Source organism: Pituophis catenifer, unplaced genomic scaffold (assembly GCF_029215685.1).
Source record: "Pituophis catenifer annectens isolate HBS135680 unplaced genomic scaffold, rPitCat1.0.hap2 SCAF_16, whole genome shotgun sequence".
Lineage (NCBI taxonomy): Eukaryota > Metazoa > Chordata > Lepidosauria > Squamata > Colubridae > Pituophis > Pituophis catenifer.
This window is the reverse complement of record NW_027256896.1, coordinates 17,631,175-17,701,334: the sequence shown is the minus strand read 5'-3', so window position 1 is coordinate 17,701,334 and position 70,160 is coordinate 17,631,175. Positions and strand designations below refer to the sequence as shown.

Below are 70,160 nucleotides of genomic sequence, written 5' to 3'. Positions count from 1 at the left end.
AGGAAGGCTACATGGAGAAAACTGGGCCAAAGGTAAGACCAATTTAATCTTTAAGATCAAATGCAATTGGACAATGTGGGGTGGGAAGAGAAGGTGACTTTATAAATCCTGATCTCCTTTAGTATATTGTGCACAAATCATGGTGATCTGGATTACATTTCAAGTCTCAAAGGTGCTTTTTTTCTTCCCCCAAGAGGCAACTGGACTTTCTGTTTTTTTCGTTGAAGACGTTTCGCTTCTCATCCAAGAAGCTTCTTCAGCTCTGACTTCCATTCCCCACCATCCAAGTCAGAGCTGAAGAAGCTTCTTGGATGAGAAGGGAAATGTCTTCAAAAGAAAACAACAGAAAGTCCAGTTGCCTCTTGAAAAAAAAAAACACCTTTGGGACAACTGTGACCTGGATGACTGATGAATCTCCATAGACGTTACATTTCAAGGTTGGTTATTGCCTTCCTTTAAATGTTTTTTTATCAGTTCTGTTCCATAGCATGTTACGTTGTGAACCACAAAGAGATGGCTGAAATATTTCCATTGTGCTTGTGTGCTTTGGCTAGGACAGTGGTCACTGACTGGTGGTCCATGAGAAAATTTTGGTGGTCCGCAGAAAAATATTGCACTAAATCAGGGGTCCTCAAACTACGGCCCCTGGGCCAAATACGTGCAATGAACATTTATGTTGCTGCAGAGAGTCTCCCCCTTTGGGGTCTTTTTGTGCGGGTCGGCGGGGGGCAGAAATTCCGATTTGGGGTCTGCTTCGACCTCCTGGTGTGGGGCTTTGGGTGAAGGCTGGAGGGAAATGCTGCTGGTGGCGAAGAGCTGGAGGGCCTCGTTCCAGTGGGACCGCATCATGGCCTGGAACTGGCTGACCATCTCAACCCACTGAGCCTCCAGGCGCCAGTAACTGGCCTTGCACTCCCACGGGTCTTCCCCCTGCTTGGAAAGCCTATGCTCCTAGTCCTCAGTGAGGTGCTTCTGCTGAGCCTCCTTCTCGGCCAGATCCAGTTTGAACTGAGCTGTTTTGCCAACTCTTTCTCATGGTGGCTGCTTAGCTCCAACAACTGCTTCCTGTTGGGGTCCTAAGGAGCCCGGGCAGGCAGGCGAGGAGTGGCCAGGAGGGCAGGGGCGAGTAGAGGCCAGCGAGACGCCCCTTGACGTGAGTGACATAAAGTTGGCCACACCCACCCAGTCACATTACCACCTAGCCATGCCTACCCATCCGGCCATTAGGCAGATCATATTAGTGGTCCGCGGGATTTAAAATTATGAAGTTAGTGGTCCCTGAGGTCCGAAAGGTTGGGGACCCCTGCCCGAGAGTCTATTGAAAGCCTTAAAAAGGTATTTTATCATATTCAAAAGGAATTTGATTGGCAAATTTAGCTTGCCTTAGAAAGCTGATATTTCGCATATATCGTGAACCCCCAAAATAGGATCTTGGTAGATCTTGAAACAAGGGCTGACGGCGAGTAGCTTCCTTAAATGACCAAGTTATTTCTCCGCTCAACAGACCAGCTGAATGTCTCCTAATAGACCATCCCATAATAGCAAGAGTAAACATTACTATCAGTTTGGGAATTTGGCTGGCTAAAACATCTTGGGATTGGAGAGGAGACGATCTCATGCTCGCCACCTTTGAAAAAAAGATTACAGCTAACCGTGTTTCTCCGAAAATAAGACCCTGTCATATTTTTTTGAACCTCGAAATAAGCGCTTGGCCTTATTTTCGGGGAGGTCTTATTATTTTGGGGCGCGTGGAGCAAGATGGGGCTCCTCTTGCCTTCTTACCTGATTTCCAGCTCTGCATTTAAATATTTTGGGGGAGGACTTATTTCAGCGCATGCGCTCAAAAGCCCGATTGGGCTTATTATCAGGGGATGTCTTATTTTCGGAGAAACAGGGTATAAATATTGTGCTTCCCAAATTCAAAATGGAGTTATTAACGTCCCTGGGGAGCCTGCATTTATTTTTATAAGCTGTATATCTTCTTCCCCAAAACTACGGAACGTTTTAATGGTTTTTCCTCTCTTCTTTTGATCCTTACACAATAGACTTGCAGGGTTTGATTAAGCCGAAAAATTGAGATTTTTTTTAAACCTGGGTTTCTTTCTCCAAGTCCAGATGAACATTTTCTCTGATTTCTCTGCTCTCCAGTCAGCTTCTAGAGGAGAAAACGTTTATTCCTTTAAAAAAAAAAAAAAAATGCCTTGCAGTTTTTTTTTCTCTCTCTCTCCTAATTAAGGCGAACCGAGAAAATTAATTATTTTCTTGTTGCTGTGAGCTAAGGAGAGTTTTAATCAAGGCCTCCTCCGTCTCTGTGCTTAACCAATTCATTAAATACAAATTTAAACAAGCCCAAGATTTGCATCAGATTTTAACTGGAGCTGTCTTTTAAAAGAAAAAAAAAAAAGAGAGAGAGAGAGAGAGAGAGATATTTGTATGGATTGGCCCTGTCGCTGCTAACCATTTTAATCCAATCAGCACAATCTAAATGGTGCATTGTTTTTGCAAGATGCTTCATCCCCCTCCGCCCCTTTCTCGGGGTGGGGGGTGGGGTCCCAAGGGAAATTAAAATATCAGAGCATGGCAGAGATTCAAAAGGAAGGCAGAAGTTTAGGTTTATATTTCAATATTCAACTTTTCTGCTTCTTTCAGGCTAGGAAAACACACGCAAACACATTTCCCCAGCTGTCAGGATTAATGCAAGCATAAACCACGCATACTTCCAGAACTTGGCCATAGGGACTAGAAACTTGTCCTTTAAAAAAACAAAAAGATATGCATGTGGCTGTTTTTAGGGATCTGTGGCCAGCATTGTATTCTGCCTTTCTTCTTCTTCTTCTTCTTCTTCTTCTTCTTCTTCTTCTTCTTCTTCTTCTTCTTCTTCTTCTTCTTCTTCTTCTTCTTCTTCTTCTTCTTCTTCTTCTTCCTCCTCCTCCTCCTCCTCCTCCTCCTCCTCCTCCTCCTCCTCCTCCTCCTCCTCCTCCTCCTCCTCCTCCTCCTCCTCCTCCTCCTTCTTTTGAAGCAGATAAATTGGAAGAATAATTATTACCGACTGGTTATCATAGCTGGAATTTGAACCTGTAATCTTCTGTTTGGTCGTAGCTCTGTGTGTTGCCTGAATACACAGACACAAATAAGCCATCGTTGTAGGCTTTTTATAACCCGGGGATCCAGCCAATTGCGACTTCTTTAATAAACTCTTATTTTAGGAAACTATCAGGGCTCCGGGAGTCATGAGCTTAACCCCTTCACCTCCTCTTGATATGGTCCGAAAGAAGTAATATGAGTGCTGAATTTTTTTTTCTTTTCTTTAAATTATCTAGTTAGTTCCTACATGTGCAATTAATAAGACCATCTTTAAGGTTAAAAATATATTAAAAAAAAAATGAAGGAAAATAAAAGTATCTGCTTTGTATTTGAGATAAAAATATTTATTGTTGGTTTATTAATAAGGTTTTCTTTCCCATATCCTCCCTTTTAGCAAACAGAAGGGTTCAAAAAACGCTGGTTTACCATGGATGATAGAAGATTAATGTATTTTAAGGACCCTTTGGTAAGTCTCCTCCTCCTCCTCCTTTCTGCAAACTCCACTCTTTTTTTTTTTTAAATTTGATTTATATGCCGCCCTTCTCCGGAGACTCAGGGCGGCTTACAATGCGTTAAGCAATAGCCTTCATCCTTTTGTATATTTATACAAAGTCAGCTTATTGCCCCCACAAACTGGGTCCTCATTTCACCTACCTTAGAAAGGATGGAAGGCTGAGTCAACCTTGAGCCTGGCGAGATTCGAACTTACTAATTGCAGACAGCTGGAGTTAAATTACAATGCATTAGTCTGCTGAGCTATCCAGTGCTCTTCTAGCACTGATGAGGTTCTCTAGTTTGGGTCATGAAACATCTGTAAGAAAACAACCAAGCTCAGAGAGCACCAAGGATTCCACAATCCTCCTCCTCCTCCTCCTCCTCCTCCTCCTCCTCCTCCTCCTCCTCCTCCTCCTCCTCCTCCTCCTCCTCCTCCTCCTCCTCCTCCTCCCAAAACCCTTTCCCTTCTAGCACTGATGATGCTACCTAGTTGGGTCATGAAACATCTGCAAGAAGATAAGCAAGCTCAGAGAGCACCAAGGACCCCACAGCCCCCCCTCCTCCTCCTCCGCCCTCACAACTCTTCAAATACACCAGCAGTCTTCAAATATTTGTCCAACAAGTAAACATTCTAATTCCTTTGAGTTTTTCAACTGTACGTAGGGCTTGGTTTCCATTCGCCTGGCCATCTTGGTTGTCTTCTCCAGTTCCTCAACGCCTTGCTGGATATCATATTCCAAGTGGCATCTGACCAAAGCAGGGAAGGAAGGGACAATCCGTTCTTTAATTCCTTCCACGATCAGCATTTGCCTTTTTTTAAACAGCTGCCTCGCACTCTTGGCTCTCGTTCAACGTTCGAAGTACCAGAACTCGCAGATCCTTTTCACTGCCAAAACAGATCTACCCCATCTTGCAACTGGCTCTTTTTTTCCCCCCTCTGACTAGATGCAGGGCTCTCTGTTTGAGGCCAATTTCACCCTGTTGGCTGCAAGCCACTCTAGATTTTTTTTTCCAATTTTTTTTCTCTTTTTCTTCTAAAATAATTATTCTGCTTTCTCTCTTTCAGTTTGAAGAGAGAGAGATTTTTTTCTTTAGATCTTACTTTAGATAGATAGAAATAGAGATAGATGGATAGATACAGAGAGAGATACAGAGATTAGATAGATAGAAATAGAGATAGATGGATAGATACACAGAGAGGTATAGAGATTAGAGAGATAGATGGATAGATACACAGAGATATAGAGATTAGATAGAAATAGAGATGGATGGATAGATACACATAGAGATATAGAGATTAGAGAGATAGAAATAGATATAGATGGATAGATACACAGAGAGGTATAGAGATTAGAGAGATAGATAAAAATAGAGATAGATAGATAGATACACAGAGAGGTATAGAGATTAGAGAGATAGATGGATAGATACACATAGAGATATAGAGATTAGATAGAAATAGAGATGGATGGATAGATACACATAGAGATATAGAGATTAGATAGATAGATAGATAGACAGACAGACAGACAGACAGACAGACAGACAGACAGACAGACAGACAGACAGAAAAATAAACTAGGGCTTTTGGGATAGGTCATAATTTTGGGGAAATGGTAGGTAGGTAGGTAGGTAGATATAGCGATAGATAAAGATAGATACATAGAGATAAGTAGAGATAGAGATAGATGATAGATGAAAAAAGAAAGAGAGAAGAAAGAAAAAAGAAAGAAAGAAAGAAAGAAAGAAAGAAAGAAAAAAAGAAAAAAAGAAAGAAAGAAGAAAATATTTTTTTCCTCCTAATCGTGACTTTTCATGGAGCCCCAGTTGAGAAAGGGAAGGGAAGGATGATTGGTTTGGGCTTGTCTCCGTTGTTAATTTTTGCAGGAAAAAAACCCTCAGGTTAATCCTTCCACTCCTTTGTAAACACGGAGTCCTTCTGTTTTGTCCTCTACTCAGGATGCTTTCGCCAGGGGAGAGGTTTTTATTGGGAGTAAAGAAAACAGTTACAAGGTCCTGGAAGGGCTCCCACCGTCAACCCAGGGAAATCACTATCAGTACGGAATTACCATCATCACCCCCGACCGGAAGTTCCTCTTTGCCTGTGAGACCAAAAGCGATCAGCTGGAGTGGATCTCCGCTTTTCAGAAACTGATCAACAGACCGATGCTGCCGCAGGAATACGCAGGTGAGGGGGAGGAGCCATCGCTCGTACGATATTGACGGAAGCCTTCATCAAAACTGGAATTGGCGCCGTTGTAATCTCAGTCACTAAACAAACCGTTGTAAGTCAAGGACTACCTGTCTTTGGTAAAGAGGCTGTCAGGGTTCCAAGTAATATACCGGTAGCAAACAAGACTCTGAGGCAGGTAGATTCCTCAAAGAATACGTTTACTGGATATGTCATATTGGCACAGGCTGGTGGAAAACCGACTTTGAATATTCCCGCGGTTTTCCACCTAATTAAAAGTGAAAGTTTGCCACTTTCTCAAAATGGTCGGTCACATGGTCCAATCAGGATACAGTCCAGTTGCTAGGTGACTCCAATCCCCTCCTCCTGAGCACCTGCAGGAACGTCCTTGGTTTCCATGAGAAAGTATTTTGTTTTGGCTACAACACCTCAACTATCTCTATTCGCCCCCTCTCTGTACCTCTTCTCCCTGTCAGCGCTGAATTCTCAAAACGGCCTCGGTCAGGACAGCTTCAGGGCTGACAAACAGCTTCTTTGATGATATAATTATCATTATATGATTATATGAGGGGGCGGGACACACCCTCGGACGGGGTAACGGTACTTAACTTGTTGTTTGTCTTGTAACAGGCTTCACTGGAAATATGAAGGGGGAGGGGCCAGATGTCAGCACTTCAAACTACATTCGTTCCAGTGCTGACATAAGGAGGAGAAGAGGGGGCAGCTGGCAAGAGGACGCTTGACTTTTCACCTACTTATTTTCCCTGAAGATAATATCCCCTAGGAGATGGGTTGGGAGGGAGGACATTCCTGGGAGCTGAAGTAGTAGATATGGGGAGAGTGATTTGGAAGATGGCCAATGAGACGCAGAGAATTGGGGAACGGAAAGGGACGGTTTGGGGTCAGGAAGTCACTGTTGGCTACGACTTAATCGGGGACAGATTGCCGTGCTTAATAAATGAAAGATTTCATCAAAGACTATTTGTTTGGAAATGCAATTTATTTGAGACGACATCGAAACCTGACATCTTTCTTCTTTTGTTTGTGTCTTTCCTTTCCAGTGGAAGCCCATTTCAAGCATAAACCCTAAGCAACGATGTCGAAGCAAGATTGGTTTATGATGCACCAGGACGTTGGTTTTGTTGTTAAGTTTTTGTTTGCCGAGGCTAGCAATGACCAAAAAGAAAAAAGAAAAAAGGAAAAGAAAAGAAAACGTAATTTATATGAATTAGTGAATCCTCTTAGACCACAAGATGGGAGGTGCAATTCAAATGCTTGAGCTGCGGATCGTGATGCTGTCCGTCCAAAGGAGACCGAAATCACAGGCAACAGCACTTTTCTGAGAATGTCGTTCTTGAACACTTACGGGTGAATAACCTGGGCACACTAGTTAAAAAAAATTGTGTCTGACGTTTTGGAAGAATCCTGTCGCAACGTCCTTTTCCTTTTTCTTTTTCTGAATTTCTTTTTCTTTTTTTAAACAAAACATAAAACAAATCCATCATCCATTACAATTGCGAACAATGGTTGTCAGTCGGTTACAAATCTTTTGTGCTTCATCCCCCGTATTCAGAATGTACTATTTCCTTTCTTTTCCTTTCTTCTGTTTGGCTCTTGGCTGGGCTATTATGGCCATATCCTTGTGCGGAACATGTTCCAAGAAGATTCACGTTCAGAGATTGTGGCAGTACCTAGAAACCGTCGTTGGAAGGTACCGTTCGTGATGCAGAAACTCTGGTCTGGGAGTAGGCAGGAGGAACGGGAGGAGGGAAGATAGAAAGAGGTTGTACGTGATGAAGTTTGGACAATGGACTTCCGTTATCTTGCTGTCAAATACGTGGTGGCATCATCTAATGCAGTGTTTCTCAACTTTGGTAGCTTGAAGATGGGTGGACTTCAACTCCGCTGCTGGCTGGGGGATTCTGGGAGTTGAAGTCCACCCATCTTCAAGCTTCCAAGGTTGAGAAACACTGATCTAATGCATCCATTCCGCTGGCCCAGCCTTAAAAGAATAACAGAGTTGGAAGGGACTTTGGAGGTCTGTTAGTCCAACTCTTGCTCAAGCATCTTATACTATTTCAGACGAATGGCTGTCCAATCTCTTTTTAGAAACTCTCCAATGATGGAGCACCCACAACTTCTGAAGGGCAAGCCCTTCCACTCATTCATTGTTCCACTTGTTCTCTGGGAACGTTGCTAAATTTAACAAAATCAGGGAGCAATGACCCCCTTCTCCTCAACACCTCTTGAAGATGTTTGATGCGGAGAGGTTGGGTTTAGCTCTTTTTTGGGGTTGTTTTGCTTCTTGTCACGTTGTGATGCTTGAAGGACCGACCCTTATCGTGACATTTGAGCAGGGAGGGACAAGCTAAGAAGGGAATGCAAATAAAACAGCCTCTCAATTTTGGACTGGGACAGGTCTGCATGACTCAATAAGGAACTGAAAAAAGCTAGATTCCCCCATCTTTGAACTCTTCAGGAGCATCCATGCTACTGTCCCCAAAAGGTCAAGATGGTAGCTGTGATGGAACATCGCGAGCATTATCCTCGCTCAGAAGAATTCATGATATTCTTCTTAGAAGAATTCAGGATACTGTCACCCAACCACCACGGCCAAGCTGATGAACCGGGACAAACTTTTGCCAGTTGTCCCTTGACAATAGCCCATCCATGAGTGAACTTCTGCAAAGCAGTGATTAAATGCACACAAAAGCACTAAGCTATGATTTGCTTCATCTCGGTTTAAAGACTTAAGCCATCTTTGAGTTTGCATCCTACGCGAAGCCTAGCACAAACCCAACCCAATTCACGGCGGAGTTGGATGGTTTTCACCGGTGGAAAATACTTTCGATGTCAGAAGTGACTTTTCCAAGAAGACACCACAGCTAACAACAACAACAAGAAGAAGAAGCCTTTAATCCAGGGATAGGCAATGAATTTTCCCAAGATGCCACAGGATTTGTTAGGCCTGTTGTGGAGGGCCAAATCAATCGGTTGTCTTCAAAATGAAAGCAATGCAGCTATTTTGCGTGCCCGGCGTACACTTATTTACACATTTGATTTCCAATTTTGGATTGACCTTCCCATGGGATGGACAGCGACAACCGAAAGGCCAGACGTGGCCCAGGGGAACCGTAAGATACCCAGGCCTGCTCAACCTCAAACAAAGCATCCGTTAAAAACGTTCATTCGTAAAACAGCTTAAAGACTAAACCCAGCGCAAGTACCCACAAGTTAGAAAGCAAACCATGGTTTGATTCGGAGCTCCGTTAGCTTCAGCAGGCAAGAGATTTCCTGTTATGGTTGTTTTTTTTTTTTTGGCAAGTGGGAGCTATTTAGGAGTTTGCTGCACGAGGACTATCGTTGACTAATATGGGATTTTAATTTTACTTCTATTTTCATCGTGTTTAAGCCACCCGGCAACCGATTCGCGCCTCTCTCTTCTCAAAAGCCAGATTCCCACCGTTCGTAGCCATTACTTTGTATGATTGTCTATTTATACTGACTGACTCAGCAGGTTAATTCACCCTTTGGCTGAAACCTCCTTGTTTTTCTCGTCTTCTGGATGTAAGATTATATTAATTCTTGCTCCTCCGCAGGCTCAGCTCTTACCTTCACAACTTTTTTGACAAGTCAGGTACAAAAGAATTCTTCTGAAGAGTCCAGGACTAGGTTTTCCTGCATCTGAAGACACAGTCTGGATTTAAACCGGTTTCTTCCAATGTTTCTGTAAGACCAGGTTTGTCTGTCTCGTGCGTTACGTTTGTTAAGTTTGATGGTTAAGACAGTTGTGGTACTAACTATCATCCACACCAATAAATTATTATCCTGTTGGCTTGATCAAGGCGTGTCTGATTAAGTTCAGGGTGGGGGGGAAAAATTAAAAGAGTTTCTTACGGTTTTCTCGTTGTGCAATATTTGAAGCTTATTTTTTTTAAAAAAAAGTTAAAATGAGGAAGAGCATCTTTAAAGCCACTTAAGATTTATTTTTAGAATGGAAAATTCTCCGCTTCCAAGAAAGCAGGCAGTGAAAAAATACAAATGAACTCATATGAAGATGTGACGGACACCTTCCTTAAGAAAGTGAACTTGGGAAATAAATAAAATACCCACTAGTGTCGTAGGCAGAGAAAACCATGGTTGTAGTTACTGCAAGGGAAGTACACGGAGAAGAGTTAGGTGCATTTTGCGTATGTCAAATAGTTGTGACCTGTTGGGCCATGGCACACTTCTAAGTTCATCAAACCAATTGACTCAAATCGAAACCTCTAAAATAGGGGTGTGTCCAACCTTGGCAACTTTCAGAGTTGTGTGTCCTATTCCCAGAATTCCCCAGTGGCAACTTCCCTGCTGTAAAACAGTAGAGTAGAGTAGAGTAGGGTAGGGTAGGGTAGGGTAGGGTAGGGTAGAGTAGAGTACAGTACAGTAGAGTACAGTACAGTACAGTACAGTACAGTAGAGTACAGTAGAGTAGAGTACAGTAGAGTAGAGTACAGTAGAGTAGAATTGTATTGGCCAAGTGTGATTGGACACACAAGGAATTTTCTTGGTGCATAAACTCTGTGTACATAAAAGAACAGATACCTTCGTCAAGAATCATAACACTTAATGATAGTCATAGGGAACAAATAAGCAATCAAATCATATTAGGAAACAATATTGTTATAACAATCAAGAGCCTCGGTGGTGCAGCGGACTAAGTGCTGTTAAGTGCTAGCACTTAGCTGCCAGCTGCCTGCAATTAGTGCGAGTTCAAATCTCACCAGGCTCAAGGTTGACTCAGCCTTCCATCCTTTCGAGGTAGGTAAATTGAGGACCCGGATTGTGGGGGCAATAAGCCAGCTTTGTATAGAACACTGCCGCTTAAGGGGAGCCGAAAGCCCTAATAAGCAGATATATACATAAAAGTATGCAGGCTATTGCTATAATGCATTTTAAGCTGTCCTGAGTCTACGGAGAAAGGTGGCATATAAATTGGACTAATAAATTGGTCCATAAATTGGACTAATAAATAAATAAATAAAAATCGTAAGGATACCAGCAACAAGGTTACAGTCATACAGTCACAAGTGGGAGGAGATGGGTGATAGGAACAATGAGAAGATTAATAGTAGTGCAGACTTAGTGAATAGCTTGACAGTGTTGAGGGGAGTGATGGCGTTGGGGAAAAAACTGTCCTTGTGTCTAGTTGTTCTGGTGTGCAGTGCTCTATAGCGTCGTTTTGAGGGTAGGAGTTGAAACAGTTGATGTCCAGGATGCGAGGGGACTGTAGATATTTTCACAGCCCTCTTTTTGACTCGTGCAGTAGACAGGTCCTCAATGGAAGGCAGGTTGATGCTTGATTAAGGTCATCAGGCCAGATTCTCCTGTGATCAACCGGGCAGTTTGATCAAGTTCTTTTAACAGGCTCTTCGTGTGTTTCGCCACACGTCTTTCGCAACTCCATCACTCCCCAGGAAATGTGTCGCAACCTCTAGAGGAAGTACCATTTCATTGGTTTGCAAGAGCCGTCTACAAGTCCTTCCTTAGAAGAGACTAACTGTGGTTCAGGGTTGAACTGTGGAGGCTCTACGGTGCTTTCTTCCTTTTCTCCCCTGTACTTATTTGTCAAATGACCGGAGCTGCCCCTGTCTCATAAAACAAAGGACTCCAGTGAAAGAGAGGTGATAAGGAGGTGATAAGGAGAACCTCAAGAGATAAAACCATCAGGCCCTTCCGGAGGTTGGTTAGGTGGCTGAAGCAATCTTCTTTGGGCAACTGTATGGAGAAGTCAGCACCCATCTTGAAAGGGAACACCGAGGGGAGCTAGGCTGAAAAAAACTTGAAAGATCTAATTTAACTGAAAAGAGGATGAACGTTGACTGTATCACACTTAGCAACAGCACTTGCTTATATACCGCTTCAAAGTCTTGGTTATTTTTAATAGCAATAGCACTTACTTATATACTGCTTTGCAGTGTCGAAAGCAGTTTACAGAGTCAGCCTATTGCCCCCAACAATCTGGGTCCTCATTTTAACCAACCTCGGAAGGATGGAAGGCTGAGTCAACCTTGAGCCGGTCAGGATCGAACTCCTGGCAGTGGGCAGTCAGCCTGCAATACTATATTCTAATCCCTATGCCACCAGGGCTCTAGAATAGGAATAGGAATTATAGAAATAGCGCTAGCAATGGCACTTAGATTTATATACCGCTTCACACGGCTTTGCAGCCCTCTCTAAGCAGTTTACAGAGTCAGCCTATTTTCCTCCAACAATCTGAGTCCTCATTTTACTGACCTCGGAAGGATGGAAGGCTGAGCCAACCGGTCAGGATCGAACTGCTGGCAGTGGGCAGAGTTAGCCTGCAATACTCCATTTTAACCATTGTGCACCATGAATGGATGGATGGATGGATGGATGGATGGATGGATGGATGGATGGAAGGAAGGAAGGAAGGAAGGAAGGAAGGAAGGAAGGAAGGAAGGAAGGAGGTAGGTAGGTAGGTAGGGAAGGAAGGAGGGAGGGAGGGAAGGAAGGAAGGAGGGAGGGAGGGAGGGAAGGAGGGAGGGAAGAAGGAAGGAATGAAGGAGGGAGGGAGGAGGGAAGGAAGGAAGGAAGGAAGGAAGGAAGGAAGGAAGGAAGGAAGGAAGGAAGGAAGGAAGGAAGGGCAACAGCAATAGAAATAGCCATAGCACTTAAACTTATATACTGCTTCACAGGGCTTTGCAGCCCCCTCTAAGCGGTTTACAGAGCCAGCCTATTTCCCCCCAACAATCTGGGTCCTCATTTTACCGACCTCGGAAGGGTGGAAGACTGAGTCAACCTTGAGCCGGTCGGGATCGAACTCCTGGCAGTGGGCAGAGTCAGCTTGAAATTCTGCATTCTAACCACTGTGCCACCATGGTTAGTTAATCGACTTCACAGCATCTTAAAAGACAAGACTGCCGTTGGTCGCTCTAGTCTAGGGCAAGGTTTCTCCAAACCCTGCAACTTTTTAAGACTTTTAAACTCCCAGAATTGCTCAAGTCACAGCCATGCTGGCTGAGGAATTCTGGGAGTTGGAAGCCCGCAAGTCTTTAAAGTCGCCAAGTTTGGCGAGGCTTGGTTTAGGCAGGACATTAGAAAAATTGGGGACTTTTAAACGCAGCAAATGCAGATTTAAAGTAAATAATAATAGTCCAACCCCCTGCTTAGGCAGAAAACCCTACACCACTTCAGACAAATGGTTATCCAACATCTTCTTAAAAACTTCCAGTGTTGGAGCATTTGCAACTTCTGGTGGCAAGTTGTTCCACTGATTAATTGTTCTCACGGTCAGGAAGTTTCTCCTTAGTTCTAAGTTGCTTCTCTTCTTAATGAATTTCCACCAATTGCTTCTTCTCCAGCCCTCAGGTGCTTTGGAGAATAGCTTGACTCCCTCTTCTTTGGGGCAGCCCCTGAGATGTTGGAAGACTGCTATCATGTCTCCCCCAGTCCTTCTTTTCATTAAACCAGCCATGCCCAGTTCCTGCAACCGTTCTTTGCATGTTTTAGCCTCCAGTCCCCTAATCCTCTTTCTTGCTCTTCTCTCTGCCCTCTTTCTAGAGTGCAGACTGCTTCCATATCTAGCTAATGTTCTTGTTTCCCCCCACCAGAAAGGACCAGATCAGATGCGTAAAACAAATGGGGACCCTTTGCAGGGAGTGATTCTCTGAATAGGGGTTTTTCCCCCCCAATACCGGTAGGACAAAAGCTGAAAACTGCCTTCCGTGCCATTTTTAAAAATCTTCACCATCCTCAAAATGTTCTTTGCTGGCTGTCAATGATCTTCCAGCTTTATGATGGGCTTCCTTTTTTAAAACGCCGAGACTTAAAAACAGAAACTTTTTTTTTTTCTCTATTCGAAAGGATCCTGAACTGTGATCCAGCCAGCCGTTACAAAACTGAACGGGTTTTCCTCCCCGTTTTTTTTTTTTGGGGGGGCAAAACCCCTCCAGTTTCACACTTGCACAATTGACACACGGCGGATTGAGGGAAAGGAACCACGTTCAAGGTCAGTGAAAGTTTGGTTCATTCTGGTGAAAAGGACTAAAAAGGAGGCGGGGAAAAAAAAAGGAACCGGATCACAGCATCGTCTCTTCGTTCTCGTTGACCAATTAGGAGCCTGGCTTTGGGTGGGTTTGTTCCTGAAGATGTCACCGAGTGGGAGAAAAAATAATATATATATCTATATATCTGAGCTTCAGCACCACCTAGTGACTTAAAACTAAAGCAGGAAAATTAAATCTGGGTGCCGAATGGAGAGATTTGGCTTAGGGGCTGCAAAGTTGCCTATTTTCCTACAGCTGCTAAACATCAATCGAGAAACAGGGAGAGAAAAACGAATTCAAATCCGCAATTTTGCCGTAAAATAGGTTTGCGGATTGCTAGACTACTGCAATTGATACATTTATCTACTATATGCTGTCAAAAGCGAGCTGCTGGCTTCTGTGTCTTTTAAGGCTGCATTAGTCCTCTACTTATTCTCCTTTGTTAGGGACTGTTCCTGGTTATGACGACACCGGAGAAAGTGACTTACAACCACAGCCCTCACACTTGTAATTTTCTCCATGGTTACACAATCGAAACCCAGGGGCTTGGCAACTGTATTTAGGACCGTTGCTGTGTCCCAAGATCATATGATTCCCTTTTGCGACCCTCTGACAAGAAAAATCAGTGGGGAAGCCACATCGCGGTTTATTAACTTATTAAGTGGTTCATTTAACAATGGAGGCCAGAAAAAGCCGTACAATGGGGCAAAACCCACTTAACAAATGTCTCGCTCAGCAACATAAATGTTGGGCTCAGCTGGGGTCATAAGTTGAGGGCTAGGTGTACAAAAGTTGGTAGGACAATCACCGTCTTTTAATGACCCCCATAATCCCTTGCTGAGTGGAGTCTGGGCAACTGAATGGAGCTGTGTTTACTGGCCGGATGCTCGACCTGTCGCCAGTGCGGAGTTATATTCAGAAGATATAATCTCAACGTGTCCCAAGAGAAATATATCTGCCTCTACCTAGGATCGAACTCACAGCCTCCCGATTGTCAGGCAAGAGTTCCACCTCTAGGCCACCGTATCACTCAAAAGCTGATAGGACAAAGGCTTGAGAAAAATAAGATCTGGCAGAAAGATCCCCGACAGCTGAAATCATAGCCAACTACCGCAGAAAATAAAAGAATCATGGTTTTAAGGCTCTCATACGAGACCTGTAAAATACAAGTGATGCTTAGCCATGCTCCCCAGGTAAGAGCAGCACACATCCGGTATAAAGTATTTATTTTATACTCAACAATTAACACAAATCCATCTTTTTTGTTTTGTTTTGTTTTTTACAGTAAATAAAAACGTAATATTCCCCTTTCATGCATGATCGCCGTATTAATCTAAGCCTTTTTTTTTTTTAAATGTGAAAATATAAAACGTCCCCTCCTCCATTTTTTTTCGTCTTTTTTTTTTTTTTGTAATTGTATGGTTTAAACTTCCGGTGTCGATGTGCGTTAACGGAGACGAGGATGTTAAAAAGAGTTACGCGAAGCCCGTTACGAGGGGTTTGGTAAGCTAACTTGTCGTTTTTTTTCTTTTGCACACGAAGGGTTAAAAATGGATCAATGGATCATCCCGTCAAAATAAATAATCTAAAAGGTCCGCAGATCCCCTTCACCTAAGGATCCCTCTTTGCTTCTAATATGTGCATGCTTTCTTCGCCAGCCAAAAGGGAGTGATTTATTATTATTTTTTCGGAAGCAGGGCTGCAGATTGCTGGATGTTCGGACTAAACAACCGTCTTTCTAGGAAAATAACAGGATTTTAGCTGCAGTTCATACCCCTAGAAGGCTGAAAATTCTCCTTTGACTATGCCTTCCACAAGTTGGGGTTAAATGACGTATTTTTTTTAATAGAAAATTTACATTGCCCCAAGTTATGCTTGGCCTGTTCCTTGCTATAATTTACTCAAATGTATCATTTCCCAACCCCGAACCCCCCCCTTACAATGGATATGAATTTGGTGTAAGTCCTTGTTTTTTTCTTTTTCAATTAATAGCAATTTTTTCTTTGGCTCATCTGAAAATTCATTATTATTATTATTATTATTATTACTACTACTACTACTATTTTGGCACCAGTCTATGGGATGCCTTCTTGAGCAGCAAACTGCCTGAATTTTCAACAACAATTCCACCACATTTTTCCTTCTTCCCCTCCCCTCCTTTGACAATCAAAAATCCTTAATCGGTGAATTGGCTGGAATGAAACGGTAGCTTTTGGGAAAAATATATATACCGTATATATATATATATGTATATATTATATATATAAAGCAACCAATGTGTGTTCTGGTTTTATTTTGTGGGCCTGGAAAGAGGAGGGAAATACTGCTCAGAAAACACAGAGAAGGCGCGCCTTTTTCAGTCTGCTGCCGGCGTTCAAAAAAGTCCGCTAATGATCGCAACAAAATCCGTTTTTTTTTCTCTCCTGCCTATCCCCAGCGCATTGGGTTGTGTGTTTTTTTTGTTTTTACATAAATAATATAGACCAAAACATTATGAACATCTCAGCAAACCTTCTTCTTTTAAACATAACAGAGGTGGCCCCCTTGAATCTGACGAGGAACGACCGCAGGATTCGTCCCCAATGTCTCTCTCTCTCTTTTTTTTTGTTTGTTTTCGTTTCGTTTTGTCATCGTCGTCGTCGTGGGAGTCTCGGGTGAGCACGTGGTCTGGATTCCAAGGGATTCAAGGAGGATCTCAATCCAGCTCGATGGGGCTGCTGTTTTCCTGCTGCTCTTCTTCCGTTTCCTCCTCTTCCCCGGCTACCATGAGGCTGTTTAAAAGATTGCCTAAGGGAGGGAATCACAGGACAAGGAAGGAAACCCAAAAGCTTCAGGGGATGCTCATTGGATGATGGGCCCAGGGCGGAAATTCACTCAGATGTTACCTTAAGACGGAGGGCCTCTAAATCAGGGGTGAAATGCTCCAGGTTCGGACTGGATTGCCTGATCCGGTAGCGATGGAAGCGGGTGGTACGGAGAACCGGTAGCAAAAATCCCTGCCCTGCCCCCATGCCCAGCTGAGCCGCACAATCATCAGAGGCTTTTTTTTTTTTTTTTACTTTTAAAAGCATTTTTTCTACAACCTTTTTGGCCAAAAAATGCTTTTAAAAGTTAAAAAAAAAAAAAAAAGCCTCTGATGATTGCGCGGCTCAGCTGGGATTGTCAAAGGCTTTTAAAAGAAAAAAAAAAAAACCTTTATTTCTTTTAAATGCCTCTGATGATCCAAACTGAGTTGCCTGATCGGCAGAGGCATTTAAAAGAAAAAAAAGTCTCTGCCTATCAGGCAATTCAGCTGGGATCATCAGAGCCTTTTGAAAGCGTGTTTTTACAACCTCTTCACTGGAATTTTTCCATCCCACCCCTGGATAACACCGTTTAATTAAAAGGAGCCAAGGAGAGGGGACCAACCATCCAGGAGGAAGAGGTATTTTTAAACTCACACAAAAGATCTCCATTTGGATCTACCCATTGCTGCCCTCCCCATGCCAACAAGAAAGCCATTAGAGCGAAAAAACAAGCTAATTTCCCCCCCCCTTCTTCTGGAGACAAGAAGGTTTATACTGCGTCTTCAACTCACCTAATAGTCCTCCGTAGGATGACGTTTGTTTTGGGGGGACACCGAAGAAGAGCTGTCCTATTCTGTCTAGGTACTGAAGGAAGCACAGGGGGAAAAAGAAACGTTACTCGTGGCTCATCTTAGGCGCCGTGTACTAAGCCAGGCCCAATGCTCTGTCTACAGGATATAATTACTTGTCATTAACATTTGCTGGGATGTCAACCATGGTTCAATGTTGCTCTAGGACAGTGATGGTTAACCTTTTTGCTGCCGAGTGCCCAAAGCACACGCGTGTGCGCGAACCCCCCAAAATGCAATGCGAGCGCCCCCACGCATGTGCCCCGTCCCCCTCGTGTCCCGTTTTGGCTTCCAGGTTGGTACAGGCTGCCTTCCAGGCCCAAAATGGGGCATGGTAGGGCAAGCACGCAAACCCCCAAAATGCAATGCGAGCATCCCAGTGCATGTGCACCACCCTCCGCAACGGAGAGCAAAGACCAGCTGGCGGGTGGGAGGTGCGCACGCATGCATGGTGCAGCTGGGCTGGGGTAACGGCTGGCGTGCCCGCAGAGAGGACCCTGCGTGCCACAGATTCGCCATCATGGCTCTAGGATCTCCCGACACATCTCCTCTACAAGTGGAGGGTTGATTTTAGAGAAGGGACTGCTGGGATGGGAATGGCAACCTGAATTCGCTATTCAGAGTCCAAAACAACCTGGAGACACACCATTCTTCACTAGTAAGAGGTTGCAAAGAAGGGAGATTCTCACTGTGCAGAAAAGGACTTTCTCAGGGATGAGGCACAGCCTCTAAATTACTCCCCAGTGGAAGAGCTGTGTAGCCTCCCACATCTTCAAACAGTTTCTCTCAGGAATACGAATAGATACGGGGGTCCTTGGTGCTCTCTGAGCTTGGCTGTTTTCTTGCAGACCAGATAACATCATCTGGGTTAGAAGGCAGTGGGGTTTGTGGAGAGGACTGTGGGTGTTTTCTAAGATTGGCTGTTTTCTTGTTGGCATTGGCATCCTTCAGCCTCAAGAGACTATGGTGTCGTGCTCTAGAAAGAGGTCCTAAAATAGCATCTAGTGTGACTAAAAAGGCCAATTCGAGAGTGGCAATCCCTTCCACCCTGAGGGCAGATCCATTCTGTCCCCTGCCCAGTCCCCAGATTTTGCTGGTTCCAGGACTGCCTTTTGCCTCGGCCTGCCGAACAAGTGTCTCTTCGAATTGGAGAAGGCCATGCTGCGTCTTTGGCCTCCAAGCTGAACGATCGGAGGTAAAGGTTTCTCAATTGTTAATGTCCATTCCCAGGCCCTTTAGGTCCCTCTTGAAGATATCCTTATATCGCAGCTGTTTTCTTGTAGACATTTCGTTATTAAACTAGGTAACATCATCTGTGCTAGAAAGGAACGGGGTTTGCTCTCCAATTTTCCCACTCCCTGCTAGCCCGGAAGATGTTACCTAGTAGGGTAATAAAACGTCTACAAGGAAACAACCTAGCCCAGAGAGCACCAGGGACCCTACAGTGAACCCTGAGCTGCAAATATTCTATCAGTTGTTCGAATAGATCCCCAGAGTTTATGGTGGTCTTGTTTTTTAAACAAACCTGCAGGTTAGTTATCTGTTTCCATCCCGTGTTGCCATTGCGTAACTAGCTGGGAGTCGCACCCTCATCAGATTAAAATACGGGTGAGAAATAAAAGGGGGGGGGGGTGGAATGTGAAAAATAGACAATCCCGCTTGGGATAAAACTTACTTCGTTATACATGGGATCCCGTTTCAGCGAAGGCTGATATTGTTCGCACAATACTGTAAATACGGTCAGCTTTCCTCTAAAAGAGAAGAGACAGCCAACACACAGAGACACTTGTGAAACTTGGAAGAGTTCAAAAAAGGAAAAAAAAAAAGAAGGAAGGGCGTGTTTGGCAGCTCCGTGAAGCGCTTACCCGTCAACCGCCAGCAGCAGAAACCAGATGAAGTTAAGCAAGGGCTGTACAAAGGGGGGGCCACTTTCTATGGAAGGATGCTTCTCCGTGTACGTCGTGAAAACTACCAGGGCGCTGGTTTTGTTTTTCAAGCAGAGGAATCTGAAACCGGAAACGAAGGACACAGCTAATTAAGTGGGTCTGTGGGGAGATTCTCTGTCCTTCGGGTCACAGTTGTCTCAAAGAGGCTGGTGGGTTTTTTTTTTCAGGAGGAGGAGGAGGAAGAGAAAGAGGAGGAGGAGGAAGAGAACGAGGACAGGAGGAGTAAAAGGAGGAAGAGGGGAGGAATAAACGGAGGAGAAGAATGAGGAGGAGGAGTAAAAGGAGGAGGAGGGGAGGAGTAAAAGGAGGAGGAAGAGGAGGAGAAGAATGAGGAGGAGGAGTAAAAGGAAGAGGACAGGAGGAGTAAAAGGAGGAGGAGGGGAGGAATAAACGGAGGAGAAGAATGAGGAGGAGGAGAAGAGGAGTAAAAGGAGGAGGAAGAGGAGGAGAAGAATGAGGAGGAGGAGGAGAGGAGAAAGAGGAAAAGGAGGAGGACAAGGGGAGGAGGAAGAGAACGAGGAGGAGGAGGAAGAGGACAGGAGGAGTAAAAGGAGGAGGAGGGGAGGAATAAACGGAGGAGAAGAATGAGGAGGAGGAGTAAAAGGAGGAGGAGGGGAGGAGTAAAAGGAGGAGGAAGAGGAGGAGAAGAATGAGGAGGAGGAGGAGAGGAGAAAGAGGAAAAGGAGGAGGACAAGGGGAGGAGGAAGAGAACGAGGAGGAGGAGGAAGAGGACAGGAGGAGTAAAAGGAGGAAGAGGGGAGGAATAAACGGAGGAGAAGAATGAGGAGGAGGAGTAAAAGGAGGAGGAGGGGAGGAGTAAAAGGAGGAGGAAGAGGAGGAGAAGAATGAGGAGGAGGAGGAGAGGAGAAAGAGGAAAAGGAGGAGGACAAGGGGAGGAGGAAGAGAACGAGGAGGAGGAAGAGGACAGGAGGAGTAAAAGGAGGAAGAGAGGAGGAATAAACGGAGGAGAAGAATGAGGAGGAGGAGTAAAAGGAGGAGGAGGGGAGGAGTAAAAGGAGGAGGAAGAGGAGGAGAAGAATGAGGAGGAGGAGGAGAGGAGAAAGAGGAAAAGGAGGAGGACAAGGGGAGGAGGAAGAGAACGAGGAGGAGGAAGAGGACAGGAGGAGTAAAAGGAGGAAGAGGGGAGGAATAAACGGAGGAGAAGAATGAGGAGGAGGAGTAAAAGGAGGAGGAGGGGAGGAGTAAAAGGAGGAGGAAGAGGAGGAGAAGAATGAGGAGGAGGAGGAGGAGAGGAGAAAGAGGAAAAGGAGGAGGACAAGGGGAGGAGGAAGAGAATGAGGAGGAGGAGGAAGAGGACAGGAGGAGTAAAAGGAGGAGGAGGGGAGGAGTAAAAGGAGGAGAAGAATGAGGAGGAGAAGAGGAGAAAGAGGAGGAGAAGGGAGGAGTAAAAGGAGGAGGAGGAGGAGGAGTAAGAGAGGAGAAAAAAGGAGGAAAAGGAGGAGGACAGGAGGAGGAAGAGGAGGAGGAGAACAAGGAGGAAGTGGTGGAGGACAGAAGGAGGAAGGGGACAGGAGGAGGAGGAGGAGAAAGAGGAGAGAAGGAAGAGAAGTAGTAGCAGTAGTAGTTGTTTCACTTCTCATCCAATAATTCTTGGATGAGATGCGAAACATCTTCTTCTTCCTCAAGGAAAGAAAACCCCCAATCTAGATGCCTTCTTGGAAAAGCAACTTTGCGACAACTATTAAAGGAGACCAAAACAGCTTCTAGAAAAGGTCAACCCAGCTGGTTGGTTGGAAGATAAAATCAAATTTCTTACAGGCCGATGGCCAAAGAGTTGAGGGCGAGAAACGAATGGTCAACCCATGCTTTGATTCAGTCATAGCAGATCAAGGACAACAGTTCTGGCTGAAAGATCCAAGGTCAAAAGGGAACACCTACTGTAACACAGCTTGAGCTACAAACATGTCCACTTCGCTGCGATATCCCTTGGCGGAGGAATATTCTACCAACATATTTGCGCAACCTTCCCCGTCTGTGGAGTGCAGGAAGTGATAGCGAGATTCACAATAGTTCTGCTCTAGAAGAAAAGTGACATGAAAGAAAGGTCAGCTTGGGATGGGTGCTTCTTCAGCAGAACCACCGAAGGAATGTCTTGATGGGTTCACGCCTTGCGGTAAGCCCAACCGGCTTCCCACGCTGCGTGAGGGGCAGCCGTTGGGGTCCATCCATTATGGTTTCTTGGCATGGCACGAGGTGCGATTCCAATCGCTTCTGGGTTATGGAACAAACCGAAGCCAGGTTACAGCTGAGGTCACTAATTTTATGGTCTATTTTACTTTGGAAAAAATACAGCGAGAAGTCTGAATCAGGTAAAAATGTGTAACTGTACCACAGAAAATATACCGTATTTTTCGGACTATGAAGATGCACCGCTGTATAAGACGCACCAAGGTTTTGAAGAGATAAGCAACAACAACAAAAAAAATAGTTTTTGCCCTCCCCGGCCCCTAGGAGCTCTCTGCAGGCCTCCCAAACCCTCTGCGCGCTCTGTTTTTGTGAAAAACAGGGCCTGCAGAGGGTTTGGGAGGCCTGCAGAGTGCTCCTGGGGGCTGGGGAGGGCAAAAATGCGACGCGTGGGGGCAAAAAACGGGATGTGCAGGGCGGAGCTTCGAGAGGCCAAAAATGGCTGTATTCGGTGTATAAGGTGCACCAACATTTTCACCCTCTTTTAGGGGGGGAGGGGGAAAGGGTGTCTTATACTCTGACAAGTATGGTAATTTTATATTTTAATTTTTGGGTTCTTGTAAGTATACAGGATGCTTCTTTTGACTTAGGTCAGGGGTCAGCAACCTGCAGCTCTGGAGCCATATGTGGCTCTTTCATCCCTCTGCTGCGGCTCCCTGTCGCTCAAAATATGCATCACAACTGCCAATGTGCGACACCCACCGATGCACAATTTATTAAGCTTTTTGACCCTCCGGTAGGCCAACCATGGATAAATCCAAGAAAAGAAAAGTTTCAGAAGAAAACAGAATCTTTAATTCAACTATATATGCTAGTTTTGTGGCCGCTCAGAAAATAGTCAGGCACGGGAAGGGTTTTGTGGCTCCCGGTGTTTTCTTTTCTGTGGGAAATGGGTCCAAAGGGCTCTCTGAGTGTTTAAGGTTGCTGATCCCTGACTTAGGGTTAGCAAAATGGTTGAAGGTCCCTCCCTCTAAACTAGTGTTTCTCAGCAAGTTTAAGATGTGTGGGCCTCAACTCCCCAGCCAGTAGAGAAGGAATTTTTAAGATGTAGGGACCTCAACTCCTTAAAACTGATCTCAGAAGCAGCCTCATGGGGGCAGATGTTCCCTCACCCAAGATCCATTGGAGTGTGCAACTCTTAAGGCTATAAACCAGGCACACTGCAAGAGTAAGCAGCTCAACTCCGGATTCCCACCTTTCCATAACGTGATAGCCAACAACTGGTGTAGTTTTGGATGTCCCAGCTTCCCTGATCCACCGCTGGACCACTTCAGGGCTCTGGACACAAAAGCTACTCTTTCGGGCGAGTTTTGATCCATCAGACTGAACATTTTTGCCAGGTTCTCTAGAGGCAAGTCAAAGAGGCAAGGCTTAGGACAAACAACACTGAGGTGATTAGACTTAGAAAAAAAAAAAAGACGAATCTTTAAATAATGTAGCAATCACACACATCCCAATTCCCACAGATGCAAGACTGAAGCTAGTCAGGATAGCTACGGATGCGGTGAGAGGTGGCATTCCGGCGAATTAAAAGGGAGAAAATAGTGAAAGGACAATTCACCATTAAAACAGCTCATTTGAGACTTTTTAAGAGAAATATTTCTCAACACTGGAAGCTTTAAAATGGGTGGACTTCAACGCCCAGAACGCTGACTTAAGAATTCTGGGAGTTGAAGTCTAATCATCTTAAGTCTGCCAAGATTGGAAAACAGAGTTTTAGAGGAATCTGTCCAACCGCAGTTAGGTTTAAAATCGGTCTAATCTTCAGAGGACAATTTCAGAGCACAGGCCAACCACACAGCAAAATGGAATTGGAAAGCAGGACTTGTTGGCAATATATCACAAGTCTCCAGAGTGGAACAATAAAAGGGGAACAACAACAGCAGGGGAAAACACTCACCTAATAGCTCATCTGTCACTTTTGCATCCGATTTCTCCAAGGATTCCAGAACAAGCATGGAGAGATCAGCAGCGCTATTTTGCTAAAACGAAACAAGAAAATAAAATGAAGTGGAAGCATTTGAATGAATTCCTAGGTTATCAGGGGGAAAATAAAAGGCTGGTGAGGCTGGGAGGAAATATTTTCACCGGGTTGTAAATTAAATATTGCTTGTATTAGTGAGGGGCCGCAAGATGCTTAAAAGATAGCAGAGCTGCGATTTCGGAGGTTTGCAGAAGGTAATATGGAAAAAGGAGGGGTGGGTGGGGAAAGCAGATGAGCACCAGAGAAGCCAGGCTCACAGAAAGGATGTTTGGGGGGAAGGGGGGAATAGCAGCCAGATGGAGCAAGGGAATGTGTGAACCAGCTATGTATGTAGGCGCCCAACAGAGTTTCTACCCCACTCATAGGGTAGAAACCGTTCCCAGGAGGCCAGACACTTCCCCCAAAAATTTATTTCTGAGGTATCTGGGCTCCAGAAAGTATCCCATGGCCTCCCCAAAGCTGGAAGTACTTACTATGCATATTAGTTCACAGGTACCATATTTTTCAGAGTACAAGATGCACCAGAATGTAAGACACACCTTAGTTTTTCGGGAGGAAAATAGGAAAATTCTGCCTACCAGGTATTCATCTGGCTAGCGTCCTTAGTCTGGTCAGCTTCAGCACATTAGTTCACTGGTTTTGAGCGCTGAAGATAAAAAACAGCTTCTAAAGCACAGCTGATCTTCAGAGAGAGAAGCAATGAGAAAAGCAGGCAAAGCTGGAAGATTGCTTCGCTTGCTAGTGCCTTGTTAGGGCTGAAAAACAGCTTCTAAAACACAGCTTCGGAGAGAGAAGCAATGAGAAAAGCAGGCTAAGCAAGGAAGATCGCTTCATTTGTCGTTAGGGCTGAAAAAAAGCTTCGAAAAAGCTACCTTCGAGTAAAAGACGCACTCAAATTTTCAGCCTCTTTTAGGGGGGGAAAAGTGTATCTTATACTCTGAAAAATACAGTAGGTATGTAGTGGGTGGGTGGGGAGAATCTGAGCAGCTATGCCCGACCTGTTTTGGGAGTGCCAGAAGGGAGTGGGGTTTGGGGGGGTGGGGAAGCAGGAGGGAGGAGGAGGAGGAGGAGGAAGGTGGAATCCTTGATGCTCCCTGAACTTGGTTGTTTTCTTGCAGACGTTTCATTAACCCAAACTAGGTCACATTATCAGCGCTAGTGATGATGACTAGCACTGATAATGTCCCATAGTTGGGTAATGAAACGTCTGTAAGAAAATAACCAAGCTCAGAGAGCACCAAGGACTCCTCATTTCAACCCTGATTTTCAGACATTCTTCTTTACTGGTGAGTGCATTATCTTAAAATAATTCTGGAGCGGGCCAGTAATAAGGTAGCCCGTTTTCAAATTTCGAAGGGCTCTTGGGGAGAGATGCTACCCCTTGGAAATGTGTTATCTTGCCCTCCTGGCTGCCAACCGGAGATGGGCATCTCCTTTCCCACCCCAACTTCTCCATGCTGATTGTTCGTAGAACTATCTTTCACGCCATGTTAAATCGGTCTTACTTGATTATGGCTGAAGAAGAGCAGAGCTCCTGAATACATGAGCTCTCTGGCTTCTGCGTGTTTGCCCTGCGACATGTACCTGTAAATGAAAAGATTAAAAATGAAAATAAAATTACAGCAACAGGAAGAAGAATGAAAGGTCACCAGAATACACCACAAAGGGACAAGCTCCGAGAGGCTAGGGAACTTCATACAGAGGCCAATTCAGAACTGCAGGAGGCAGAACAAAGAATAAGAGTTTGCAGAAGACAGTTGGGTTAAATCTATTGGATCAGAATGAATAGCCTGCCTTTCTCAGCAAACCAGGTTGCTTATTTACCTCTTAAGGTAAAGGTAAAGGTTCCCCTTGCACATATGTGCTAGTCGTTTCCGACTCTAGGGGGGCGGTGCTCATCTCCGTTTCAAAGCCAAAGAGCCAGCGCTGTCAGAAGACGTCTCCGTGGTCATGTGGCCGGCATGACTCAATGCCAAAGGCGCACGGAACGCTGTTCCCTTCCCACCAAAGGTGGTTCCCTATTTTTCTACTTGCATTTTTTCCATGCTTTCAAACTGCTAGGTTGGCAGAAGCTGGGACAAGTAACGGGAACTCACCCCGTTACACGGCACTAAGGATTCGAACCGCTGAACTGCCAACCTTTCGATCGACAAGCTCAGCATCTTAGCCACTGAGCCACCATGTCCCTTTTCATTTACCTCTTAACAGAAGGTAATATATAGATTTGAGCCCCGTTTTTTGAAAAGAAGTCCCTGAGAGTCCATTCTTACAACAAAGGCAGCTGAAGAGACACCTTGGTGCTTATTGCCATGGCTTTTCTTCAAACACTCAGACCAGAAGATGAAGAGCTAACTCTCAAGTAACTAGAGTAGAGTTTCTCAACCTGCCCCATTTAAAGATGTGTGGATGACAACATCCGAATTTCCGGGAATTGATGTCCACACGTCTTAAAAATGGCCGAGGTTGAGAAATACTATGCTGGAATGTCCATATTCATCACAGCAAAGTGAACTGCAATACTGACAAACCTCCCAGCAAACTGAAACTTGGCTCTTAACTTTGCTACTGAAAATAACTCATTTCTTTGGGAAGCTTTTCTCCCTGCAAGGCTGAGCGACCTCAGCTGCAGCTGCCTAGATCAGCCTGGGAGGGAAGGAAAGGAACTTTCTATTTATTTATTTTTTTGAATGCTGGTGAGGAATGGGTGCCCTGGCTTGGAGGGATCCCCAATTCAGGACCAGGTTTTGTTGAAGTGCCTGTTTCCTGCCCCTGGAAAATTCAGCACAGCCCATCACCCTTCCAGTTGTTTCAAATTCGCCAAGCTGCTCGGCGAGGCTACAATCCTTCCAAAATGAACAGGACACGCACAGGTAGTCCTCTGACTTACGGCCACAACTGAATCCCCAAATTTATGTGGTTAAGCGAGACTTTTGTTAAGTGAGCTTTGCACCGTTTTACGAGTTTTCTTGCCGCAGCCTTTAAGGGAATCACTGCAGCTGAAAAGCTAGTCACACGGTTCTTAAGTGAATCTGGCTTCCCCATTGACTCTGCTTGTCTGAAGGTCGGAAAAAGAGACATGTGATTCCCCCCAGGGACACAGCAACGGTCGTAAGTATGAATCAGTGGCCAAGCATCTGAATTTCGATCACGTGATTATGGGCAGGCTGCAAAGGTCGCAACTATGAAATACGGTCCTAAGTCACATTTTTTGGTGCCGCTGTAACTTCAAACAGTCACTAAGCTAAGTGTTGTAAATTGAGGACTACCTATATCATAATGGGGCTGCCTCTGCACTGTTGTTTGCCCTTCTCAAATACCAAGGCAAGGTGATGCCCAGGGGGCAATTAAGAGATGCTGAAAGGTGACACCGTAGCAAGACAAATCATACGACAACTCCAATGGATTTTTATACGCTAAGCTGGAAAATTGGCAAAAGGCAGCAGAGAAGCTCGCTTCGAAATATATTCTCTTCCTCGGTCTCTTTGGCTCCAAATGAAGCTCTGGCTGTATGGAACATATGCCCACATAACTGTACAAATATTATGGAGGGAAGGGCAGGAGGAGGAGATGCCAAATAGTCAAAAACAGGAGGGCCGGAGAGATTGGCAGTCCGCATATGTTTGTAGAACTGCCGCTTGGACACACCCGGAGACAATGTAAGCCAAGAGCCTGTTTCGCCACAGAATCAGTCACATTTGTTCCGCGCGCTGCACCGTGCGCTTGCAATGAGGTACTTTTTACACGAGGGATTATAATCCGTGCAATTTTTAGCTCCAGAGATTCTAGAATAGCAGTTGCCTCAAAAGCTTTTACAGACTTGTGACGGAAACCATACTTCTAGAGGACTACGATATTTCTCATTGGACTTAAGCCTTTATCTGTCTATTTCCAGGCCTCTAGAATGAGGGAGAAACGTAGAAAAAGGTGCTAGTCCCAAGCAGTGGTGAAATCCATTTTTTTTTTACTACCGGTTCTGTGGGCGTAGTGTGGTTTGGTGGGCGTGGCAGGGGAAGGATACTGCAAAATCTCCATTCCCACCCCACTCCAGGGGAAGGACACTGCAAAATCCTCATTCCCTCCCCACTCCTGGGAGAAGGACACCTCCCACTCCTGGGGGAAGGACACTGCAAAATCCTCATTCCCTCCCCACTCCTGGGGGAAGGATACTGCAAAATCTCCATTCCCACCCCACTCTGGGGCCAGCCAGAGGTGGTATTTGCCGGTTCTCCGAACTACTCAAAATTTCCGCTACCGGTTCCTCAGAACCTGTCAGAACCTGCTGGATTTCACCCCTGGTTCCAAGGAACAGGAGGATTCAGAATCCCATCTGTAAAACTTAGCAGGAAGAAGTGCCACAACTCTTTTAAAAAAAGCAGACAAAAAAAATCAAATTGTGTCCATTGTACTACTAACAAGAAGAAAATCTGATGGAGCCAGCTTTAATCCTCACAGCTAATAACCCTGATCAAAATCATGCCTTCTTCGTTTCTCCTTCCATTTCCTTTTACATCCTTTCTGAAATATACATATATTTGAGCTTCCCAACAGATTCCTTTTGCTCCTTCTCAGCCCAACTAATAATCAGAGTGTGTTTATGTGTTAACAGGCAACAGCGCCACAAAAAAACTAAGCAGGGAAGATTATCGAAAGATTACGAGATTATTGTCACTATTTCAGTCATCGCCGCTTCTATTTTCAAAATAAAGGCCGATGTAATTTTTAAGGGGGAGAATTTCACTTTTGCTACTTACTTAATTCCAATTTTCCCATATTTCTTACGCCGCCAATGCCTCCGACTTCAGGGCTATAGGCTTAGAATAAAATTGTTTGAACAATATCCCATGAAACCAATCTCAGCCAGGCAGGAAATGGCATTTTGCCTGTTCCAATCAGTTACAAGGTACAGAATTACTCAAAATCAGCACACAAAATACGTTTGTCATGTTCCATTTAAAGGTCACTCAATTCCCCTATTTTGGCCCAGAATGTGCTCAGCGCATACCATTACAACTCAGATCATAGGTTAATTATAATCTGGACGCTTAAGCATTTAAACAGTGAATAATTCATTGCTGCTCGGGGATATTTGAGACAGCTGAGGACACCAAGATGATTTTTTGGGGGGGAGGGTCTCAAATCAGGAGTTCATGTCTTTTCAGAGCTCTGTTTTAGGAAAGTACAAAGCATTAATGGAAAAAAAAAAAAAAAGAATAAGCCGTAGAATAGCTGTCTCCCCCAGAACTCCCAATTAACAAAGTCAGTGACTAACATTATCAAGAAATTAGATTAGGGAAAGGAGGCTGAATAGTAACCTTGAATTTTACAGGCAGTCCTCGATTTACGACAACTGAGCCCAACATTTCTTGTGCTAAGTGAGACAGTTGTTAAGGGAGTTTTGCCCCATTTTGCGACCTTACTAGCCACAGACGTTAAGTGAGTCACTGCACTCCTTACATTAGTAATACGGTTGGGAGGTCTCAAAAGGGGATCAGGTGACCCCGGGGACACTGCGACGGTCATAAGTACGAACCAGTTGTCAAGCATTTGAATTTTGACCTCATGACCACACAGGAATGCTACAATGGTCGTAAGTGTGAAAAGTCGCATTTTTCAGTGCCGTTGTAATGATCATTAAATGAACTGTTATAAATCGAGGACTACCTTTAGTTCTTATATTTATGACTGTAACCTCCAAGAACATTAGATTCTTTGCTTTTGCTTAGAACAGTGTTTCTCAACCTTGATAACTTGAAGATGGGTGGACTTCAACTCCCAGAATCCCCCAGCCAGCAGCGCTGGCTGGGGGATTCTGGGAGTTGAAGTCCACCCATCTTCAAGCTTCCAAGGTTGAGAAACACTGGCTTAGAAGAACAAGCACAAATGCTATAGACAGTGAGAAGAAAATTGACTTCTGCTGTTGTCCTTTAGCACACCAGATGCTACCACGCAAGAAAAAAAGTGAGGCCTACCAATTATTTTACTGCCAGCATGGATTCAAAATAATTACAGAAGTTTAACAAAAGAGAAGCTGGTATCTCAACAAGAGGACCCTGAGAAGCCAACTTTCCCACCTGTCAATATTCAAGAGTGTTTTTGGTCTCTTTTTTTCTTAGACCATAAAAAAACTGTCTTTTCAGCCAGACAACCATATCCCTCTGAACTGTGGTAAAATCCAAAAATCAACATTTTAGCTTCTGGTTTGGAAAAAATTACTTCCAGAAACCACCGACCCACCTCCAGAACCGAGGTGAAATATTCTGGCGGTTTTGACCTATCCCTACTATATTTTCACTGAATTAACTGTCAAACTTTTGCCCCCGTTGCTGATTCCTAACAAGTTTTCTTCTGTTTGGTGTGACAGGTACAAGGACTTTTGGATCCTTAATCCATTTTTCAGCTTGCCACCAACCCATCAATTTAGAATCTCAAAAATGTTCCTTCTTCGACAACTCCTTATCACTCCCTAACGAATGCAAAATGGGTATACACTTTTAAATTATCCATGGTTTTAATCTTATGTGAATGACAAATAATAAAGAGCATGTGGACAGAAGTTTCAACTCTCTCTCCGATTCATCAAAAGTCCAACCATCATTTTATATGACTACTTAGGTCAGAGGTCTTCAAACTTGGCAGCTTTAAGACTTGTGGACTTCAACTCCCAGAATTCTCCAGCCAGCCAGCTATGCTGACTGGAGAATTCTGGGAGTTGAAGTCCACAAGTCTTAAAGCTGCCAAGTTTGAAGACCTCTGACTTAAACTAACCTGTATAATGAAGGATTGTGAAGACTTTCAACAGCATAATCATGTTCTAATTAGGTGCCTGGTTTTGTTATTTACTATTGTTGCATATAATAGGTGTGGCAGCTGTCAAGAGGAGGACAGTTCAGCAGTTCATCTGAACAGTTTGGAAAGTCGCTAAATCTGTCATAACACAAATCCGAAAGTTTGGAACGCTATGATCCCAATTCGGCTTATTCAGAATTAAATAAGGCTGTTTTCAAAGGGACTTACCTCCAAATAAAGACTAACAGATTTATTGTGGCAGGAATTTTGACAAGCTGGAGTCCACTTTGTCAGATGCCTCTGATGAAGTGAGATCCAACCTACAAAAGCCTACAGAACAACAGATTTCTTAGCCTTTTAAATCACTTCCGTCTTTCCCTTTTCAGGTATCATTAAGACAGCCGCCCTCAACTTAGTGCTCTGCAAATATTTTGTACAACTGTAGGAATATTCAGCTAATAATGCCACAGGCTGGAAATCTGGAATCTTGCAATCTCAACACAACAGAAGAACCCCCGTTTGGAGAAGAATGCATTATGCTGTAACTACCTCTGGGTTGAAAATAGATATAAAATTAGCAAAATAAATCTTGCTTGATCACATCATTTTTTTTTGGCTGAAGTGAACAGCAGCTAAATAGGATTTTCATTCGATTTCCCAAAAATCTATTCCTTAGGGGATCATGTTTCTGAAAAAAGGCAATCTTTTTCAAAACCGCTTAGAGTGGCACCAGGTACTATGTTATTTTTTTTTGGCATACTCATCATCTCTAGGGTGAAACAATTTTACTGTTTTGATAGTATTTGGATAGTAAAATTGTTTCACAATTGTTTCAAATTCGTTTTGAAAAAGGTCTATAAATAAACGTACTTTGATTAGATTCTTTCTCTAATACTATCCACCACCATTTGGTGACTTAAAAGATAGCATCGCAGCATGGAAATTTCTAGAACAGCAAGCAAGCCAATTCTCTTACGAAGAAAAGAACACCTCAAAAGTTGCAGTTGGGGGCATTATTGGTCTTATTGTATCCGTGCTGAAGCTTTGCACAGACGTTACACTTTTCTGTTCTTTTTCAAAGCCCCTTCACCTCACTTTTCATTCTCCTGGGCTTTTAAGCAAAAATATATATTTATAAACTGAGGGCTATCATTCAGCAAAGCAGGTTCTAGTGCACACAACAATTTTCTGATGTTATACATTCGGCAATTTTTAAGATTTGCCATAAAATCCACTTGTGTGTTTGTGTGTATATCTACCCATCTAGAATGGAATGTGTGCCATCTGAGCTTTGCACAGAAATGTCACAAACAAGCCTCTTAAATTACCTTTTGGCCCTACTGTAAAAAAATGAAGACATACATTTTTACTGCAGTTCATTTAGTTACAAGGAAGGGTGGGTAGGTGGCTATTTTCAGGTTTATTGCTCTTTAACACAGAGGACTGTTTAAACCAGTGTTTCTGAACCTTGGTAGCTTGAAGATGGGTGGACTTCAACTCCCAGAATCCCCCAGCCAGCGGGTGTGTGTGTGTGTTTAAACCATCCAGTTTAACAGTTCCTTGACGAGCCTATTTCTGTACTCTCCAGATTAGCTTAACCCCCTTTTCAATCCTCACTACCTTTGATCTGGACATGCAATTACTGCTCAAAAAAGATTTTTGGGTTCATGCCTTGAGCATTATCGGCCCCAACTGTACTCGTCAACAGAAGAGTCTTTGAAATTGTAACTTAAAACAAAGAGAGAGCAGACTAGGTTGCACAGAGTCGGATAGTGAGATGGGTGAGATATGAATAGGTAAAATAATAAATCCGATGAACAGGAGAATGAATGCTTCAACCACAGCTGTATTAGAGGTCTAAGAATATAGCACAACCGGTCAGGTTTACCCAAGGCAAGAAACCACCCAAGGTGAACAAGCTGGATTCCTCCTTGGGTTCAAACCTGCCCCACCCCCACCCCCAGCCTAGCATCATCTGTGAATCCAACCTGAAACTCACTCATTTGTCACACACACATGCATCAGTCCTGTATCAGCATGGCTTCTCTGTATGAGATCTAGAAGAGGCCCATCTCCTGGCAAGCCTCTGCAGCACCCCCAAAAAACCACCTCAAACCCCCGCTTTGTAGAAAAGGAAAGGCCCTCCAAACCCTCCCCCCAACGAGATGCAGTTGGGTTTGCACTAGGGCAGGGGTCTCCAACCTTGGCCGCTTTGTGGACTTCAACTCCACAAGCCTTAAAGTAGCCAAGGTTGGAGAGACCCCTGCACTTCTAGGGACCATGTCAGTTTGTAGAATATGCTTCCATGTTTGGGCCCAGTTGTCCCTTTAGGGCAGGGGTCCCAAAACTTAGCCCTTTTAAGGCTTGTGGACTTCAACTCCGAGAATTCCCTGGAACTAACGCATTCCTTTTTGATGTCTATTCACTGTAAAGCAAATTACTCTCCTACAATCCCTTCCTCTGCAATCTCCCCACTGTAGCCTGTTTGCTCTCCTGCAATCCCTTCCTCTGCAATCTCCCCGCTGTAGCCTGTTTACTCTATTGCAATCCCTTCCTCTGCAATCTCTCCACTGTAGCCTGTTTACTCTCCTGCAATCCCTTCCTCTGCAATCTCCCCGCTGTAGCCTGTTTACTCTCCTGCAATCCCTTCCTCTGCAATCTCTCCACTCTAGGGGCTAGGAGAGAGAGGAAAAAAACAAAAAACAAAACACCAGGCATGACTGGGTGAGGAATTCTGGGAGTTGAAGTTCACAAGTTTTAAAGGGGCTGAGTTTGGAGACACCCCCCCCCCACTTTAGGACACTGGAGCTGCTTTTAGGATGGGTGGACTTCAACTCCCAGAATTCCCCCTTGGGAGTTGAAGTCCACCCATCGCGCTTGCGCCAACATCCCCCCCCCAGCAGCATTTCTATACGCGGGGGGGGGTTTCCCTATTACCCCTCCCTACCCGATAGCCAAGCCCGGCCATGGGAGGGGAGAATGGGCTAGGGAGTCCTTCCTCAACCTCCTCCTCTCCTCCACCCCCCCCACAGCACATTCCCCCCTCCCTGCTTTGGCCAGACCGGCGTGCCCGCTCCCCCGCCTCCCCCTCGACCAATGGGGCTTCGAGGGCCCGAGAAGGACAAGCGGCGCAGCCAATGGCGTGCGGCCGGCGCTGGGGTGCGCCAATGGAAGCGTCTGGAAGGAGGGAGGAGGAGGGCCGCCCTCTCCCTTTTTACGCACCTGAAGAACAGAGTCCGGTACATCTGGTGCGCCTCGTAATAGTCTCCCTTCTCCACGCTGGCGCGGAGTTTCCCCTCGACGCGCTGGACGCCTCCCCGGTTGCGGCCGCTGTTGCCGCCGCCGCCGCCGCCCTTCAAGGCCTCCTGCTCCGCCGCCATGACTGCGGGGCGGGGAGAGAAACGCCGAGGCGACCCTGGCCGGAGCCTACCTCACGCGACGTAACGCACGCACGCACGCACGGCGGCTTCCGGCGCCGCCCACTTAACAATGGGGCGACGGCGGCCGGCGAGGGACCCGAGGCCGCGCGCCGCGCGTAGGGAGGGAAGGCGAGTGACGTCGCGGTCGCGTGACCTCCACCTGCGGGCGTGCCAGCGCGGAGGCGGTCCCTGGCTGGCGTCTCCTAGGCGACGCCGCCAAGGATGCAGCTTCTTCTGGACCAGAGCATCCTTCGGGCCGGGTTGGCCACCTCTTTGCAAAGCCGACCCAGCTGACTTGGGGGCCGTTTTCTTTCAGCAGCTGGGCTGCTTTTAACCTGTTGGGTTTTGAGGGATGCTTGGGGGGGGGGGCAAGGCCAACTTCCCCAATTGAAATTGGAAAAACCATGGCTACCAACCTGCCTTCCATTGAGGACCTGGATACTGCACGAGTCAAAAAGAGGGATGGGAAAATATCTACAGACCCCTCGCATCCTGGACATCAACTGTTTCAACTTCTACCCCCAAAAAGATGCTATAGAGCACTGCACACCAGAACAACTAGACACAAGGACAGTTTTTTCCCTAATGCCATCATTCTGCTAAACAAATAATTCCCTCAACACTGTCAAACTATTCACTAAGTCTGCACTACTATTATTTTTTTCTTCCTTACTAGTATCTATCTCTTCCCACTTACGACTATAACCATGTTGCTTGTATCTTTCAATTGTATTTGTTTCCTAGTACAATTTGATAGCTTATTAGTAATCGTGACTATCACTAAGTGTTGTATCTTTTTATTCTTGAGGAATCTATTTTATTCTCCTTATGAACACTGAGAGCATATGCACCAAAGACAAATACCTTGTGTGTCCAATCACACTTGGCCAATAAAGAATTCTATTCTATTCTATTCTATTCTATTCTATTCTATTCTATTCTATTCTATTCTATTCTATTCTATTCTATTCTATTCTATTCTATTCTATTCCATTCCATATTTTCTATTCTATTCCATTCCATATTTTCTATTCTATTCTATTCTATTCTATTCTATTCTATTCTATTCTATTCTATTCTATTCTATTCTATTCTATTCCATTCCATTCCATTCCATTCCATTCCATTCCATTCCATTCCATTCCATTCCATTCTATTCTATAAAAATTTCTTCTGGAACAAAGGTTGAAGGTGGAAAAAAAAAAAGAGGACAAGCCCACCATCTTTCCAGATCCCACAGATGTGGTCCTCCAAAGTCTATCTAGAGGCTTTAGGAAAGAGAGCGCTGCAAGGGCACACACCCACGTCGCGTTTCAACCCCAACCAGTCTGGGCGTTCCAAGTGAGGCTTTGCCTGTGGGAGTTGCCTCTAGTCAAGCGAGTTTAACCACGCCAAATCACGGAGACGAGACCTACTTACGGCAACTGTTGAAAGCAAACCAAGAGATGCTCCATACTCTTGCGCAAGGACGGAAGAAGGCAGGCAGCCAAGGATGCCCCAGTAAACCTGTCCCAGTCTTATTAGTTGTAACTGACAGATTTAGGGACTTATGACTTCTAAAGGCTTCTGTTTCCCAGAGAGAGAGGGGTGCTCTGTTCTGATTGATTTGCACCCATATGCATATTGTCAAGGATCTTTTTTATTTCTACCTTGTTTTTAAGGAAAAACAATCTTTCCTTGGGTAATAGTTCTGACTTGTCATTTTAAAATCAGGACAGGCATTACTGAAATATCCGTTTTGAATGTTGTCCACACTGTTCTCTTTTTTGAAGATGCTAACCATATGGAAATCAGGAATAAAGGATGTAGTGTTACGCTTGAATATTTTGACAAAGTTCCCTTACCCACATTCTTTTCATGTAGATTTCTGTATAACAGAAATAAGGGTTCTATTGTAGGTTTTGCCCGCTCCCTGTATTTGCTAATCCTTTTAAGGAGTTTGATCCCTCCCCAACCACGTACATTATGAGAAGCATTCAGTATAAATATCCAAAAGGAAACTTTATTCTTATTTCCAAATATTACATGCACTTTCAAAAATTAAAATTCTTAAACTTTTTTCAATAGCTTCTGGTCAGTTAGGAGGCAGCAAAGGATACCAGAGACAAATATTTTGAAAAAGCATTTACAAAAATACATTGCACAAAGTCCTATCTCATTTTTTTTAAAAATAAGTTAGTGTTATGCAAAACAAACGAACCAACCCTGCCCTCCCCTATCTGGATTTATACAGGATAATTTGGAATCAAAAACTGTTAACAGGTTTTACTAAGCTTTTCTCAATAGCCACTGGTTCTAGTTTAAGCTAAATGCAGCTGAACAAGTGGTATTCAAGAATAAAACTTACTTTTATAAATATCTCAGGACTCTTGTGCAACATATAAAAAAATAAAAAAAAATATCAGCATGTCTTTTTTCTGAAATCAGAATTTACCTTCCAAAAACCCAGGAAAGTACCATTTTCATAGGGGGGGGGGGGGGAAAAAAAAAAAGCTTTTTCTGAGCCAGATCCTGACAACATTTCAAAATTAAATTTTAAAAAAGGAAGCTGAATTGCCAGGGATTCTGAACAATGACTTTAAGGTTAATTCCCCATAGAATCTAATAATTGCTCCAGGTGCCATCTTGAATTTGATAGCCCATTTTTATCATGTGCATATGCATGCTTTAAAAAAAAAAAAAGTAAATAGATCCTTTTTTTGGAGAACCGATTCAAAACAGTGCCTTTTGTGGTTTCCCATATATTCGGCCTTGTGAAGCTTCCCCTGAATTTTCAGAGATTAGCAGCAATCCCAAAGAGAACTCTGAGAAGAGTAAACTGCACAAAACCCAACGTGCGAATAAGCTCCAGGCCTGAATTTTACTGGCAAACTGCTTTCTTTTGACCTTTAGTATTCCTACTTTAATCATCTACGCCTGACTCCAATCTCTACATTTCCTTTTCATTATCTCCCATCACATGGTAGCCAACTACTATTCTGGATCTGTCTAATTCAATTCCATCCCAACCATTCTCCATGTAACAAAGTCCTTAATCCACTTGTCTCCCTCGGTGCTAACACATGGGAGATATTTTGCCTTCGGCACACGAGGCAACTTACCAATTTACACTCCATCCCTGTTTCTTACTAGAACCCATCAAATTAGACTCAAGCCCTTTCTATGTTAAAACAATCACTACTGATATTCATTTGAATGTTAAAATAAAGGATGGTTTTTTTTGTTTACTAATATATATTTAAGGGAAAGCATTCTAAACCTGGAAGATGGATATAAAAGCAAACTTCAGTTGAAATCAGAAACTTCAACCTAAGAATTAAATGTTGCACGGAAATGACCAGAAGTGATGAAGTAGCTTCAAGGATGAGCTGCTAAGCAGTTTCGTCAAGCAAAACTCTGAGAAGTGGTAACAGACCTTAGTTTCAAGGCTTGTGCTGGAATTGCAAACAAACCTTCATCTGTTTGGGAACTGCATAAACAACAGAACATGCTAAATTTCACCAACAGTCCTTGTTATCTTAATCACATCCAGGTGCAGAGGAGAGTCCCAATATTTTAAAAAAATAAAAATAAAAATAAAAATACCAGATTCCTAACGGCCAAAAGGAAAAATTTAAAAGGTTTATCTTCTGACTTATTAAAAGAGGGGTTAGTGATTTGCTAATTGGGCTTAGGAATGAGAGCAGTTGGCATGCGGGGTTTTTTTTTCCCCCTTCGGAAAGAACACATTAAAAACATAAAGCTGTCTGGCAGTTATAAGCTGAGCATCTTGAGCAAATAACCATTAGGTTTGGGATACAATTTTGTTGGCAATCTTCTACGTTTAGCCAGGAAAGAGTAACACAACCTGTCGGACATTACACATCTTCATCTTTTTAAAGATTCCAGTGTTCAAAATTTCCCTTTATAAACTTAAAAACAGAAATGATGTATAACCAGTGTAGGAAAATAAGCGTAGTGTTCATTCAGCAGTTTGCCCGTGCACTCTGAAGCGATAGAGGCACGTATATTCTGCATGACCCCAATTGGAAAATATTCTTAGTTCCACTATTTGGAATGCTTTTTCAGTTGTCTCCTAAAAGAAGGAAAAAAATAAAATGGTATTAGAATCCATTACAGGGAGTCCTGATTTACGACCACAATCGACCCCAAAATTTCTGTTGCTAAATGAGACAATTGTTAAGTGAGTTTTGCCCCATTTGACGATCGTTCTTGCCATGGTTAAGTGAATCATTGCAGTTGCTAAGAGACTCTTGACTCTTGGAAGGTCACAAAAGGAGAATCACATGACTCTGGGACACCGTCATAAATATGAGCCAGTTGCCAAGAGTCCGAATTTTGATCATGTGACCAACGGGGATGCTGCAGTGGTCGTTAGTGTGAAAAAGGGTCGTGAGTCATTTTTTTTCCAGTGCTGTTGTAACTTCGAACGGTCACTAAATGAATTTTTTAAGTCAAGGATGAACATGTACTATTTTCATGCTAGGCGTTTTTTATGCAAAGCATAAAAAAAAAAAAAAAAATTATTCTTCTGAAATGTTGACCTACCGAGACCGGAAACATCTGTAATGGTTCTCCATCCTGATCGTACGTATACTGGCCCAGAAGTATTCCCTCTTCTTGATATTCATTTTCAAGACCCTGTCAACACAAATGGTTTGTATAGCTCTGAATTCTTGATAAAGAAGATAAAGCAGATCAATTTTAATTTTCAGACTCGCTGGCCTCCAAAAAAGATGATTATTTATTTACTTTTATTTATTAAATAGTCTCTCCCGCCCATCTCACTAATACAGCCCTTAAACCTTTCATATTCTTTTGCATCCCTGATCTCAGGTGAACACTCACTTCCACCTCTCTAGAGTTCAAACTAGCTACTTTATTGTTCTTTGAAACTCAACATTAAGAAAAGAGGGCATCCGGCCCTCTTAATTCCTGGCAAACAGATGGGGAAGAAATGGAGGTAGTGACAGATTTTATTTTCCTGGGCTCCAAGATCACCGCAGATGGGGACTGCAGCCAAGAAATTAAAAGAGGCTTGCTCCTGGGGAGGAAAGCTATGGCAAATCTACACAACATACTAAAAAGCAGAGACATCACCCTGCCAACAAAAGTGCGTATAGTCAAGGCGATGGTTTTCCCAGTTGCAATGGATGGCTGTGAAAGTTGGACCATAAGGAAGGCTGAGCGCCAAAGAATGGAGGCCTTTGAACTCTGGTGCTAGAGAAGACTCCTGCGAGTCTCCTGGACTGCAAGGAGATCAAACCGGTCGGTCCTAGAGGAGATCAACCCTGACTGTCTAGTCTTTCCCCAGTGAAGGCTGCCAGTCTGAGAAGATTCCTATGAAATAGGCATAGAACAATAAAGTAGTAGTTGTTGTTGTTGTTAGTTGTGAAGTCGTGTCCGACCCATAGTGACCCCATGGACGACGTTCCTCCAGGCCTCCCTGTCCTCTACCATCCTCTGGAGTCCATTTAAGGTCAGGCCGACTGCTTCAGTGAGTCCATCCAGCCACCTCCTTCTCTGCCGTCCCCTTCTTCTTTTGCCCTCAATCTTTCCCAGCATTATTAGGCTCTTCTCCAGGGAGTCCTTCCTTCTCATTAGGTGGCCAAAGTATTTGAGTTTCATCTTCAGGATCTGGCCTTCTAAAGAGTAAGGCTCAAAGGCATTTGAAGTGCCTTTGAAAAAGCTACATTCGGAGTATAAGACGCACCCAAATTTTCAGCCTCTTTCAAGGGGGAAAAGGGTGTGTCTTATGCTCCAAAAAATAAGGTAACTAAAGACTGACCTAGCATGGGAAAGTTTTTATTTTTTAATTATGTACAGGTATTAGAAATCCTTTAATCTTTACTAGGAACCCTGAAGCAACTTTAGTTGAACCCTAAGACAATGCCCCTTTCATTTTGCAGACGGCATGCCACTTACGTAGACTAAGAAATCCTTCGGGGCGCTGGTAATATTGCCTGTGGGTGAAAGCGATCTTGGGATGTGTTCCAGGCAGAAAGATGTTGGATAAATCATCATCGAAAGCCTGATCACCAGGTAACCCTGTGATCCTTTGAAAGCCCAGCAGTTTCCAGGGTACATGTCAGGCTGTGGAGAAGAACCAGAAGTTGCAAATAAATAAACAAACAAACAAACATAACACTGGAAACAATTGAGAACACCAGTTTGGGGTAGTGGTTTAGGTTTAAGAGGCAGTGAGTCTGAGGACTACTTGTATACATAGTCCTCGTCTTACGACCACAATTGAGCCTGTTGCTAAGCGAGACATTTGTTAATTTTTGCCCAACCTTACGGCCTTTCTTTCCACAGTTGTTGAAGTGAATCACTGCAAATTGTTAAGGGAATCAGGCTTCCCCATTTTCTTTACTTGTCAGAAAGTTGCAAAAGGGGAACATCCCCACCCCCCGGAAACTTGCAACCATCTTATGAGTCAGTTGCCAAGCGTCTGAATATTGATCATGTGACCGTGGGGACACTGCAACGGTCATAAGGGATGACGGTCATAAGTTGCAACTGTCGTAACTGAAAAGTGATCGTAAGCTTTTTTCAGTACCGTTGTAACTTGAAATGGTTGTAAATCGAAGAGTGTCTGTAAAAAGGGCTCTACAAACCCTCCCTATCCTAGTTACCTGGATCACTACGCGGGGCGATTGGGAGAAATACCACAAGGGAATTCCAAAGAGGCTCAGCAGCGCCGTTTTGGTTTCGTAGGTCTCTGAACAGCGAGTGCTCAAAATGCTGCCACCTCGAAGAAACACAAGAGAGAGGGGAAATCTTTTAGCTTCGTTCATCGCAGCAGCTTTAAAAAACAAGACTCTTGATTGGACAGAATATTATCAATTATGGAATAAGTGGTATGATTGGCTAAAGACTAGGGAAGGTAAAAGGGGAATAAATGATGTGATAAATGTGTAAAATATTGTAAATGAATCAAACTAGAAATAAAGGGACGATAAAGATAAAGACAATAAAGAGTGAGAAAAATGGGGACTGTAGAAAGTAGAAAGTAAGAGGAATGAAATTGATATGTAAAAAGACACACACATTTATTAAAGTCGTTTAATAAAGGGTGACATGATTAAAAGCTAGAATAAGTGATAGAAATAAGAGAAGGGGTAATTTTAGTGTATACATTTTTATATAGCAAAATGAAAGCAACAACAAGAGAAAATGTGGAATGACTGAACAATGATAGGCTGTAACATCATATAAATGTGTATTATTATTAAAAATACATAAGCTGATAGCATGTAATAATTATGATTAGTTTTATTAGTTTTATTTGTATTAGAATGTATGACATGCAGGTGCCACACTGTTTACGCATTGATTTGAGATATTTACAAAAAAAAAATAAAAAACAAAAAAACCTTAAGTTATTAAAAAAAGAACCGAAATAAATCTTCCTAACTCTTGATCCCTTACCTCCGGATTCCAAAGCAAAATCCACGATGCCCGTTTTGTCTTGGGAGTAGAGCCTCAGGGCGTTGTTGACAATGACCTGTGCTTGCTGCGAAGGGAGAGAGATGGACAGAGATTCCTGGTCAGCATTTCAATAAATCACCGATGACCAGAGAATTCCTTTTGCTACAGGAAACATCATCTGTACCATTTTAACCTGCTTTTAAAGGGGGAACGTAGAGAGAACCCAGCAAATCTGAACCTCCCAAAGGTGCTTTTTCAAGAGGTGACTGGACTTTCTGATTCAAAAAAAGCACCTTTGGGACAACCATGACCTGCATGACTGAGAATCTCTACAGACATTTAGAAATATGAACACACTCTCTCGCTAGCTCAGAAGATCTCAAAAGAGCATCCTTACACACCACTCTAAATCTCAGCCTCTGCTCTGCAGCATCTAAGAGAGATCTGGAGACAGTGCAATGGTGCTTAAGATCTAGATGGCTTTTCATTAGCTGGGATAATGGCTGCTTCGTCTCATCCCTAAACAAGACGAATTCCTTGTGTGTCCAATCACGCTTGGCCAATAAAGAATTCTATTCTATTCTATTCTATTCTATTCTATTCTATTCTATTCTATTCTATTCTATTCTATTCTATTCTATTCTATTCTATTCTATTCTATTCTATTCTATTCTATTCCCCAAAAAATGCAATGTGAGTTACTTCTGAATAGGGACATATCTGCCTTGTTGCAATATCTTAACACTAGCTGATTGTTGCCAATTATATGTCAATTATATGATGGAAAACACTTGCATCAGTTGTTATTTTTTTAAAAAATGAAATGTATAATTGTGTGGCTCTCCGATTTCTCTAAATTAAGCCAAAATAAAAGAAATGGCATTCCGTATTCTAGTGGGCCTGCCAAAAAGAATTCAGCTACTTTCCATCCTTGTCCTGTACAAACCCCTCATTTCTGGGATTTGTCAGCTTATATTTATTATTATTATTATTTAAATAATCTTTATTCAACTTTTTTAGTTTTAAAATCACATTTCCATCTTTACAGCATTCAGTTATCGGTATTAACTCTAATTACGTATTTTCCATTTACCGCCTTTTGTATTATACATTTATGTAATTCCTGTATTTATACATCTAAATACATAAAACCTTTAACTATGTTATACAATTGTTCACCTTTAATATACATTTTATAACTTCTATATGTGTCAGCTTATATTTAGTTATATTTCAAGTTCTATTGATCTTTTGCCTCACAGGAGTGAAACCCGAGATGCTAAATCAGGGCTGGTCAAATTCGCGGCCTGGATGCGTCACATGCTGGCTACGACCACGCCCGGTTTAAGCGAAGGTGAAACATGTTGCGATATGACACGTGACACTGTCGTGATGATGCAAATTTGACACCCCTTGTGCTAAATCAACAGCATGGAATACCTTTCCACTGTGGCTTACCGCTTCCGTGATGCCTACAATCCCAGCTTCGTTGACGGCATTTGTCACTATCTCTGTGGTCACCTTGGAATTTGCGATCGACTTCTGGAGAGTGATGTTCCTGAGAATTTGCATCTCCAGATCTCGCAACAAAACCTGTAGGTCCGTTTTGGTCACAAATCTGGAAGTTAGCCACTGAAGCATGGATTCTGGAAAATCTCCTTTCAGATCGCCTGAAAACATAACCCTGATTGATTCTTTAATCTGGGCATCAACCTAGAAGTAAAAAAAAAACAAAACAAAACAAAACATGACAACTTAATGACAGATTTCAAAATAAAGGCGCAATTAGCTGATGCATCTTTATTTTGGCTATGTGCCAGCTAACCGATGGAACGCGAACATTCCAGTGGTTAATTAAAAGTGGGTAATGTTGAAACAAGTCGAGCAATCAATTCTTCCTTCTCAGGTCAGTGGTTTTCAAAACTTAACCCATCCAGAACATGCTGTCAGAACAAGGCGTGCTAATTCAGGCTTGCTCAGGCGTTCCCTCCTGAGCGCACCTTTTGGTGAAGGGCGTCTATCGTGTTGCAGCAGCTTTTCACATCCTGTAAACTCAGCAACTCTGTCTTTAGACGCGCCAGTTCAACTTCTAGGTGCTTCATCTTGGACAGAAGGCTCTGGCTGTGCTCATCCATGTCACTGAGAAGCAGAAAAAAGAGCGACAGGTGTCAAACTCTGCCGGTTAAAGTGGCGACAGGAGGATCTATGTTTTTACACTGGAGTAAAACAAAGGGAGCATTGTTACCTTAAATAGCAAATGGAGGGTGCATATGTTATAAAATTGGGAAATCTGTCTATGTCATGTCTGCATCTGTCTGTCTATATATCATCTGTCTGTACCTGTTCTTCTATCGTCTATCTATCTAGTTTGTCTATCTCTTCTATCATCTATTTTCTGTCTATCTCTTTATCTATCTATCATCTCTCTCGCTCTTCTGTCTAACAGAATAACTGAGTTAGAAGGGACCTTGGAGGTCTTCTAGTCCAACCCCGTTCAAGCAGGAGACCCTCTACCATTTTAGACAAATGGTTGTCCAATCTCTTGTTAAAAACCTCCACTGTTGAAGCACCCACTGTATTTGTATCTGTACTATGTACCTCTGTCCGTCCATCCATCCCAACATACTATTGATTACCCCTATAAAAATCCTCCCCCAGTCTTTATTTTTTTAAAAAAGAAGAAATACTATCAACTTTATAGAAAGTTTTGTAATATTTAATGGTACCCAATTCAATATACAGGTTGTAGTCGTACCTCATTGTTTTTGCTTTGGTTAATTCGAATTCTTTCTGGAGACCCTGGAAAATAACATAATATTAGTTTTCTGAATAAATCGCTCCACCGTACTTGGAATGTTTGAAGAGAGACCCCAGAAACTTTCTGCATTGCAGAAAGAGGCTGATGGGGAATCAGCAAATAATCATCTATTTGAGAAGACAAGGCTTAGCGTTCCTGCCTGGAGCACAGATGGAACTGCAATTTGATGCTTTTGGGATAGTAACAAGGGATACAGGGTGATCAAATTCTTAGAATTATTAAAGGAAAAAAAAATGTTTACTGTTACCTCTGATTTTTCCGAGAGTTTTGCCAGAAGACTTTCTAAAGTTGCAAGGCGCCATTCATGCTCTTGATGCAAAGTCAAAAAATGCTTGAAAGACAAAACAGAATGATATTTTTGTTTAAAAAGTACTCTTATAATGAAAATATAGCGCTTTTATCACGAAAAAACTGAGGATTCTTTGCGTATTTAAATGCTGCACAGATAGTTAAGCATACAAACAAAAATAGGCTATCTTTAAACTTTTTTCACCTTGAACCTCTATAAATAGAAAGGCAACGATCCCTTTAGGTCAAAGGAACATCACTTCAAAAATTCACCTGTGAAAAGTACTTTTTGTTCTTTATTAGGATCTATGTTGAATCTGGCAACTTTATACATTTGTATATTTCATCTGGTTGAATAATTAAGTTAACTGAGTGCAAACAATTTACTAAACTACTGCTTTACAGTGCAAAAACGAATGAGTTTCTCAGCTCGTGCAAATTCTAATTTTGCCCTCAAAAACGTCTTCCTCCAGCGGGCACGCTATTTCATAAGTTTATAATATTTTCATTAAAATTGGCACAGAGAATTATTCCACATGAGTCTACCTCTGAGTGCGCCGTTCCATCCGATTTGGCCTTCGTAAGATGCTGGCTCACAATGTTTTTGACGAGCACCAACATTTCACTTCGGTCGTTCATTTGGGTGACTTGTTCCTGAAAGCTTTGGACCAGAAGTAGCATTTTATTGTATTCTTCATCCTGGTGACGCCACCTCTCAGATAACTGGGCCATTTGTTTCTCCAGCTCACTTACACGATCTGCATCAAAGAACTTCATAGTCACCTAGATTGGTGGGTTGTTTTTTTTAAATAATAAAAAAAGGCTTATTTATTTTCATTGCCTCTGGCCATAAATAAACTCACGTTAATAAAATCATTTCACCAGAAACTAAAGTGTCCCTTGAATGAAGTATTCAAATGAAACCAAAACAGATTAAAAGCAGCGACAAATCCCAATTAACTTTAGACAAAGTTTGCTGGTATAAAATCAGACTCCTCCACCACCTAAAAAACAGGCAACGATAGTTTTCTTGAAGATAATTCCAGATTCTGGAAATCCAAACGAAGATGGAAATCCAAAATAAGTGGAAAAATAAGACCCAAAGCTTTTCTAGCCAAAATCTATGGCCCAATTCTGGCCTCTTAGGTTTATTTGGGTATTTACCGTATTTTTCGGAGTATAAGACACACTTTTCCCCCCTCCTAAAAGAGGCTGAAAATTTGGGTGCATCTTATACTCTGGATGTAACCCTGCGTGGTGCCCATAATGGCTCCCTGGAATAGCTACTGCCTTCTCTTACCCCTTCCGCGCTTCACCTGCTTTAGTCACTGGAGCTCCCTCCAAGGATCAGCTGTGCTTTTGAATGCTGTTTTTCAGCCCCAAGCGATCTTCCATGCTTTGCCTGCTTTTCTAATTGCTGCTCCCTCCGACGATCAGCTGTGCTTTAGAAGCTGTTTTTCAGCCCCATGGTTACCAGCCCCAACCTCAAAACCAGTGAACGAACTAATGTGCTGAAGCTGAGCACGCTAAGGACTAGCCAGATGAGTACCTGGAAGGCAGATTCCCCCCGCCCCTCTATTTTCCTCCCCCAAAACTAAGGTGCGTCTTATACTCCGAAAAATACGGTATTTATCTAAACAGTGTTTATATCGCCCCATCCCTCAACATTGAGCGGTTAACAACAGAACCTTAAAATAGCCATCCAGAAATAGAAACTCAATTTCCTTGAACCAAAGTAAAATATCCTTGCCCATGTTTGAAGTTATGATGGGCTCAAAAAAAACCCCTCTGTAGTTTCCCTAAACCTCTTAAGACGTTACATCTCTTTGAGAACCAAAATTGGACGTCAGGGTTGGCCTAACTTACCTCTGGAAACTGACCAATGGGGCCTGAATGAGGTTCAGGTGCAACTCTCTTTACAGAGTCTTCCCACCTGGACATTCTGAGTAAGCTTGTCCAGTTCAAAGCTGGTAACAATGAAAGGAAATCTTCGGAACCCCAGCACCATAAACCTGAAGCAAAAAAATGCGGTTAAGAGGAAACATTCATGAATGTTTGAGTAAACTCAGTCTAAAAGGTAAAGGTTCCCCTCACACATATGTGCTAGTCATTTCCCGACTCTAGAGGGCGGTGCTCATCTCCGTTTCAAAGCCGAAGAGCCAGCGCTGTCCGCAGATGTCTCCGTGGTCATGTGGCCGGCATGACTCAATGCCAAAGGCGCACGGAACTCTGTTACCCTCCCACTAAAGGCGGTCCCTATTTTTCTACTTGTGTTTTTTACGGGCTTTCGAACTGCTAGGTTAGCAGAAGCTGGGACAAGACACGGGAGCTCACCCCGTTACGCGGCGCTAGGGATTTGAACCGCTGAGCTGCCGACTTTTTGATCGACAAGCTCAGCGTCTTAGCCACCGCGCCACCGCGTCCCTTCAAAACTCAGTCTAAGACTACCTATATTGCAAGAGTTGTGGGGGGGCAGATGGAACACAGCCCTAGACCTAGATTATCGTCACAGGTAAGATATTAAAGAGTCTTTTTCTCAATACCTGTTTACTCACCAAGCAGTAAAAGCAGAGGGAGAAAGAACAGCAGCAATCTGAACATCTTTGGAAGACATCTGGAAAACAAAAGGCAAGGACTGCAGTGTAAAATTGTCCACCCCGACCATTAATCGCCTTACATTTTACGTACAGTGGCTTAATAAATAACAGTCAAGTCAGTGGTCCTTCCCAAAAATTCCCAGGACTGCTCACTGGAGCTCCTCCAGAAATGAATGGTGAAGCCCACCCCTGAAACCCCACTGAAGCAGGTTCTCATCACGATTAGCTGTACAATTAGAACAGGGGTGAAATGCTCCCGGTTCAGACCGGATCGCCCGATCTGGTAGCGATGGCAGTGGGTGGTTCGGAGAACCGGTAGCAAAAATCCCTGCCCTCATTGTCCAGGTGAGCCACGCAATCATCAGAGGCTTTTATTTTATTTTTAAAAGCATTTTTTCTACAACCTCTTTGGCCGATAAAATGCTTTTAAAAGTAAAAAAAAAAAGCTTCTGATGATCGCGCGGCTCAGCTGGGATCATCAGAGGCTTTTAAAAGCATGTTTTCTGCAACCTGTTGGCTGGAGAGGTGGTTAAAAAAAATGCTTTGAAAAGTCTCTGACGATCCCAGCTGAGTTGCCTGATCGTCAGAGGCTTTTAAAAGCATTTTTTTTACAACCTCTTCGACGGAAGAGATTGTAGGAAAAATGCTTTTAAAAGTTAAAAAAAAAAAAAGTTGGCCACACCCACCCAGTCACATTACCCCCCCCCCCACCAAGCCACACCCACAGAACCGGTAGTAACAAATTTTACATTTCACCCCTGGATTAGAAGCACCTTGCATAGCCTGCAATGAACTGTTTTTAAAAAATCCAGCGCCTGAGACCCCCGTGCTGTACGAAATGCATACAGACCTTGTAAGGAGAAAAACATTCAGCAGAGAAATTAGGGTCGCGAGCTGATACCATCCAGTGCCGAGCCACCAGAATGCCCCTGTGGCCGCTTTCCCTAAATTGGAGGAGAAATCCAAGATGAGTGAGAAATGTCAAGGGTCATTCAGCGCAGTTGTTTTCAATTTTTTTTGGGGGATCCTCGGGGAAACTTTTCTTGGTCAACCCCAACGCTGCCCAGGAGGAGCCATTAGGCGCCGCAACAAAAGCTGGGCACCCATGCATCCATAAACGGCTATGAAGATGGAAAAATAGCGAGCCAGGTGTGAAGCCATTGCCATGGAAACGCTGCTTTGATGTTCTTGAGGTTCTAAAATTGGACTCAGGTATGCAAGTCGTAGGCTTTGCATTGTGATGTCATCACTGTTTCATCATTCCTTTGCCGGATGATTTTAGTCATTTCTTTCCTGCCTTTATTATTTTTACCAATAAGTCCAAGGTGGTAAATACATATAATATATATATTTCCATTTATTTTCCCTACAATAACCACTCTGGGAGGCAAATTAGGCTGAGTGTGTGTGATTGGCCCAAGGTCACCCAGCTGCCTTTTATGCCTAAGGCGGGACTAGAACTCCCAGTCTCCTGGTGATTGGCCCAGTCACCCAGCCGGCTTTCATGGCTAAGGTGGGACTAGAACTCCCAGTCTCCTGGTGATTGGCCCAGTCACCCAGCCGGCTTTCATGGCTAAGGCGGGACTAGAACTCACAGTCTCCTGGTGATTGGCTCAGTCACCCAGCTGGCTTTCATAGCTAAGGTGGGACTAGAACTCCCAGTCTCCTGGTGATTGGCCCAGTCACCCAGCCGGCTTTCATGGCTAAGGCGGGACTAGAACTCACAGTCTCCTGGTGATTGGCTCAGTCACCCAGCTGGCTTTCATAGCTAAGGTGGGACTAGAATTCACAGTCTCCTGGTGATTGGCCCAGTCACCCAGCCAGTTTTATGGCTAAGGTGGGACTAGAACTCACAGTCTTCTGGTGATTGGCCCAGTCACCCAGCCGGCTTTCATGGCTAAGGTGGGACTAGAACTCACAGTCTCCTGGTGATTGGCCCAGTCACCCAGCCGGCTTTCATGGCTAAGGCAGGACTAGAAGTCACCATTTACTCGTGATTGGCCCAAGGTCACTCAGCTGGTTTTCATAGCTGAGGTGGAACTAGAATTCCCGGTTTCTAGTTCCACCTTAGCTATGAAAACCAGCTGAGGTTTCTAGTCTGACGACTTAACCACTAGATCAAACTGGCTAAGCATAAAACCGAGACGTGTTAAGGGCACACAGATATCAGCTGGCTCCACTAGGTCTCACTGCCATCCAGGTTCAACCAGGAGTTTCTTTGACCAACCAGAATGACCAACACATTCTGCAGGCTAATGGTCTATGATGGTGGGTGGCCCACTATGATGGTGGGTGGCCCACTAGGATTGACCCAAGCTTCCCCGAGATACACTTTGAAAACAACTGGCTCGGGAGGAGAAAGAAAGAAAGAAAGAGGAGCGTTAAAGAAAGGTTATTAGACGACAGAAGTTTCCAGAGGGAAGGAACATTTTTTTGTAAGTGACGATATACGTGCAACTGTAAGAAAAAACAAACAAACACCAATTCATAGCACGTTGATGCTGATTTTCTGCATTAGTGGCTCAGGAACACTCCTGACACAGATATATGAAGCCATGCAGCGCGGAATCTGGTTTTAAACATGAATTTAGTCATTTTAAAATGAATAGTTCAGGTTGTTGCATTCGCAAGTAGAGCCCGTCGGACGGAAGGTCATGCTGGAAGGAGAAGTCCGATCGCCTAAGCTTTTGCAGAATTAATACAGCCACTCTCCAAATCGTTGGCAGCGAGCATCTGCTCTCCATTTGGGAATACGGGAAGCGCACACAGATTTGTTATAAGACACGATCCGTTGTTAATTAGGACAATCTTTGTTTTTCAGTTATCAAGCAAGCAAGGACAGAAAAGCCGCTTAAAACAAGATGCATTTCCTACACACTGACACACGTGGAGGGAAAAATGAGAAAACTGCAGCGGTCTCCATATAGTTTTTCTATTGCGGGTAAGTCCTTGACTTCCGACTGTTGCTAAGCAAGGTGGTGATGAAGTGAGTCGCGCCTGGTTCCTCCACCCCCCCACCCCCACTCCAGGGTTAAGCATATCACTGCAGTTGTTAAAGGAATCATGAAAATGATGGATCGATGAAACCGTTTGCCCACCTCAAGGTTTTCTGGTTTTCTCTGGAGGTTTTCAAGAAAAAGATTGGACGATCCTTTGATCAGGATGGTATAATGTCTCCTGCCTCGAGCAGGGGGTTGGACTAGAAGACCTCTTGAGGTCCTTTGCAGCCCTAGGATGCTGTATTCGGTCTTCTTCCAATGCCATCGTTCTAATGAGTCTGCGATTCTCTTCTGGGAATTAAGCGCAACCCAGAAAGATCCAGAGAGAAAGAGGTAGAACATGACACCAGGGATAGAGCCCCTTCCAACAAGAATTTAGAATAACAGAGTTGGAAGGGGCCTTGGAGGTCTTCTAGTCCAACCCCCTGCTTAGGCAGGAAACCCTACACCACTTGAGACAAATGATTATCCAACCTCTTCTTAAAAACTTCCAGTGTTGGGGCATTCACAACTTCTGGAGGCAAGTTGTTCCACTGATGAATTCTTCTCACCATCAGGAAGTTTCTCCTTAGTTCTAAGTTGCTTCTCTCCTTGATGAGTTTCCACCCATTGCTTCTTGTCCTGCCCTCAGGGGCTTTGGAGAATAGCTTGACTCCCTCTTCTTTGTGGCAGCCCCTGAGATCACCAAGTAGCTCTCTTCAAAAGGTGTTCTATTCAAATCCCTTCTGCCCACCTGAAGGGCATCTTTCTCTGTCTCTCCCTCCACCTTGTCCCAACCAACCAGGTGTGTCCTGACAGCACCCAATGGAGGCGGCTGGCTGTCCGCATAGGAAATGCACTGTTTGAAGCTGTGCCAAAGCCGGTGAGCTTAAGTTAATCAGTAGTTCACATCTCCTGCAAAACGCCAGAATCCAAAGGTAGGCTATATTTTCATGCAAAAAGCTTGCGTGCGCATCCACCCACACACGCACACAGGAGTAACCTGGGGTCACAACAGCCAGCCAAAGGAGAGACAAAATCTTCCGGGTCACAAGCCATCCTGCTGTTCTCATTCTTTGCAACATATGGAGTAAGAAGTAACCTGGTACGACACAGATGGGTGTGAAGGTAGGCAACAGAAAAGGATTTCAGTCAAAGCCATCCCTCTACGCTTCTGCACTGCATTTAAAAAAAACCCAAAAACCCTAACATCTGGGCAGAGGAAAATGAGAGCTAACATTATTAACAGCCAATTTGACAGGATCACTCTCTCTCGTTTGAATGAAGTTCTGCCTTCTATCTCTTAAAAAAATTCAAGACGGGTTTTGAGAGACAACAAAAAAGTTCTTGCCACAAATTCTAAATTCTTATCAATGGTGAGAAGCCCTGTCACCCCATTACCCATCTCGTTAGAAGTCAATATTTACATGTAAAGGTAAAAGTTCCCCTCGCACATATGTGCTAGTCGTTCCCGACTCTAGGGGGCGGTGCTCATCTCCGTTTCAAAGCTGAAGAGCCAGCGCTGTCCGAAGACGTCTCCGTGGTCATGTGGCCGGCATGACTCAATGCCAAAGGCGCACGGAACGCTGTTCCCTTCCCACCAAAGGTGGTCCCTATTTTTCTACTTGCATTTTTTTTTTACATGCTTTCGAACTGTTAGGTTGGCAGTAGCTGGGACAAGGAATGGGAGCTCACCCCGTTACGCGGCGCCAGGGATTCGAACCTCTGAACTGCCGACCTTTTGATTGACAAGCTCAGCGTCTTAGCCACTGAGGATGCAATAATAACCACTTTTTTAAAAAATGTACCAAGATGGGTGGCAGCACCCATCAATTTTGCTTGATTTAACAACAATAAAAAAAGAAAAGAAAAGAAAAATAACCAATATTGGACTTTGATTTCCATCTAGGAAAACCCAGGGATAGACTATCACCAGCAGATCCCAAGTATATTTTTATCTGATAGGAGATAATATTTGTAGCTCAAAGTGTTGAATTGAGGGGGGTCCTTGGTGCTCTCTGAGTTAATGGTTTTCTTGCAGGCGTTTCATTAGGTAACTTCATCAATGCACTGATGCTGTTGCTTAGTTCGGTAATGAAATGTCTGCAAGAAAACTATCAAGCTCAGAGAGTACCAAGGACCTCACATGTCACTGTCTCATTTCACTACACTAGATCTGGGTGTATTTCACTAAAAGCTAAATTCCTCTGTGCTTCCTCTATGCTTTTGCTAGGATTCCCTTAAGCATTACTTTATTTTTAATCCTTTAATGCATTATTCTATTTTTAATCATTTACTCAACGACTGTGGTTGGCTCTCTTAATGGTTGAGCAACATTGTAGAATAAGAATGACCTTGCCTCAACAATAAGGCTGCGTGTGTATTTGTATCAATCTAAATCTACAGCTAGATTTGGCAGCCAGCTTTGGGGGAATGGCTCAATTCTCGAGTGAAGCTTCAATCTAATCTATGCAAGGAAGCAGAGATTCGGATGATGGTGAAAATCCGAAGGCCACAAAGGAACGTCCATCTAACTAAAGGTTGATTGTTCTCATTGTCAGAAAATTTCTCCTTATTTCCAGGTTGAATCTCTCCTTGGTCAGTTTCCATCCATTATTCCTTGTCTGGTGTATAGGTGCCTTGGAGAATAGCTTGACCCCCTCTTCTCTGTGGCAGCCCCTCAAATATTGGAAGACTGCTATCCTGTCTCGTTCTTCTCTTCATTAGACTAGCCATGCCCAGTTCCTGCAACCGTTCTTTGTATGTTTTAGCCTCCAGACCCCTCATCATCCTGGTTGCTCTTCTCTGCACTCTTTCTAGAGTCTCAACATCTTTTTTACAGTGCGGTGACTAAAACTGGATGCAGTATTCTAGGTGTGGGGTATTTGGCTATTGTAGATTAAAGGGAGGGGGGCTCTCCTCCCGCAACATTTATGAGGGCCAAGAGGCAAGAAAGGCAAGAAAACGAAAAAAATCCAAGCGGTGCAAATCAACCTGGGTATGAAAAGATGTGCCACATGCTTCTTGCTATCCTTTTGGACCGCGAGGATTGCAAGTGGGCTGCTGTGTATGTTTCAAGGTGTTTCTTCCCCTTACAGTCATCACCTGCAGGTTGGGGGAGGTAAGAGGAACGAATACAGAGCACATTCATCGATCAACTCATCAATCAATTGCGCAATGCAATACGGCTAGACCAACTTTCAGTACAGAAAACGACTGCGGTAAGGTGGGTGGGACAATAGATTTGATAAATAAATCAGTGAAATTACCGTATTTTTCAGAGTATAAGATGCACTTTTCCCTCCCCTAAAAGGGGGTGAAAATTTAGGTGCGTCTTATACACCGAATGTAGCCCCGCCCACTCACTGGCCCCCACCCTTTGGCCTCTGCCTCCCAGCAGTTTACCTCCTTGCAAGCAAACAGCAATGAAAAACAGCTCCTTTCAGCTTCAGCACACCCTAATTAGCACAAGTTGATTGGATCGGCCTCCCGACTCTCAGCTGATTTGCTCTCAGCTGTTTTGCGCAGGGCTCTGCTGCTTGCTGCAAGGAGGTAGATTGCTGGGAGCAGATTTTTTTTCCCCTTGTGCTAATCAAGCTATGCTGAAAACGAAACTGAAAGTAAAGCAGGCTGTTTGCTGCAAGGAGGCAAAATTGCTGGGAGGCAGAGGCAGATTTCTTTTTCTTCTTTTCCTCCCCAAAAAAGGTAGGTGCATCTTATACTCCGAAAAATACAGTACTTTCCAAACAGTCCTTAAATCTTAATAGGGGTGTTTGTGAACACGGCCACTGCTGAGGCAGTGCCACACACTGCATGCAACAAGACAATCGATAACCCCTTCCCAACCCCCCAGTACATGTTGCCAATGCAGGAGGCAGCAAAGGGATGCAAAACAGGGTGAAGTGTTGAATTGGAGTTGCCCATCCGAGTTTGAATTTTTTTTTTTTTGGTTTGTTCCAGGTTTGAAATAGCTGTGTTGAATTCAAACCTTGTTTTTCATCTCGAAATAGGGATTAGAAGCTTTGAAGGTTTGAATCTGGAAGGCCTGTACCCAACTGGGGATCACCAATGGAGTGGAGGACAAGCAGGCAGGAGTCCAAGATTTTTCTGACCCATATAGGCATATCACAAATTCTGCTTCTGGGTCGCTGACAACTTCCATGCTTCAGGCGGGCAATCTTGGCTTTAGGTGCCCTTCAAAACTAAATCTCATAGATGGCTGCATGTCTATAAAAAAATATCTGCTTTTCTGGGTTGTGCACGAGACAAATCAAGCAAATAATGGAAGCTCCCTGAAAGTACAACATGCTGCTGAATCGCAACCAGCATGCAAAGTTTTTCCAGCTTCCACAAGACCAATGGAACATGGATGCAACACGTGGAATTCTAACCAGGGCTTATTTCTTAAACAATGGGAAGCTGTACTTACACATGGACTCTCCGTTCATACCCAAGTGGCTTTCATCCCTGAGAAATTCTTTTACATTCATGCTTCCACAGTAATTAGAGTGAGCTGCAAGAGAGAGAGAGAGAGAGAGAGAGAGAGAGAGAGAGAGAGAGAGAGAGAGAGAGAGAGAGAGAGAGAAATAAATAAAATGAGTCTAAATTGTATTGTGTGCTAGAGAAAAAAAAGAGAGAGAAAGAATAGCCTTGAGGTGAACCCAGTATGTTTTTTAGAAGTTTTTCTTTTAACGTTCAGAAGCAAAGAACAAAGCAGCAGGGAAAGCAACATTATCCATCAAAGCGATTTGCCACCCAATACCTGAGTGAGAAATGTGTTAAATTAGGTCTCACCTGGTCAAAGGTAAGCAACCTAATACTATGTTAGGTCATTACTGAAACAAAGAACAGAGGGAATTGGTCCCCAGAGAAATAGTTCCTAGGACAAAGTAAGCAGGAAAAAAAAGTGAAAGAAATTTGAATATTCACTATGATATAAATAGAGCTTGTGTTTGAGATAGTCATTGGAAGTCTTTTATAAAGGCTTCACGGTTTTGCTATAATAAATCTACTTGTTCGAGCCCTCATGTTTACTGAAAATATATTCTTGCAATATTTTGCCTTCTCAGCCAACAGAGTTCTGACAAGCAAAACGGGAGAACACAATCCTTTTATTGGAAATGGGAGGCAAGTCCAATTAGATGTGCATGAATGATGTGCATCAGTGGTGAAATCCAAATTTTTAAACTACCAGTTCTGTGGGCGTGGCTTGGTGGGTGTGGTGTGGCTTGGTGGGCATGGCTTGGTCAGGGCAGGGGAAGGATACTGCAAAATCTCCATTCCCACCCCACTCCTGGGGGAAGGATATTGCAAAATCTCCATTCTCACCCCACTCTGGGGCCAGCCAGAGGTGGCATTTGCCGGTTTTCCGAACCATTCAAAATTTCCACTCTCCAGAACCTGCTGCATTTCACCCCTGGGTTCCCCTCACACATATGTGCTATTCATTCCCGACTCTAGGGGGCAGTGCTCATCTCCGTTTCAAAGCTGAAGAGCCAGCACTGTCCGAAGATGTCTCTGTGGTCATGTGGCCGGCGTGACTCAATGCCAAAGGCGCACGGAACGCTGTTCCCTTCCCAACAAAGGTGGTCCCTATTTTTCTACTTGCATTTTTTTACGTGCTTTCGAACTGCTAGGTTGGCAGAAGCTGGGACAAGGAACGGGAGCTCACCCCGTCACGCGGCACTAGGGATTCGAACCACTGAACTTCCGAACTTTCAATTGACAAGCTCAGCATCTTAGCCACTGAGTCCCCTATATAACCACCCAATACAAAACACCAAAGAAAGAAAATCCAGGATTTAAAGGTGAAGAGAACATAGTTAAGGGATTAAGTGACCAAGTTCCATAACCGAGATTCCTCTTTTTGTTCCAAGCCACATCATCCATCATGCCACTGCAAGAAAGAAATGGAGAAAAGGAGGATCCAATACCCAGGTGCTGCATATTGTAAAAGCAGGTGAAGCAAAAAGGAAGCCGGCATCAAAGATACCCTGAAGTTGCAGATGCATGTCTGAAAAGACACTACGGAATTGTTTCCTCTGAGGTGTGCAGCGTGGAGGGAGAGCGCTTAAGAGCTTAAGAAAAGCTTAAAACTGAAAGTACCTGTACAGTCATAGCCCAGTTTCAGGAAGATCATCTGAAACACCTGTACTATGAGAGTTGTGAAAGATGTTGAGGCGTGCTTGGCTGCTCGCAGGACCTTACCGCGGTAGTAAAGGAGACCCCCTATTGGAAAAGCATCGGGACAAAATGATTATTTTCCTGTTTTTCTAGTGACTGAGAGGGTGGGAGGGAAAAAGCAAGCGTAGTAAGGGCGGGATGCCGAAATTGACGTGCCAAATATCGTGAGCCTACACGCTGCCAAGAAGCAACCCTGGTTTTTTTTTCCAGAGTTCGGTCGTAGAAAACCAAGTGGGAAAGGAAGGGGAAACAAACAGGATGTTCAGGGTTTTATTTGTAGCTCTTCTTTCCTTAATGGTGTGTCGAAGTATAATTCTGGGACTGAGCAAACTTGAAACCTTCCTCTGAAATTGAAAGACTTAGCAGAAATTACCTTGCCAAGTTGAGTTTAAATTGAGGGGTCCTTGGTGGTTTCTGAGCTTGGCTGTTTTCTCGCAGATGCTTCCTTACCCAAACTAGATAACAATATCAATGCTATAAGGTCAAACCCCACTCTCTTCTAGCACTGATGATGTTACCTACTGGGTAATGAAACGTTTGCAAGGATACAACCTCAGAGAGCACCAACTTCTCATTTCAAGCCTGAGCCAGAAATATTCTCCTTTATCGCGTTTAAATTCATGTGACTTTATTTACTCTGTCAATACTTTTATTTACACAGCAGTGAGAAGGAACACTTACAGGATTTGTATTTTTGGCTTCGATCCCTAGAGTAAACTCTTGAGGTTGGCATGGAGGATGATGAGTAGGCTGTAAGGGCTTCCTTCCGTTCGGAAAGCATGCTGCAGTCGTGGCAGGTGTATCCATTGCTGAGTTCAGCCTGCTTCTCCATTGTGGCAATATCACCATTGGCCTGGATGGAAGTCGTCTCCCCACCTGTTGAATGGCAAAAATAATAATAATAAAAAAAAAATTGTCCACCAAACCAAATCTACTGGAGTGGCAAGAAAAGCCATCGAAGTGAAAAACATACAAGCCGGATTACCTTTGAGGTCCCCATCGTCATCGAGACCTAAGAAGAGATAATTTGTTTTGAGTCCAAGGAGGTCAACAAGCTAACAATTTCTGCTATTTCTAAAAACACAAAACGAGAAGCAGAGGTGGAGGATTCCATACATTCAAGACAACAGCAGGGTGATTTTTAAGACCACACCCAATGTAGCCATTGTGTTATTATCTAACAAGTTATATTTCCTGATGGAAAAGCCACACAAATCTGTTTATTTTACAATGTGACTTCTTGGGAGACCAGCTAATGAAAAACATATGTTTTTGTTACCTTTTTTTTGCTGTAACAGTAACTCATAGTAGCAGGCTTGTTAGGTGACATCAAAGTAAGCTTTAATCTACACTACTAAAGATAAAAATGATGTGTCTCTAACCGAGATAAGGGAATGCTACACCTAAGCTAGTGGCGTATTAAAGCACTTTTTTTCCCCCTGATGATTCAGCAACAATTTCTTAGAGAGTCTGCAGACTGGTAATTAACTCCACTCCTGTACTTCTTACACTGAAGGAAGCGGGCACTGGGCTGAACGGGGCCAAACTTTGAGTCAGAATGTTTTCAGAGTCATGCGGCTGCCCTCTGCAATGATGGCCTGATCCTGGGAAAAAGATGACTGTCGAAGATGAGTTTGCTTTTGGGAGCTGCAGGCAAGGCTATCATCTATGCCAGGGGTGGGCAACTGTGGCCCTTTTACAACCTGTGGACTTCAACTCCCAGAATTCCTGAGACAGCCAAGCTGGTTGTAAAAGGGCCACAGTTACCCACCCCTAATCTATGCCAGAGGTCTTCAAACTTGGCAGCTTTAAGACTTGTGGACTTCAACTCCCAGAATTCTCCAGCCAATTCTCCAATTCTGGGAGTTGAAGTCCACAAGTCTTAAAGCTGCCAAGTTTGAGGACCTCTGGTCTATGCCCTTGTGCGTTCCAAAGCACATTTCCAAGATAATTTACAAGTGCTGTTGTCAGCCTTACTAGATAGAGCAGACAATGTAGGAAGCATCACCAGATAAGATAATTCTATGGTAAAACCACATTAACAGAATCTTGCATGTCTGAAAGTCTAATTCTCCCACAATCTCTTTTACAGCCCAGGAAATTAGGGAGGGTCAATTTTGAGCGTCTTGCTCCATCCGCCCATTATGCAGCTGTGGGCTACGTTCTCTCTTATCTTTTCCCTAGGTAGCAGTCTTTGCTCCATCTCCCAAGGATCTTTCACACATACCGTTATAACCTGTTGTGTTAAGAGTCTGCACTTACCCCAGAAATGGTCAACAGTCGTCTGTTCCTTTATTGAAGACTCGTCCAGTAAAGTTGAGACATAAGACCCATCACTTGTGCGGCTGCTGAAACTACTGTGGCTAAAAGCAGCAGAGCCCGGCATTTTTCTCCTTGAAGTGGTTCTTACCGAACTGGACTGTCTCATTGTAGTTTTATGCTGTTTGATCATCCTTAACGGAAAAAGGAAGAGTAAGAGAAAAAACCCAACAGGGTTAAAATGCAGGAAAATAATAATAATAATAATAATAAAACATTTGTGAGTGCAGGAGAACTGAAAGAGGCAACGTAGCACTCCCTATATAGTGTCGATGTTACTATGGCTGTTTCAGGAGAAGAAATCAGAAATTGGCATTTCCTTCCTGCTCTTCGTCTTTTAAGAGTCTCAGAGGTATACGTTTGGCTCTGTGGTGAAATCTAAAATTTGTTACTACTGGTTCTGTGGGCATGGCTTGATGGGGTGGGGGGTTAATGTGACTGGGTGGGCGTGACCAACTTTTTTTCTTTTAAAAGCATTTTTTTCTACAACCTCTTTGGCTGAAGAGGTTGTAAAAAACATGCTTTTAAAAGGCACTGATGATCCCAGCTGAGCGGCACAATCATCAGAGGCTTTTTTTTTTTTTACTTTTAAAAGCATTTTTTCGGCCAAAGAGGTTGTAGAAAAAATGCTTTTAAAAGTAAAAAAAAAAAAAAGCCTCTGATGATCGTGCGGCTCAGCTGGGCATGCGGGGTGGGCAGGGATTTTTGCTACCGGTTCTCTGAACCACCTGCCGCTATCGGTACTGGATCAGGCGATCCGGTCTGAACCGGGAGCATTTCACTCCTAGTTTGGCTACTGGAATGAACGGGAAATATAAACCAGAGTTTGGATTCTGCATTTTAGTGTCATATTATGGAAGGAATCCTGGCTCAATCAAATGTAATGGGAACTAATTATGGCCCGCTGTCCAAATGTCAAATCATGACCATATACCATATATATATTGCCATCCAGGAAGTGAGCATCTGCACAGAAGCCATCAAAGATCGAAGTACTTGTTAAAATAATGCCAGAAAATGTTGGAGCCCCAATTATGAGTGTCCTGAATTTTAAACATGGAAGTAAGGCCCACTAAAATCAGGCAGAAGTGAAGTTACTTCTAAATCTGTCTGACCTTGGCAACTTTAAGACTTGTGGACTTTAACTCCCAGAATTCTCCGGCTAGCCCTGTTCTAAATCAAGGGACAGCATCTGAGATTAAGCTTCTCGAGTCCCAGGACTTCAATGTGTGTACTAAGTTCATGTACGAGCTCCCCCCGGAGATATGGAGGATCCCGGATCTGCGCACCTTCCGTCACGCGCTTAAGACTTTTTTATTTCATCAAGCTGGCCTGGCCTAAATCTTCTCCCCCTTTAAATATAAATTTTAAATATAAATTTTAATTTGTTTTAAATTATGGGGTATTTTAAATTCAGCCAAATTATTTAATTCATTTTTAATCTATTTTAAATTTTTGTATTTATGTGTTTTATCTTGTGGCTGTTCACCGCCCTGAGTCCTTCGGGAGAAGGGCGGTATAGAAATGTAATAAAATAAATAAATAAAATGTGTAAACCTTGCCCCATTTTTATGCCTAAACCACAGCGAGATGTTCTATCACGCTTTCCCAGAAATTCGGAGTGCTGTTCAGAAACCACGAAATATGCACGGTGCATTAAACTACAGACCATTCGATGGGACGGGACCGAGGAATTGATAACGTCAGAATGGTCAGTAGCAAACAAAATGCTTACTGGGGTGACTGATCTGCAAACATCTTCTTCCCAGCATAGGTGCTGCCACTTCCGAGGAGACCTTCGTCTTTACCCGCTGCAGACAAACGTAAGCTGCGCCTTGACATTCTTGGTGAGTCAAAGACAGGGTCCAACTTGTGCGCGGTCTCGAACTCTAGGGCGGTCAACGAGTAACTTGAACTGCAAGAAAACACAGACATGGTTTTGGGTTGTCCGTTGCGTAGATTGCAATTTGCAACTCAGGATATATATGTATAAATCTTTGCTTGGTTCTTTAGTATCCATGGCAGTTGATACAGCTTTTCCTGCGCGTTAAAACTTCCCAAAACAGGTACATGTATTTATTGACATTTATTTAATATTAGCTACTGCAATATGGAAGCTGCCTAAAATAATTGAAGAAACGGGAAGTGGCAAATGCTGATCACTATCCGAAGGAAGTTTAATTTTAAAGTTTTGTAGTTCATCATTCCCAGAAGCTTATTCTGGCCATTGCCTTGGTTTACTTTAAACCATGGTTGTCCAACCTTTTCGTCTGCTTTGTACCATCTTTGGCTTGCTTTTATCAAGGTGGTGTAAGGTTTCCTGCCTAAGCAGGGGGTTGGACTAGAAGACCTCCAAGGTCCCTTCCAACTGTTATTCTATTCTATTCTAAGGTACAATTTTATTTGTATGGATTGGTGAACCACCCAGACTTGCCGGTGTGAAAATAAATGAATAAACAAGCCACAAGCAAATAAATAAATAAATAAATAAAGCACTTGTGATTCTTAGCTAGGATGTTAGGCATTATATTGTTACAACTATTATACTATTATTTATCAAACTGAGAGCGCTTTCTTCTCATCCACACAGTGACTTTCTGATGGTGTTGAGTTAAAAACCGAAAAGCCATAAAGAAAACTTCCAATGTATCTTTTTGCCAACCGAGAGATTCTTACGACCTTGAATTTAGCTTTCAGAGGGTTCATAAAGTGCGAATTGCAATTTTTGGATTTTTAATGGTTACAAATAGTTCCCAAATGGTAATGTTTTTAAATCCGTAACTCCTTGATTTATGCAGCTGCTCTGCAGGGACTGTTCATTGTTTTGTTTTCCACTTGGTTTTATATAATGCCAGCTCTCTGGTTGTTCATGCACGCCTTCCTCCTTGCATGCACAACCCAAACAATTTGGGTGTGGTTGCAAAATTCTTGATTTATGGTGACTAATAAAAGTCTGAGTCACTTTCTTAATCATCGCTTCTGCTTCCATAGAATCTGCTGTAAAAATATACCTAAAAACAAATCCCCAACTGCTTCTCTTCGATTCTTACATGGAAGGCACACGGAAGGTGCTTTGCGACCGACTTTGGGAGTTTCAAGCCTGGATTTCAAACGTATCACAGACGCCACAAGACACACAACAACACAAAGGATCTTTATAGTTCAGCTTTCTCACCTGAGGGCATAAGTATAGCCAGTGTTCTCTGGCAGGCACTGGGGAGGGTTATACATGTGAAGCCGTGAAAAATCCATGGTTGCTAGTTCAAATCATGCTGCAAAAAGGCCGAAAACCCAACGCTATAACAGTTCAAAAGAGACAAAGAGAGAGAGAGAGAAAAAAAAACCATAAAAAGCTCTTGATTCCTCCAGCCTTGTTCGGGGAATATAGGAGTGTTTGGGGAAAGTGAAAGGAGAAAAAAAAATAATAATAATGCACGCGTGCACACATGACACTATCTGAAAGAGCGTGCCTGTTTTATATGACTGCCAATGTTAGATATCCCTTATCAACACTCACAGGAACCTCAACTTCCTTCTTTTTCTTTCTTGTTTCTCCCTCTCCCTCCCTCCATCCCTGTCTTTCTTTCTTTCCTTCCTTCCTTCCTTTCCTTCCTTCTTTCTTTTTCTTTCTTTCTTTCTCTTTCTTTCCTTTTCATTTTGTTTCTTTCCCTCCCTCCTTCCACACTAATGACATCCCTTCCCTACCCACCCTATTATAGAATAATAAGAAGTCATGCATGCTACGATCCTGGCTATATTTTGCATTTACAATTACTAGGCAGCGGTGCTATGAAATTCCTCAAGTTGGCACTCCTTGTTAAAATAGATATTGTTTTCTAATTTACCCAAGCATAACATTACTGAGATTTTATTTTCCACGTCAAGAACTGTACCAATCAAGAGAATTGTGTCAAAAGAAAGGGAAGTTGTTGTTTTCTGAAAGGCCCAGTTGTTTTCTTTACAACTTTTGTTTAGCGCCCTTTGGAAAAACAGGCAATTGGCTCAGCTTTCGGTTTTAAAGAGACAGTCCTATCTTGCCAGATCCCGATTTTTTTCCACTCGTCCTCTGGAAAGGCATGGAAGATTTCACCAGAGAAAGACCAAAACACTGCTCAGCATGTATGGATCACAAATCTGTATTTTAGAAAGTTGTTTCAGCTTAGGGTTTTAATGGCCTGAACTATGGAAGCTACCTTTCAAGCTGAGAAGAGTTCATGAAGCATTTTCTGTCTGATTGGAACTCGTGAAAACTCTTCGAGGCAAGCGTCACGCCCTGGATGTAACTGAACCGCCATTTATGGTTTCAGCCTTGATGTAATACTGAATATCAGCTCTCATTTATCAATTATTGCAGCTATCAAATATCATTTACGGTGCAGCTTGAAAACCTAAGGCAAAATGTTAAGCCAAACCAGCTTCGACTTGCAAAATCTGCAAAGAGCTAAAGCAGCCCAACCCCAAATGTTTTTTTTTTTTTTTTTAAAGTTGTGCATTTGCTCTGGGAAATCAGCTCCTCTTAGTTTTTGGGAGAAATATATCTTCAAGGTTTGCAGAGGGGGGGAAAAATCTGTTTTAAATAATACCAGGAACACAACTGAATTGTGTTTTTCTACTGCTTTGGGTTTGTTTTATGTATATATGCTGCTTTTTTAATTGTTTACGCCATAGGAAATGGCAACGGTCATCAGAGGACAGTACAGATCCCAATTGGGAATTCTCATTGTGTGAATTAAAACAACAACAAACTTTGGAGGAACAGGGGAGAGAAAAGAGCTACGCGTTCCAAAGGATTTGCACTTAAAACAAACTGTACCTCAATTAAAATGTAAAGTATTAGGAAACAGAATACAAATGTATTAAAATGTTACGAGGGAAACATGCTGGCATTTTAAGGGACAGTTTTATCTTTCATAAATTTGTCCAGCATCCTTTAAAAAGAAAAGGAAGTGTTGTTTTAATTTTGAGCTGTAAGAATACAGCTCCTGAGTCTTTACTTTTCTGTTTTATTAGATGAATGCATGTTTAGCCTTGAGAGAAGTTTGAGTAATTCAAGGGTTCTTAAAGTGTGGGTCATGACTTTGAAAGAAGTCGTGGGCATTTTAGAAAGGACTCGCAAGGTTTTTGTTAAACCTGATCAGATTTGCCTAGGCAAATGGGGAATACTGGCAGAATTCACTCCCAAAGTTAGTTTCTAGAGAAGGATAAATTTACAAAACTAGTCAGCTAGCCACTAGTTTTGGTTAGTGCCAAAATCACCCATTGGCCATGTCCATTTTCTTAGTTTTAGTCATTCAGCAGTTACACAAACTTGCTGATCATTTTAGGTGGTTGCGGTATCACAAATTTTGAAGTCCCTTGCCTTGATTTGGACTTGCCATCAAACTTAGATTTTTGGCTCAGTGCGTGTGGCGATAACCCATTTTATGGTATATCCAATAAATAATGGTGAAATAAATGGAATGTGTAAATGGACCCAATAAAGGTAAATGCAAATGAGGCTACATGCAAAGAGAAAAATAAAAGCTGCACAGAACAGTTGGGAACTTGAAAGGGAAGCCTACAATTGTGCAAATAATTAAAGCCCCAAGAGTAGACTAACACCCCACTCCTGTTTTGCACTGGAACCAGGGAAAAAATAATTTTAACACACACAGTCTACAGAAAATAGCATTAAAGCGAAAGGAAGGCCAAAATTCACCTCCAATACGAAAACAAGAGATGTTTGAATAATCTGAAAGATCTCCATGATGCTTTCACCAACATGCCAAGCAGGCTGCAAAACCCATGATTAAGAAAACAACATCACTCCCAGTTGTTCTAATTCGGTCTCAGAAACGGAGGTGTTCACTGGAGAAGAAAGCATTTCTGGTGCAGGCATCACAGTGGGAAAAAGATGTCCTCCTTTACCATCTGTCCTAAAACTGGTGAAACAGTACAGCTAATGGCAGCTTTCAAACTCTGCTTTCAATTACAATCCAGGTCCATTATCTTCCACCCAACCACAATTTTAACAACGGAAAAACACAGCTTTCGAAACCTGATTGGAAGAGTGGGACAAAGTGCCTTTGCAAGGAAAGCACACAAATGTACACAGGGCATGTGAATCTGTCCAAACGACAAAGCTCACAAATCACTTCCAAAACTAGGGGCAGGTTTTGGTGCTCAAACAACAAGCTAAACGTGGCTTGAATTTTGTTTCAAATTCATCAGGTCAGCAAACTTGGAGAACCAGTTTCTAAATGTACCCTGACCAGGAATTCTACAGTAAAATTGTAATAACCTGCATGGCTGTAATATGAAAATATTACACCTTACCCTAAAGCTGTGCCTTGGTGGCGCAGCAGACTAAAGCACTGTTAAGTAACACCAGCTGCCTGCAATTACTGTAAGTTCGAATCTCACCAGGCTCAAGGTTGACTCAGGCTTCCATCCTTCCGAGGTAGGTAAAATGAGGACCCGGATTGTGGGGGCAATAAGCTGACTTTGTATAAAAAAGAACACCGCTTGGGGGGGGGGCGAAAGCCCTACTAAGCAGGTATATACAAAAGTATGAAGGCTGTTGCTTAATGCATTGTAAGCTGCTCTGAGTCTCTGGAAAAGGGCGGCATATAAATCGAACCAATAAATAAATAAATAAATCTTCACAGAAATAAACTTCCTAGAAGTTCTGGAGGACCCGGTAAGTCGTAGTAGATAGGGAAGCCTGGGAGATGGAGTCCCAAGAGATCTGGAAGTCACCAGGTTGGGAAAGGCTGTTCCTAAGCAAATATGTAAGCATCCTAATACTTCAACTACAAGGATGATTTCAGCATCCTATCTAGAAAGTGATATAAAATGTTTTCCTGCCCAACTGGATTATTTCTTACTTCTTCAAAACTCAAAACACGTCTTGGAAGAAGTATACAATTGCTTTGTAACGCATAAAGCAATGATCTTGCAAAACAGCAAATCTACAATTAGCAAATTATGTTTTTAAAGAACTAAAGCAGTTTAAGATGCACCATAGGCATAATAAGAGACGCTTCCTGCAATCGGGCTTCAAACGGTTCTCCAAATTAATGCAGCAATTAGAAACAACTTCCATATCTGCTGTGTCTTCTTCTCCCTTCCCTTGGTAACATCAACACCAGCTTAAGTTCTGCCTGGACCTGCGTAACCACTGTTACTACCAAGGTTACTCCGAGTTGAGGGTTTTTAAGTCATCATCACTTCTGGTTTCAAATCAAACTAAAGGACCAACAATAACTGGTTTGTTCGAGGAGGCCTTCAAAACCACAGGGAAGTCACAGTGAATGGGTCATATGTTCTGAGAAGGCCAATATTGTTGACTTTCACAGCCAGTAAGCGACCTCCTCAACAAGTGAGCCAGGAATATTAGAAACAATTGTAATATCTGGTTTTTTTGCTATGGTTCCCTTGAGCCTAAAGATAGCTGAGAGACACGGTTACTTAGCAAACAACATGGCATCAACAAATCTAATTTGGACTTGGCTGTGCGACAGCTGCTCTCTTCTTCTTGGAAGCCCACATATGAAATATTAGGCTATGAAGGAATGATTTTTTTTAATTGGCAGAAGCACAAACTGTAGATATGTCCTACAGGAACCGAGCCCATAGCTATTATTTGCATACAAGCTGTCTAACTATTAAAACTGTTTTCTTACTGTACGAAATTGGGAAGCTTCCAAGAATCCAAAACAAAAATATATTTCATTCTTTTTTTCCCCCCAAACCGGCAGTTGAGCGGTGTACAGAGGTGTTACTGGCAATCCCCATTAGCCGAAGCGTTCAACTTTTGTGGTAAATATTGACTTCCGTTGGAGCAGTGGTTGAGTTATGAAAGACAGAGATCCTACATGTGGGAAGTTATGGAAGAAAGGGGGACTACGTGGACAATCATTCTACTACACGGACTATCCCAAGTTGACTCGCCAACTTGGGATAGTCAAGGAGAACATTCCCTCAGCCAGCAACATTATGATGTTAAGACTACGAAATCATTTATTTTTAAGAATACAAATGTCATGAAAGTCTTTCTGAAGATGTTGACATAAATATGGAGTTTAGGTCATCTTCGCCAAACTGATATCAATGATATTTGCTAGATTACAGTTTCTTTCATTTTTGGCTGTTGTGATCTTTCCCTGCGAGATTCATCTTGGTTACAAATAAACGATTGGTCCAGATCACAACCACGTCATGTGGAAAACAAAAGATCTTGGTTTAAATTTGGCATGGATTGCACTGATGAATTGTTCTCACACTTAGGAAATTCCTCCCTAGTCCTAGTTCTGGATCTCTCGGTTTGATAAGTTTCCATCAGTTACTTCTTGTCCTGCCCTCAGATGCTTTGGACAATAGGTCATCCCACTTTTTGCCACAGGCCATCTAGTTCAAGCAATTCATTTGCTCAAATCTTCAAGGGAGAATTGCCCCAAGGATCAACATTTGATAGAGCTCACTTTGGCAAAGAATCTTTTATTTCTTTTCTGTATAACTATAATATGCAATTAATGCAGTAGGTCAGCTTTGGGGACTAAATGATGCTTTTCAAACCAGAATGGTTGGTTCACACATGGCAGTAGGCCCAACAAGCCAACTTTTTTTTTTTTTTAAGGGAGAGAGCAGTGGTGAAATTCAATTTTTTTTTACTACCGGTTCTGTGGGTGTGGCTTGGTGGGCGTGGCAGGGGAAGGATACTGCAAAATATCCATTCCCACCCCACTCTGGGACCAGCCAGAGGTGGCATTTGCCGGTTCTCTGAACTACTCAAAATTTCCGCTACTGGTTCTCCAGAACCTGTCAGAACCTGCTGAATTTCACCCCTGGGAACGGGGAAGCTTTATGTGATACGTTTTTCTATTCCCAGTTTTACTCCATAGGTCTGGGTTATTGAAAAGAAAAAGTGATCAAAAGCACAAGTGGAATATGTGAATGCCCTCTTTAAAATATAACCAAGTGGTACAAAGCTCATGTGCTTCATTTCAGAGCTGTTAAAGTTCAGAACCATGGACATCCTTTGCCTTCCGTATTTCACTGGGGTAAAACACATGAAAACAACACAGCTGTATACACAACCACAATGCTGAACTAAAAAAAAAAAAAAAACAAATTCTACTTTCCTTGCACTGCACAGCTAATATCTGTTTTATGGGAGTACCTAATACTGCACATCAGGGCTTTTCAGAAAACTGATAATAACTTAATTATTGTGGCTCTGCTTGCTGCAGTAATGCAGAAGGGAAGAATAAGCAATAAAGCACGATTCCACTTGGAAGGTGAAGGAAATATTACTACTGCACTGATCAAAGTCGAGAGTGCACTCGAAAAACAACAACAATGTGGGTGTTTTCAAAGTGTGGTACATCAAACATGCATCCCAAGGCAATCCTCAAGTTCAACCCAGATTATACTGCACATTAAAACCGATTTAATCCAAGCAGTAACGAAGCAGCCTGTAATTTTGAACCTGGCTGCTATTTTAAGGGTGTACTTGGCAACTTAATTAATTTCTGAATTCTATTTATTTATTCAACACATTTATTTAGCCTGAATAACTCACTTCCCCAGGCAGATACCTGCATTGCTCTTACAATACAAGGGATATCTAACATTTTGCAGCCTGTTTCACACACTGTTGTGTGAAAATGCTATTAATTTACAACAGGGTGAACCACAAGAGCTTAACGCAAAGCAGAACAATCAGTTGAAAGCATGAACACAACCATCCCAAAATAAAAATAAAAAAAAAAAATAATAATTCACATGTGAATGGGCTCAAATCTAGCACACACACAGCAAGCTCGATCTGCGTTATTCCCTGGAGCGACTACCCAATGACAAAACACATAAAATGTCTTTTAGAAGAAACATTCCAAACTTAAATGAGGTGCAATTCTGCTCGTGATGCTAAGCAACAGAGCTCTTATAAGCAACTCTTGAATGTCTGATACACACGTTAAAGACTTCGTGAGATAGGATTCCTGCAAGCCAGTGATTGACACAATTGTCAATTGTTTGATGCATCAAACCAGGTTATAAAAAAATCAAAAAGGCACCCTGCTCACCAAGCCTGGCTAACCTGAGCAAGCAAATTAAATCCTTGCTTTGACAGGGTGAAAAAGAACTTGCTGGAGGAGAGATCAGTTCTGCCCAGCCAGCAGTAAACTGCAGCAAGGATCCACTGTTCAAACCTGAAAGTTTTCCAAATCCAGCATGGTTTCCACCCTTGTAGAAGGCACCGGGGATGCCTCAGTGTGGCATCCTTTTTCTAAAGCAGAATTTGCCCAAGAGAAGAAGTTTGAGAGTTGACAGCAGCTTTCAGACTCCTCTATTCCACCCTGCAGAATCCCAAAATGGCTTCCCAGCTTCAACAAAGCCTGAAGGATCAAATCTAATTTAATCCAGTCTCTTGAACTCCTCCCTGTCAGTCACAGCCAGGCTTCGAAATGATTGGCCCGAGCGAGGCGGGCCCAGCCTACTGCATTTAACTCCTTCACTCCCTTTCCAGCAATGCAAAGTCTAGAAATTGTTTGCTAAGGCTGTATTTATAGCTACAGAGGTTTTTAAATAGCTTTCTTTAAAAAAAAAAAAAAGGAAGAAAAAAGATAATGTAATTATAATGTGTCAAACTTGTATGCCGCCTGACTCTCAACGATGCTGGGCAGCTCAGAACCAGCAAAGAAATTGCAATAAAATAAATTACAAAATCAATCAATAAAATCAACTGATGTGGAGAACTCCTAAAAAGATAAAAGAATGTTGTGCCGCAGATCCTATCAACCCTTCTTGCATTTATTATTGATTTAGTCCAGTTGCAAAATTCAGTGATTGCAATGTTTTGGAAAAAAGGGGAAAAAATTAGTGGGGGAAAAGGATTATTTCAGAACCGTTGCTGCCTTTTATAAAAACAGGTGAATTTTGGAGTCCTTATGAAATGCAATTCCATTACCCCTTCTATGGCAGAGCCATTTCAAAAGAAGGATCCCATGGCTAACACACAGAATCAAATGCTGATATGAGGAAAGGGCTTATTTAAAATCAACTCTCCAGACATTTGTCATCCATGCAAATCACCAAAAATTCTCCATTTTCATCCACGCAAATTGCCATTTTAAGGTCAGGGACGCTTCCTGCCTGCCCATCCTAACGTGCATTTTGGAACCATTCATTTTTCTAACTCTTTGCCTGGTCCAATAAACAGGAGACGGCGTTGGGACAAAATGCTACAGCTAAATTTTAGTATTTAAATATGGATAGGGCCTATGTGCTTCACACACCGAAGCTCCTGAAATCAGCCGAGGTACGGTGCTTCATTCCAAGCCACCTTGTGGTTTGTACAGACTAGTCTACACCTTGCTGCGGCGATGGGGAAAAAAAAAACAGCTTTCCGGAGCACAACTCTCACTCCTGCCACCTGTTGCTCACCTGGTGATGTTTCTTCACCTATTCCCAAAGAAGCTCCACTCTGCAGCCTCTCTTGCTTTTCCTGACCCCCTTAAAACTTTAAAGGATTCTGAAAACCTTTTAGAAAAATGAGCTATTAATACTGCATCCATCGCCATGTGTCTCCTGGCACGGATGCCCCATCTTGGCAAACGGCCTTTTATTCACTGAATGATGCCAGCAGCGACCAGCAAGATGCCAAGCCTGGAGGTTGTTGAACCAATGCTATCAGAGGCCTTGTTTCATTTGAAAATACCCGAGTCCAGATAAACAGAATGCTGTTTTGTTTACCAGCTGTCTGGCCCCAGC

General features: G+C 43.1%; 3 protein-coding genes across 8 annotated transcripts in view; 1 reads left to right on the top strand and 2 right to left on the bottom strand.

Moving 5' to 3' along the window:
- Positions 1 to 7,609, top strand: part of ADAP1 (ArfGAP with dual PH domains 1) — a 20,325-nt gene extending 12,716 nt beyond the window's left edge. Inside the window, exons 7-10 of the mRNA XM_070954902.1 lie at positions 1 to 32; positions 3,479 to 3,550; positions 5,539 to 5,767; positions 6,832 to 7,609. The exon at positions 1 to 32 is cut by the window's left edge and continues 31 nt beyond it. Of these exons, the coding sequence (XP_070811003.1) occupies positions 1 to 32; positions 3,479 to 3,550; positions 5,539 to 5,767; positions 6,832 to 6,860 (362 nt within the window). The 3' untranslated portion in view covers positions 6,861 to 7,609. The remainder of the gene's footprint in view (positions 33 to 3,478; positions 3,551 to 5,538; positions 5,768 to 6,831) is intronic.
- Positions 7,610 to 15,027: 7,418 nt separating this feature from the next.
- Positions 15,028 to 33,804, bottom strand: GET4 (guided entry of tail-anchored proteins factor 4). Of its 2 annotated transcripts, none has more exons than XM_070955001.1 (9): positions 33,596 to 33,804; positions 25,093 to 25,171; positions 23,504 to 23,585; positions 22,799 to 22,948; positions 21,298 to 21,436; positions 19,318 to 19,458; positions 19,128 to 19,203; positions 17,396 to 17,468; positions 15,028 to 16,605 (listed from the first exon to the last, which is right to left on the bottom strand). In XM_070955001.1, exons 1-9 carry the CDS (start codon positions 33,751 to 33,753, stop codon positions 16,514 to 16,516), a joined length of 990 nt encoding a protein of 329 aa, XP_070811102.1. In that variant the 5' UTR covers positions 33,754 to 33,804; the 3' UTR covers positions 15,028 to 16,513. The 2 variants fall into 2 exon arrangements, with proteins under 2 accessions (XP_070811102.1, XP_070811103.1); XM_070955002.1 differs by lacking the exon at positions 33,596 to 33,804 and adding an exon at positions 30,602 to 30,702.
- A 1,970-nt stretch (positions 33,805 to 35,774) lies between these two features.
- Positions 35,775 to 68,737, bottom strand: SUN1 (Sad1 and UNC84 domain containing 1). 5 transcript variants are annotated; one of them, XM_070955260.1, is made up of 23 exons: positions 68,600 to 68,737; positions 61,582 to 61,703; positions 60,142 to 60,321; positions 58,350 to 58,540; positions 57,073 to 57,099; positions 56,769 to 56,963; positions 56,010 to 56,132; positions 54,334 to 54,417; positions 52,899 to 53,009; positions 50,908 to 51,006; positions 47,777 to 47,870; positions 46,885 to 46,943; positions 46,196 to 46,341; positions 44,876 to 45,112; positions 44,289 to 44,372; positions 43,979 to 44,022; positions 43,224 to 43,362; positions 42,682 to 42,936; positions 41,224 to 41,308; positions 40,428 to 40,543; positions 39,718 to 39,885; positions 38,341 to 38,433; positions 35,775 to 37,867 (listed from the first exon to the last, which is right to left on the bottom strand). In XM_070955260.1, the coding sequence occupies exons 2-23, from the start codon at positions 61,656 to 61,658 to the stop codon at positions 37,754 to 37,756; spliced, it is 2,721 nt and encodes a 906-aa protein (XP_070811361.1). In that variant the 5' UTR covers positions 61,659 to 61,703; positions 68,600 to 68,737; the 3' UTR covers positions 35,775 to 37,753. The 5 variants fall into 5 exon arrangements, with proteins under 5 accessions (XP_070811361.1, XP_070811362.1, XP_070811363.1 ...); XM_070955261.1 differs by having other exon boundaries at positions 61,582 to 61,678; XM_070955262.1 differs by lacking the exon at positions 68,600 to 68,737 and adding an exon at positions 68,488 to 68,540 and having other exon boundaries at positions 61,582 to 61,678.
- Positions 68,738 to 70,160: the final 1,423 nt, after the last annotated feature.

What these genes read in the sequence shown, in the direction of transcription:
- GET4 (XM_070955001.1), bottom strand. Translation starts at nt 33,753, where the DNA reads ATGGCGGCGGAGCAGGAGGCCTTGAAGGGCGGCGGCGGCGGCGGCAAC. An exon ending in TACCGGACTCTGTTCTTCAG is followed by an intron (nt 25,172 to 33,595) that starts GTGCGTAAAAAG and finishes TTTCATTTACAG; the next exon opens with GTACATGTCGCAGGGCAAAC. An exon ending in AGTGACAGATGAGCTATTAG is followed by an intron (nt 22,949 to 23,503) that starts GTGAGTGTTTTC and finishes ACTTGCCTCTAG; the next exon opens with AGAACCTGGCAAAAATGTTC.
- SUN1 (XM_070955260.1), bottom strand. Translation starts at nt 61,658, where the DNA reads ATGGATTTTTCACGGCTTCACATGTATAACCCTCCCCAGTGCCTGCCA. An exon ending in AATGTTTTTCTCCTTACAAG is followed by an intron (nt 46,944 to 47,776) that starts GTCTGTATGCAT and finishes TTTGTTTTCCAG; the next exon opens with ATGTCTTCCAAAGATGTTCA. An exon ending in TTTTGCTTTGGAATCCGGAG is followed by an intron (nt 40,544 to 41,223) that starts GTAAGGGATCAA and finishes TGTTTCTTCGAG; the next exon opens with GTGGCAGCATTTTGAGCACT.